The 72,089-nt window shown below is 34.3% G+C and overlaps 1 pseudogene; it reads right to left on the bottom strand.

The window, feature by feature from the left end:
- Nucleotides 1-35,189: 35,189 nt before the first annotated feature.
- On the bottom strand, nt 35,190-50,259 carry LOC131044995 (laccase-3-like; annotated as a pseudogene).
- Between the last annotated feature and the right edge of the window lie 21,830 nt (nt 50,260-72,089).

The following is a 72,089-nucleotide window of genomic DNA, read 5'->3' as shown; positions in this document are numbered from 1 at the left end:
TTATCAGCATCATATATGTTCATGCATGCTATTACCAAATCTGGTGAGGGAGCAATGGTTGGAAAAGCAGCGGTTGGAAACGCAACGGCTTCCATCAGGCCACTTCTTACTATCCTCTCCATCATTGAACCTGCTCCAAGGTTTTTATCCCTTTCTAAGAAACCTCCCAAGTAAGCTTGGGCCAAAGAGGTGTCATCCAACCCTGCAAGTATACTCACCAAGATGATGTTCAACCAAGTTTTAGAAGTATTGGCCTCATTGAGGCCACTTTTATTAAACAACAATTCCTAAATATGATAGAATTCTACTCTAAAACAAAAGATCTCTCCTACTCTGACCGACCTTCTGTCCTAAAAGCACAGTAGAGGGAGATTATTAAGACTCACCTATAACCACCATGAAATCTATGAAACCCTTGGCAGAATGGAGTTGAAATTACCTTCGGTGTCTCTGGCTCCTTCAATAATAGTAGCTACAACTTTTACAATTTCTAGAATTCACATGTGTCTTTTTAAACAAATGGGAAAACAACTGAGAAAGCTCTACACATGCCTCAGAATGATTCTTTCGAACATGCGATATAAAATTGATATGATAGGAACCTGACACTTTCTTAATTACCTATCAACTCCGCACAAATAGTTAATGCTTTCATGATTTCTTTCTAAATTTTGAATTCTAAACTATAAGATGCCGAGAATATTCCTTTTTGTTGTGCTACCTTTAGTGTTATTAAAGTCTTTAGAGCCAACTTGGAATGAAATTTTTGAGCCTTGAACCAACTCACAAAGATTTCAATGGTTCAAGTTCAATTCGAGGAGACAAAACAAATAATTCTCAACCTGTGGCTCAAAACAACACCGAGAATGAGCAAAGAACTTTAACAAATAGAAAGGGAAGTTTTGAACCTTGAACCTTGAATCGATTTGTAGGTATTTCAAAGTTCAAGTTCAAAACTAACTTAACACATTCACATTTGCTTGGTAAATAACATTACATAGCCGTGACTCATGCAAGAGAACTAGTTGAACCTTGAACTAAAAAAGGTTCAAGGGTTCGAAGTACAATACAAATTACAACAATGTGCTTGCCTTACCATAATACAAAGCCACGAAGAGCATTACTTAAAGCGCGATTTGAACCTTGAACCTTTGAACTCCGAAAAGGTTCAATGACTTAGGTTCAAAGAAAGGAAACATAAGAGAGAAAGAGGAAAGAACACCGAAGGCGATCTCGGAGTTTGAAATCTTAATGAAAAATTGAGGGGGTTCTAACATTGGCTCTAACTAGGGACTAGGATGGTAAGGGACCTAGACATGAACCCTAAGATCTTTGGTTTTGCAAACAAGCCTTATTCAAAAGGGCTAAAACAAACACAAAAACAGAACAAAAACAACAAACTAAACAAACAAAAACTTATGTACAAGACTCACGAGGGACACTCGCTTACAATTGATATTGTTAGGTCCCAGAGATAACTGAGAGGGGGGGATGAATCATTTGTCAAATAAATTTAAACCAAAAACAACTTAACCAAACTTAATGCTTAATACCGGTAGATAGTTTATCAGTTAATTGTAGTACCGGTAAAGATTAATGCATGAAACAAAAAGACAATATCATCAACAACACATAACACCAATATTTGTACATGGAAACCCTGTAAGGGCAAAAACTATGGTGGGAAACCTTACCCACAATCAGATGGCACTACTGCAGATAGTATGTGTATACAATAGGGGGTGTGCACATGCAGAAGGGCCAAGCGCCTAGAGCTCATTGCTCAAACACAAATAGGAGTCACACAAACTACAATTGGATGGTTAAATCCAATAATGATGTATTGCTCAAATTAGCATCTTCATATGTTGGATTCAGTACTGGTTTAGTTCTGATATGTCTTCACAAAAACCTTCCTTCAACCTTCAAATGATGTCTATGTGTATAGCTCTTGTTATTCTCGCATATACCATATTACAACCCTTTTTCCAATCGCATATCGATCTTACAAATAAGATCTTACATATATACCGAAGCCTAAGACCAAAATGTATAGGTCGGCTTTACAAAAGATATTACAATAAAAACAATTTACAAGTAAAACAATAACCAATGCAATATCTAATTCAACATGTCGACTTAATGAATTTAAAACAATAATAAATCATCTCCATAGCATGCCTTGCTGATCTAGAATAGATAAGCCTGTCGGTGCTTATCCTGGACCTATTTGTCGGTAACAGCAAATATGAAAACACGAATATACCAATGAACAAATATTCAATACAAAGTGTCCAAATGATGTCTTCGACATAACCAAGTGTTTTCCATTTCATTCCAAGTGCCAATGAACAATATATCCTGTCGGTGAACCAGATACCGGTGACTGTGCATAAGTCACTAGCTTGCTGGTGAACATTGCCAATTCTCTAAATGTCAGAGTTGATAAGTGTTAATAGGTGTTGACATCAATGAAAAAACAATATCAACATATCCAAAATACCAACAATCTCCCCCTTTGGCATTGATGGCAACACAAGATGGAAAAACCATCAAAGTGCCAAAATAGAAATGCTAAATACCAAAAACCAACAATCTCCCAAAAGAGATCAAAACCAGAAATCAAAATTTAGGTACAGAGAGTAATCAATCTCTCCCAAAATAACAATCTCTCCCTCCAGGATTAACATGTGTTTTTCCATATCAATCTCTCCCTCTTTGATATCAAATGCCAAAGAAATCAAAAACCAAGTTCAAATACAAAATACCAACTTATTCAGTATGCCAACTACTCCCCCTGAGAAGTAGCTCTCCTCATCAAAGCCGAAGTAAAAGATTTCTCTATTAGTTATGTCTGTTGATGAAAAAGATCAACTGTCTAAGTCTCTACCGGTGGGGGTATGACCCCAAGCTGATCTATGAGATATTCAAAGGTCTCCTTAGGCAGAGGTTTAGTGAAAATATTTGCAATCTACTCTTTATTATTCACATAAACCAGTTTTACTTCTTTTGCTTCAACATTCTCTTTCAGAAAATTCAGTTTGATAGAGACATGTTTATTTTTAGAATGTAGTACCGGATTCTTAGATATATCAATTGTTGTTGTATTATCACAATAGATAGTTATAGGTTCCATGCATTTTACTTTTATGTCCTTCAACATTTTCTTAAGCTATAATACATGTGTACTGTTGGTTGCTGCTGCAACAAATTCTGATTCAGCTGTTGCTAAAGATGTGCAACTTTGTTTCTTACTTAACCAAGAAATTAATCTGCTTCCAAGAAAAATGCTCTGCCGATGGTGCTTTTTCTATCATCTACATCTCCTGCCCAATTTGCATTTGTGTATGCACATAATTCAAAGTTTCCATCTCTAGGATACCATAGGCAAGGATTTGTAGTGCCTTGTAAATACTAGAAAATCATTTTTACTACTGATTCATGATTTCCTGTAGAATTACTCTGAAATCGTGAAACAATACATATTGCATTCATAATATCAGGTCTTGTTTGTGTCAAATACAGTAGACCTCCTATCATAGATTTGTACCTAGTTGGATTAATAGGTGTAGATCCATCCCTTAGTGATAATCATTTGTAGTCATAGGTGTGCTTACCGGTTTAGAGTTCTCCATCCCAAATTTCTTTAGTAACTCCTTCAAGTACTTGCATTGACTCAAGAATATACCTTTATCAGTCTGTGAAATCTACAATCCTAATAAGAATTTTACCTCTCCAATCATAGACATTTCAATAGAAAAATCTTTACATAATCCATCTTCTCCTCTAAAGATTATATCATCAACAAAAAATTCTATAACCAAGATGTCATCATTAGTCACTTTATAGTATAAGTTGCTGTCAGCATTACCTTTAGAAAAACCAATCTTCAAAAGGTATTTATCCGATCTATCATACCAAGCTCTTGGAGCTTGCTTCAACCCATACAAAGATTTCCTTAACCTGCCTCAATGTAAACTTCTTCTTCAAGATCTCCATTTAGAAATGCACATTTAATATCCATTTGATATACTTTGTAGTTCTTGTGTACTACAAAAGCCAAGAATAATTTGACTGCCTCAATTCTAGCTACCGGTTCAAAGGTTTCATTGTAATCAATTCCTTCTTTCTGTGAATATCCCTTACACACTAGTCTTTCTTTATTTCTGATTACCTTACCATCTTCATTAAGTTTGTTTCAGAATACCCATTTTTTTCCAATTATATTTTTGTCTTTAGGCCGGGGAACTACTGTCCATGTGTTATTCTTTTCAATTTGTTCTAATTCTTCTTCCATAGCTTTAATCTAGTGTTTATCTTCACATGCCTCATTAATTGATGGTAGTTCAATTTGAGAAATAAGACATACCTCTTCATTTTCTAGTCTTCCTCTTGTCATAACTCCTTGATACTTGTTCCCAATTATCTGATCTTCAGAGTGGTTCAATCTTACATACCGGGGTGTCTTTGTTTGCTGTTGTTCCTCAGTTACAGTGGAATTTTCAAATGATACAAGTGTAACTGGATCTTCATTCTGTACCAGTGTGTTCAATATAGGTTCATTTGTCATTATCTTTGTTTCCAGTTCAGAGTCTATATACCTTGAAGTTCCTCTAAACTGTTCATCAGTTTTCACATTTTTACTCTCAATAATTTTCGGCAATCTCTTGTTAAAACATCTATATGCTTTCCTCTTAGATGAATAACCAAGAAATATTCCTTCATCACTTCTATGATCAATTTTTCCAATATACTCATCTCTTCTAATATAGCATTTACTTCCAAATATTCTGAAATATTTAAGAGTAGGAGTAATATGAAACCATAGTTCATGAGGGGTCTTACCAGTTTCATCTTTGATGTGAACTTTGTTGAATGTGTAGACTGCTATGCTTACTGCCTCTCTCCAATATAAATGTGGTAGATTTGCTTTTGACAACATACTTCTAGCTGCATCCAAGATAGTTATATTTTTCCTTTCTAAAACTCCATTCTGTTGTGGTGTCCAAGGTGCTGATAATTGTCTTCTAATTCCATTTACTTCACAAAATGTATTAAATTCCTTAGATGTAAATTCACCTCCTTGATCTGAACTCAGACATTTGATTTTCTTACCAGTTTCATTCTCTACCATTGCCTTGAATAGCTTGAATTCCTCAAGTGCTTCTGATTTTTCTTTGAGAAAAGTAACCCAACACATTCTAGAATAGTCATCAATGATTAGCATGAAATATCTATCACCTTGTAAGCTTTTAGTTCTAGCTGGACCACATAAATCAGTATGAATTAAGTTAAGAGCATTATTGGATTTTCTGGAATACTTTTAAAAGATTCTCTAACTTGTTTTTCAAATTGACATTCCTTACATACCAGATTGTGAGGTTTAACAATCTTAGGTAAATCTCTAACTGATTTAGTTGTACTAATTTTCACAATGCAATCAAAATTTATATGACAGAGTCTCTTATGCCATAGGCAACTTTCATCAATATGTGCAATCAAGCATGTCTTTTGATTGTTATTCAAATGAAATATATTACCTCTAGTTTGATTACCGGTTGCAATTTCCGAACCAGTTCTATTCATAATTTTGCATTTTCCATTCTTGAATTGTAACTGAAATCCTTTTTCAACTAATTGACCATCACTCAAAGGATTATGCTTTAAACCTTCAACATAGTAAACATTGTCAGGATTATGCTTACCATCAAGAGATATAGTACCTTTTCCTTTGATTAAACAAGCTTCATCATCTCCAAATCTTACTAGACCTCCATTATATTCCTGAAAAGTCAAGAATTTACTTTTATCACCAGTCATATGATGTGTGAAAATCTTGAATCAATGATCCATTCATCCTTAACTTCACTTTTAGCTGCCAGGGCCTACTCTACCAATTGAATAGTAGGTGTCAGTTGATTTTTTGTTATAGCAACAAAGACCCATCCATTGTCTGTTGGATCCGCATCAGAATCATTAGTGACTCCTTCATCAATAAGATAACAATACTTGTCTTTATTCTTCTTAAATCTATATCTCTAATATTCAGGGTTAGGCTTGTATGTTCTTCTAGCTTCTTCTTTTAATCTTGCATGTCTATCAGGGCATCTTGAAGCCATATGACCAATCTTATTATAGTTAAAACATTTAAAGGGTGCTTTACCTTCATACTTACTTCCAATTGGACCTTTAGGTATTTTTCTTGTGAATAGTGCTTCAAGTTCTTCATTTTCTCTCCTGCTTTCTTCAAGTTCTCTTGAATAAAAGGCATTCCAATCAGACTTGTCAAATGATGGTGCAGATGATGTTGATTATTTAAAAGCTAAATCTATCTTTATAGTAGCAATAGGACCAAATTCTTCAATTTAAAAAGCTAAAAGTTTTCCAATTAATGTATCTCTAGTTACTGATGTATTAGGCATTGTTCTTAACTCATTTATAGCAGTAACTTTCATTTTGTATGCCAGTGGCAATCCTCTTAAAACTTTTGAATCAATTTCATCTTCACTTAAGGTTCCTCCACAACATTTAATACCCAAAATAATTTCATTTACTCTTTCCATAAAAGAAGAAATTCTTTCATCTTCTTCCATTTTCAGATTTTCATACCTAACCCGGAAGCTTTCAAGTTTTGCAATTTTGACTATGGAATCTCCTTCATTCAATGTTTCCAAATGGTCCCAAATAGCTTTAGCAGTAGATCTATCTGATAATCCCATGATTTGCTGATCTGATAATGCACTCAAAAGTGCTTCTCTTGCTTTGCAATCATTTTCTTCATCTTTTCCTAAAGTTGGTGGATTAGGCTGACTAGGAGTAGGATCAGTATAGCCATTCTTTGTAACTTCCCAAATATCCTTTCCAATGAAATTCAGATGTGTCTCCATCCTGATCTTCCATATTCCATAGTTGGTTCCATCAAGTTTAGGACTGTCCTTCCTAAAATAGTTAGAAGACATTGGATCTCCTCAAGTTGTTAAACTTCTGCAAAAAGAGGACTAGGCTCTGATACCAATTGCTAGGTCCCAGAGACAACTAAGAGGGGGGGGTGAATCAGTTGTCAAATAAATTTAAACCAAAAAGAACTTAACCAAACTTAATGCTTAATACCGATAAACCAAAGTTAATGTCGGTAAAGATTAATGCATGAAATAGAAAGACAATATCATCCACAACACATAACACCAATATTTGTGCGTGGAAACCTTGTAAGGGGAAAAACCACAGTGGGAAACGTTCCCACAATTAGATGGTACTAGTGCAGATAGTATGTGTATACAATGGGGGGTCTGCACATGCAGAAAGGCCAATCGCCTAGAGCTCACTGTTCAAACACAAATAGGAGTCACACTAACTACAATTGGATGGTTAAATCCAATAATTATGTACTACTCAAATTAGCATCTTCATATGCTAGATTCAGTACTGGTTCAGTTTTGATATGTCTTCACAAAAAACTTCCTTCAATCTTCAAATGATGTCTGTGTGTATATCTCTGCTTATTCTCGCATAGACTTTATTACAACCCTTTTTCAAATCACATGTCGATCTTACAAATAAGATCTTACATATATACTGAAGCCTAAGACCAAAATGTATAGGTCGGATTTACAAAAGATATTACAATAAAAACAATTTACAAGTAAAACAATAACCGATGCAATATCCGATTCAACATGTCGACTTAATTCATTTACAACAATAATAAATCATCTTCATAGCATGTTGTGCTGATCTGGAATAGATAAGCCTATCAGTGTTTATCCTGGACCTATTTGCCGGTAACAACAAATATGCAAACACGAATATACCAATGATCAAATCTTCAAGACAAAGTGTCCAAATGATGTCTTCGACATAACCAAGTGTTTTCCATGTCATTCCAATTGCCGGTGAACAATATATCATGTCGGTGAACAATATATCATGTCGGTGTACCAGATATCGGTGACTGTGCATAAGTCACTAGCTTGCCAGTGAACATTGCCAATTCTCCAAGTGGCAGAGTTGATAAGTGTTAATAGGTGTTGACATCAATGATAAAACCATATCAACATATCCAAAATACCAACAGATATACCTTCAAATCATTCCCATTATAGGTTAGGGGAAGAACAAAACCATCTTGATATGCTAATTTGAAAGAGTTAGGGCTTTTTACCTCCTAAATTACAAATGGTCCTTTCCATAAAGATTCAAACTTCGCATGCGGCCCTTTTGGTTCCCTTCTTTTTCCACAAAGAAAAACCTGATCACCTAGCATAAATTTTTATGGCCTAGGTACCCTATCAAATATTTTCTTGACCCTCATTTGATGATCTATGATTCGATCAACTAGCTTGTCCCTTTCTTCATCAATCCTCATCAAATACATAATCCTTTTCTCTAGAGAATCATGAAAATACACATCCTCAATGTCAGTCTGTAACTTGGAAGTTGCAAGCTCTAAGGGAAGTGCCACCTGAGCACCCATGCCATATACCAATTCAACAGGTGACATCCCTATAGCTCTTTTCAGAGATGTACGATTTTCCCAAAGAGCTTCATACAATATTTTGTGCTAATTTTTGAATTTTGTACTCATTAATTTCTTCATAATATTTATGAGATTTTTATTGCTCGACTCTACTTGGCCACTAACCCGAGGGTAATAATCTGAAGAGTGAGTGAGAGATATCCCATTATCATAACAAAACAATGAAATATTAGCAAAAGAGAAGTTAGTTGTATTATCAGCCACAATTTTTTGAGGAACTCCAAATCGAACTAGAATATTTTCTTTAAGAAAACTACAAACAATCTCAGAAGTTGTCTTCCGCACTAGAATAGCCTCAACCCATTTGGTGAAGTAATTTGTGGCTATCAGTATGTGTGTATACCCTGTACTTGACGTAGGCAACAAGGGACCTATAAAATCTAAACCCCATTGTTTGAATGGTTCATCCACAACTACTGGTCAAAGAGGTAATGCTACAAGTTGTGGTTTACCTGTGAATAATTTACACTTTTCACACTTGGCTACCCATGCATATGCATCTTTGAACATACTTGGCCAATAATAACAATTTCTCAAGATTTTGTAAGTAGTTACTATTGATGAAAAATGACCACCATAGGCTTCATCATGAAAGGTGTTCAACACTGACTCTTGAAGTGACTTATCCACACATCGTAGGAAAGTTCCATCTAATCCCTTTTTGTACAACACATCATAAAAAATGACATATTCAACAGCCTTTAGTCTCAGGTTCCATATTTCTCTTGAAGAAAGATGCACTGGACAATCCCCATAGGTTAAGTAATATGCAACGTCTACAAACCAGTAATCTTGAAGCCTAACAAATAAGACTAAGGGCAATTCCTCAGTCATTTCATTCTTACTTTCAGAAATCAACTTACACAGGCCTTGACCCCTCACTAATTTTGTTGGTTTAATGTCCAAATTAAACTCCTAAATCTTAGATACCCATGAGGCTCTATTGTTCATTCCTATATCCTGTTGTGTCAAAATTCTCTTAACTACAGAATGCGACAAATAAACAACTACGTGAGAATGAAGAATATAGTACCTAAATTGTTTTATAGGTTTCATGACTACATACGCTTTCTTTTCCATTAGAGAATATTTCAGTTCATGTTTCTTTAAGGGAAAATTCATGAAGGATATTGGAACTTCTTCATTATCTTCTTTCTTTTGTAGCAAAATCCCTGACATAGTATGCTCTAAGGCATAAAAATAGATAATAAAATCCTTCTTAAAATCTAGATTAACCAGAATAGGTGCCTGGGCAACAGCCTCCTTTATTGATTCAAATGCTTTCTTTCCCTCTTCATTCCATTTAATTTCTTTCTTTTCACTCATCAGGCTTACAATGTACCTAGTGGTTTCTGCAAAATCTGGAATGAATCTCCTCAGAAAATTTACCTGTCCAAAGAAAGATCTGACTGCATTTCTATTTGATGGTAGACTTAGCTGTTGAATTGTCTTTACCCTCTCAGGGTCCACTCTTACTCCTTCTTTAGAGATGATGTGACCAAGAAATTTACCTTCTGTCACCCCGAATACTGAATTCTTTGGATTCAATGACACTCCATATTCACTGCACCTTTGCAACACTTGCCTCAAATCTCTCAGGTGATGCTTTCTTCTCTTCAAGAAGACAGTTAAATCATCAAGATATACAATAATTATCTTATCTTTCAAATGACTAAAAGATAAGTCCATAGCCCTCCAAAAGGTCTCCCCTGCATTGACTAGACCAAATGGCATCCAGTTATAAGAAAAAGTACCCTAGGAAGTAATGAAGGTAGTTTTATGCTGGTCACTTTCTAAAACACTAATCTAATTATAACCAGAAAAGTTGTCAAGCATGGACATCATTTCTGAACCTGAAACTGTTTGCAAAATATGATTCATAGCTGGTAATGGGTAATTATCTTTGAGACTGGCCTGATTTAGGTTCCTAAAGTCCATGCATATTCTTATTTCCCCATTTTTCTTTCGGGTAGGGACAATGTTGGCTATCCACTTGGAATGGTGAATAGGGTATATAATCCTGGCCTTCAACATTTTTTCTACTTCCTGAAATATTTCTTCATCTACTTTAAGATTGAAATTTCTAAGCTTTTGCTGGAAAGGACTCACTCCAGGCATCAGATGAATGTGATGTTGAAATTTTCCTTCCCTGAAGTTCTTCAGGTCATCATAACACCAAGTGAAAACATCTTTGTATTCTAGTAGAAGAGCAATGAAACTTTCTTTCTCTGCAGGTGTGCAACATTTTCCTAGATTTATATACTTGGGATCTTCCTCAGTGCCAATGTTAATTCTTTCATAACCTCCAACATCTTGGACTGTAGAAATATGTTCATCTTTTCTTTTCTTATAAGCATCATGGCGATCAAAGAGACGTTCTAAAGAGACTAGCCCTTTAGAAATCTTATTCCTTTTTAACTGCATAAATCCATCACTCAGCTCTTTGGCTCGCTCTGGTGAAAAATCTTTACATTTCGCATCTGACCCTTCAAAGAATGTAGTAGCAAATTTTTCTATACACTGCATGAAATTATTAATTTGTTTATCATTTTCAAAGACCCACCAAAATTGAGAGTTATCAAGAACACTAGGCCGATATATCAACTCCACTTGATAAGTATCATTGGTAAACTTAGGATGGGGAATCAATAGAGAAGCTGATACTACTAAAGAATCCACTTTGGAGTTTCATTCTTTGGGAATGACCTCGATAGAAAATGCATCAAAATCTTCAATTTCAGCCTAGACTATTTCGGTAAAGCTTCAATCTCTCATTTTTTACATTGAATAATGCTCTGACCTGTTTCACAATCAACTCCGCATCTCCCTTGACTTGGAGAAGCTTTACTCCCAATTTCTTCGCTTCGGCTAATCCCAACAATAAAGCTTCATACTTAGTCATATTGTTTGTGTTCTTGAATTCTAGTTTAAAAGAAAAAGGAATGTGAATACCAGAGGGAGGAATAACAACTACCCCTACACCAGAACCTAACGCCGCACAACTCCCATCAAACTACATTAGCCATAAATTTTCTTCTGCCTCTAGTTGTGACATATTTTCTACAGCTTCATTATCAGATAAAATCATGTAATTTCCGAATTGACATTAATGATACAAAATTTGAGCCTTTGGATCATTAGAGGGAAAAATAGTGAACTTAGATTTAGGTTTAGGATACAAAATGACTTGTTGTTTTCTTATAGGAATAGTGTCTTGAGACCAATCCATCTTTATCTCACATCCTAGGTCTCTACAAAATGTACGACTTAGTAACATGCCATAGCTTGCAGGGATATCATCTATAAGAATAGTTAGCTTGATTATTTTATTCAGGTGAGCAACAAGGACTACTTGAGCATCTTTGATCTATCCTAATAGGGGTATTTGTTTGGAGTCCATTGAATAACATCTTCCAAAGGTTTTTGTCAAGGATAACCCCAACGCTTTGGCTACTCTAGATGGCATGATATTATCTGAAGCACCTAATTCTATAATACAGTTGTTTAATTTATGACCATTGTGAACAATGATATATAAAAAGGCTCAAGTTTTGACTCAAGGATGGAAAAAGTATCATCAATTTGGAGGGCAATTATTTTAGGGGTAACTTAATGAGCAACAAGATGAGTTGACATATCACTTTGGGAAGACACTATAGCATTTACAGACTGTTGTTCTCCATTAGCTTGTAAAACATTATTTCCTTTTACAAACTTAACAAGTCTATCCAATTCTTTGGGATTTAATTTAAGATACTCAGTGAGTGTAATTTGGATCTAGGAGGATTTACAAAACTCTACAATATCAAATGAACCTTCTATTTCTACAGATTTTACCAATTGAGGTTCTTGAGGCTTATGATCATTGTTATGAAATCTAGAAACAATTTCCTTACCTTTAGAATTCATAGTAGAGGATGAAGAGATGCCCTGAGGTTTTACATTATGTTGATTCCTTGTCAGCACAACACATGAAGGATCCTCTAAAGTAACCAAAATGTCACCTCCTCTTTCCGAATCTGACTTGTACTCTAGGAAGTAGATTTCAGAGTCACTAGGTTGCCTAAAAGATTCTTCTTCACTCAATTCACTCGAAATCTCTCTGGAACTAATCAACTACGCATAACACACCATTTCAAGACAAGAATTGCCATCATGCTCATCTGTAAGATGAAAAAAACACATACTCCCTTTTGGTGGTGGGGCTTCAATCGCCAATCTTTGGTGAGTCAGGGGTAATTGTAAAGATTTGTTTCCAATCCCTAGAGACGGATTTGTATTCCTCCTAGGTATGTCTTGATAAGGTGATGAATAAGATGTACTATCTTTAGGTAGCTATCTTATAAGAGTTATTACATCATTCATCATTCTTTGGATTACAGGATCTGAAAAAGTAGATGTTTGAGCATTGGGTATCTATACTTCTCTCTTCCATTTTCCTGCAGTGATCAAGTTTTCCTCCAACTCAATGACAAGTGTTTTAACATCACTCAGGGTTGCAACTCTTTGTCCATGGATCAGGAAACCTATCATCGAAGGCATGGAATTTATGAAAAAATATTTTAGATTTTCGTCTGAGGGGTTTCTGATTGTCAAGAATTTTATGTACAATCTTATCAAATTTTGCTACGAAATCTCTCATAGATTCTGGAATCTCTTTTCTTAATTGGGCCAATTGAGCCAAAAGAGAGTGTTCGTCCTATGCTACTTTGAACCTTGCTTCAAACCTTGTTTTCAATTCCTGCCAATTTGTTATTACATGGTTTGGCAGGTGATAGAACCAATCCGCAACAACTCCAGTTAGTGTTTGTACAAATAACCTCACTGCAACATCTTCATGTTGGACAGCTATTATATCACAAGCAACATTGAATGCATTCAAGTGTTCATCAACCGTGGTTTTCCCATCACCACTAAATTTTGGCAAATGATCTATTGCTCCTTTAGGTAGAGCGTTCAGATTTAAACCCAAGTTCAATTGACCTATTGCAGCCTCCCAAGGATTGTTTGCTACCATTGGAAGAATGATATTGAGAGGGGTCGGGTTGATTATACGGGTAAAGCAATACCATGCAAGGTTAGAGCCTAACAAACTAAGGATACATGGAATGAAGAAGACAGAGAAGGAGGTCTACTTCTTTCTCCTCTCTTAGGTGAAAAAGAGGGCTGAAAATTTAGGTTCTGCAATTCTTGAAAAATGGAGTCAACTATCCCTTCCCGCCTTTGAGAACTAGTATATCTTCTTGAATCGAGTCTGTGTATAGTGCAAAACTTTGATGGCACAGAAAAAGATTGTTAAAAATTGACAATCCAATTGTTGATATACTGTAACTAGGCAACTAGTCTTATGATTCGACTCCCTAGTAGAGTCACCAAAAATCTGTTGGTTAACAGATTTGTCCTTTCTTTAATTTATATATGTATATTAAAATATTGACTCGTGCACACCCCTTATGAGAGGAAATAAAATGAACTAATAGTTGGGTAAACCAAATTAAGGTTCATCCTTTGCATTAGAGGGAAGCTCCTCATGATATTTACAATGAATTTTTATACAGTTAATTTAGAAATGAATACACTTTTCACCAGAAATCGCAAAAGGCTTTCACATTCATTCATCAACACAAAATAATGCTACCAAGATCTATTTTTAAGTGTAAAGCTCACAGAATTCTACTTTTGCATATATTCATTCCATAAACTCAAAATAAAGTAAACTCAAAGTAGTGTAAATTTTGATCGATTCTCACTCATGCCTCACAAGACAAGGGGAGTCAGTGCCATTTAAACAATAATGAAACTTCTTGTAAACAACGAAAATCAATGAATTCACAAACACGGAAAGAACTGGTAATGAAATGACATATTACACACATCAACATACATCTCAACAGAGATCACTAATCCTTCAAACATAGATTTTAAAGATTGCATCAAAATATTATTTCATTCAAGTACCAAAAATATCAGTTTTGAGAAATTCAAGGAAAATCAAATCTGTTCCTCCAAATCAAATATTTTCAGACCCTAACAAAGCTTTCTTTTTTTACATATATAGCCTCTACGCCAATAGTTTGTTACAAAATAACCCTAAACTATTTAAATCCAACCTAGAGTCAAAGAAACTGTCTACTTTGAACTTTATGAAACTAAATAAACAAACATTGTAGATAGGATGATAGATCATCCGTTAGCCGATCAGGACTCCATCGTGGAAGAAGCGACAACTGATTTGTACTGCTTTTCTGTGGAACCACACACATTACGCCACTCCAGATCTATTGCTGAAAAGTTCAAGATAACCTGAAAGTATGGGAGTTTGATGTGTTGGATATGTTGCTTCCACACTTCCTTGTCCATGTTTGCCTATGTAAATTTTTCTTTATGTGCCTCCAAGTGATCAAAGCAGACTATCAAAATTGACTCTATCCTCGCTACTTTTGAAAAGTCACTCTTTCTTTGAAGACCTTGGCCATATCTGCAGTGACTTGAATTGTCTACCCATCCTCCTTCATGAGTCTTATATCAACGCACTTTAAATCCTTCTACATTGTATCAATCAAATCCTTCAACTATTTAAGTAATTTAGTAGATTCCTCATGGCCTTGCCTAATAATTGAATTTCTCCATTCAACATTCTTTCTTGACACATAAAGAACATTATCATCTAGATTTTCAACTAGTTTCTCAGTTAGAAAGTTCATCAGACCAAACTTCTGCACATCATTCATTTGGGCCAAGACTGCCACCCTTTTGGTTCTTTCCTTCTCCCATGCAATAGTTTCTAGCTCTAGTTCTTTGCTCATAGATATGGCATCTTCATATACTTTAACTAGGCTGACAATGTAGTCTAAACCTTGTTGTGCAATAGAATCAAACCATTTATCGAATATTTTAGCTATCATGTGGCTCCTCTGGACTTAATCTAATAGATTCTGGTTCACCGGTAATTTGGGATCAAAGGACAATGTTATCTGGGATAGTGGCTGATGGCTTGGATGATGTATGACATTGATGTACTATGCCATTTGAGTGATGACCTGTTTTAGATCCTTTTTATCTTTCTCATCCTTCCAAGACCTAGATATCATCCTCTTTGTGGAGGATTCTAGGTTTTTAGCATCTACCTCCCTTGAAGAAACTCTCAAATCAATTTTCTCCACAATAAAATCATTTTTAGTGGCCTTCTTTGAATCTTTGTCTAAGATCGATTTAGCTACTTCAGCCCCCTAATGACCTGTTGTCTCATCCACTTCCACCATTGCCTACATTTTGAGCTTCTTTGGTTTAGGTACTTTCTCGAGGCACTTTCTCACTCAATATATCCTCCATGGGAATTGTAATAGGGACAACATTACATTACTTCCCAATTGATGCTCCTAGCCATCGAGGAGTTTTGGATGTTTCTTTAGACAGTGGAGATGTCTAAACATCCGGGGAGTCAATAATAGTCAAAGTGCTCATTGGGTTTCGCCCTTCTTCAAGTTCCTTACCTCCATCTGTATCCTGCAATGGAGGGTTATTCAATACTTGCTGATTCATTGTCAGTTTAGTTTCTTCACCCGGATCCAAATCTACAACAATTTGGTTCACCACTAGTTCTCTGCTCATCTTTTTGCTCCTTGAGCGGGTAATTTAAACTTCTAAAGAATTCAGTGGAGACCTCTTTGACCTTATGGGTTGAACCTCTTCAATAATTGTCCTTGTGTCACCTGCAATATCAACAATTTTATTCGAGGAAGAAGTAGGAATCTGTGTTGTAGCACATGGACCAATTGTTAATTCATGGGGACGCATGTTTGAATATTTTCCAAACTTTTGATCCCTAAGCCATTTTTGTGTTCTTCTTATGACATTGAAGAACATGGCTTGAATGCTTTCTTCCTCTCTTTTATCCTAGTCAATTTCAGGAATTGGTTGCCTTTGAACCTTTTCGTTGAATTCAGGATCTAAGACATCTTCCCCTTCGTCTTCTTGTACACTCGATACATTAACGGGAAATTTCATGGTAATAACCTATTGTACAGTGAACCTTGACCATAACCTCCTCCTCACTTTAAATTCATCACCACAGTTTTCCCAGTAATCTTCTAAGTGAGGTTCATGGAAGAAATGGTCATCCACATTCAAATTTTCTACAATATATCCCCTGCTATCAAATTTTTGCTTGGCAATGTAAGGCTGCAAATTCATTTTCTTGAACTCCAATTCTAAGTTCAAGGCATCAAATACAAATTTAGAACTGTAATAACCAAGTTCAATAGGAAAACAACTCCAGATTTACCCTTTGTCCCTAATCTTTTGTCAATCTAAGCCAATTTCCGTCTCACTTCAATTAGTACATAACTGTCAAAAGCATATCTAGGTAATTTGAATGGCTCACCTTCAAAACCGCCCACCCAGATATAAGTAAATCTAGAAAAGTGGATGAAATAACTTCCATAGATTTAAACCAGTTCCATGGCCTTTGTTGACACTCTTTCATTAATATCCCCTTGCAATTCAAAAGCAAGCCTTCCTGCGAAAACATCATTCCATCTAATGAAATACTCTACATACTTTTGTTGTTGCAGGTAAGGGTAATTGTCATAAACCTTCATTTTGTCTACCCATGGCTCATTATGCAATCCTTTCCAGTCCCTGGTACAGGCTAACATGTAGAATAAGTATGAAGACATGTAAAAGATAGACATACCAACAAAGTTGCTCAAACCATCATGAAGCCTTTCAGCAATAACCTGAGCCCAGTCAAGGTATTTCTCACCAGCTAATAACACCTTGATATAGAAGTACATCCAATCCTCCCAGTAGAAAGAGTGCGAGTTTCCTTTAAGCCTATTTAGTAGTATGATAATATCTTGCACCTTTGTGATGAAATGTTCCCTGGTAAGAGGCTTAGGTAACTGAGACCCCCCTTTTTGAACCTTGAGAAGCCAATTCCTTGCAATAACGCTTCTATATGTGCTTTTCTTCTTAGAGAAAAATGCATATGGGTCCCAATTGACCAGTCCTCATATGGCTCCTTATGTGGGATCCCCATTGCAGCCATTATCGTCTCTCTATTAGTATCCACTAGCAACTCGCTACTACTGGTTCTAATTCACCTATTATCAGTGTCATATCTGTTCATGCACACTATTTCCAAATTTGGACAGGGAGCGGCAGTTGGAAAAGCGGTGGCTTCCATTAGGCCATTTCTTACTATCCTCTCCATCATTGAACCTGCTCCAGGGGTTTTATCCTTTTTAAGAAATCTCCCAAGTCATCTTGGGCCAAAGAGGTGTCATCTAACTCTGGAAGTATATTCACCAAGCATGATGTTCGACCAAGTTTAGGAAGTATTGGCCTCATTGAGGCCACTTTTACATTAAACAACAATTCTTAAACATGAGAGAATTCTATTCCAAAACAAAAGATCTCTCCTACTCTGACTCATCTTCTGAGCTAAAAACACAGTAGAGGGAGATTATCAAAACTCACATGTAACCACCATGGAATCTTTGTAACCCCCGAGATAATGGAGTTGAAATTACCTTCAACATCTCTAGCTCCTTTAATAATAGCAACTAGAACTTTTACAATTTTGAGAATTCACATGTCTTTTTAAAACAAATGGCAAGAGAGCTGAGAAAGATCTATGCACACCTCATAATGATTCATTCGAACGTGTGAGATAACAGTTGTATGATAGGAAGCTGACACTTTCTTAATTACCTATCAACTCCGCACAAATGATTCATTCTTTCATGATTTCTTTCTAAATTTAAAATTTAAACTATAAGATGCCAAGAATATTCCTTTTTGCTGCACCACCTTCAGTGTTATTAAAGTCTTTAGAGCCAACTTGGAATGAAATTTTTGAACCTTGAACCAACTCGTGAAGAGTTCAATGGTCCAAGTTCAATTCAAGGAGACAAAACAAAGAATTATCAACCTGGGGCTCAAAACAACACCACGAATGAGCAAAGACCTTTAACAAATAGAAAGGGATGTTTTGAACCTAAACCGATTTGTAAATAGTTCAAATTTTAAGTTCAAAACTGACTTAACACATTCACATTTTCTCACTAAATAACATTACATAGCCGCGACTCACGCAAGAGATCCGGTTGAACCTTGAACCAAAAAAGGTTCAAGGGTTCAAAGTTCAATACAAATTACAACAATGCGCTTGCCTTACCATAATAAAAATTCACAAAGAGAATTACTTAAAGCACGCTTTGAACCTTGAACCTTTGAACTATGAAAAGGTTCAATGACTTAGGTTGAAAGAAAGGAAACATAAGATCGAAAGAGGAAAGAAACACCAAAGGCGATCTTCGAGTTTAAAATTTTAATGAAAAATTGAGGGGGTGCTAACACTTATATATAAATAATTTAATTTTTATAGGAAATAATGATTACCTTATTATCAATTACAAAGAAGATATAAAAAGAGAGCTTAAAATGATAGAGTTAGGTTTGCTAATATTTTTCCATGGCAATGGTTAAAACAAATAGATCATGGTACTTTTATTTCTAAAATAAAATATGCCACATTTTTCAAAGAGGTATAAAATATTGAATAACAAGCCTACACCCAAACTAATAGCCACATGTGTAAAAATAAGGAATATTTCCACATTAGTGTCAATACAACTCTATGCACGAGAATTAATACAACTGTTATGGATTTAATACTAGCAATACCCAATATAATGCATGAAATAAGATTAATTTCTAATTTATGGAGAAATTAAGGAATATATATTGGGAAACAAGTAGGAGAATCCTAAGATATGGTAATGCTAAGGGGTATGATCTTATGTATACTACATCAAGTGAGGTTGAGTTAGTTGTATATATTGATAGTAATTGGGAAAGTAGTATAGTTGATAGGAAGATCACATTAGGATGTATTTGACTTGGTCTAAGAAGGTATTTCATGGGAATCTAAGAAGCAATTCAAAATTCATATTTTTAAAATAGAAGCTAAGTATATTGCAATGAGTAGCCTTGATGAGAAACCTAGTTTTGAAGGATGATGAAAGCATATTGAGATCCATTATCATTTCATAAGAGATCTTATAGAACACGTAGAAAAATTAAAGTTGAGTTTATAGATTTGAGTAGAAACTTGTAGATATTTTGACCAAGGCAATATTAAAATCTAAAATGTAGGTTAAGCATCATAGATATAGTGGTAAAAACTCTAGAGCCTTCGTAGTTAGCTCTAAAAGTCATATTTAGTCAGCTTTAGAGAGCATTGAAAATGCATAGTTCAGATCCAAAAGTATATAATGAGCATGAAATAGACTCCATATTAAGGGTGAGGACATTAGAGATCAATAATATTGAGTGAAATAATTAAAATTTTGACATATCATTTTATTCCTACCCAAAATATCATGGATTTGGAGACATCCTATCCTACAACTTTCAGAAAACTTTATATATGTTTAGAGGCTTTAATCATGACACCATTGGATGAATTTTTAATAACAAAGAATTTTGGGAGAAAATTAATTGCTAGGAGGTTGAAACCAAAAAGAGTACAGAAAAAAAGGAAGAATAGAGTAGTAGATAGTAGAAAGACAATTTAGAGAATAGAAGATAGTTAGATACAATAACAACTATATAGAAGAACATAGTGACAACTCCCAAAGTATATGTAAAGCAATGTAGCATCCTAAAATTTTACCCCTTGCAATTTTAATAGTATTTGGGTCTTCACCTTAGTGTTTATGCCCCTTGGCTTGATTGAAGACCTGATTATGCTCATGCGCATCACAAATGCAAAAAATATTGACTTTGCACTTGTTTGCACCTTGATCCTTGCCTAAAATAAGGTGAGACCGGGGTATTGTGCCCTGTTCCACACCAGGACCAGGACATGGTACCATGGTCCTCCATAAAATGGGGCCCCTCAAAACCCTTTTTCCCATTTCAAATGTGAGTAGGATTTCCCTCTCCATGTCAGTCCATGTTGGAAAATTAGTCAAATAACTCAACATGCAAGTATGTAAAGAGGGTTTCCCCTTCGATTTGAACATCCACATTCTTGAGAAGAATTCAAGAACACAAAAGATCAAGCATTCAAGCATTCAAGAGAGATTCAACATTTTTCAGTCTTCCTTCAAGCCTTGGAGCAGCAATAAAGTCAAGGATCAAGCATTGAAATGGAGATCTACATCCTTTTTCATGAAAACCTAATTCCATGTGGAGGCAAGAAAAACTTTACAAGGAGGTATATTCATTTCAGTTTCAATCATAATTCCTCATCTCCCTCAAAAGGAGAACATTTCCTTTCAATCATTTCAATTACACTTATCTCAATTTCATGGTTAATTCCAAAACTAGGGTTTGATAGAAGGAAAGCCCCTATTCCTAACATATTTCACTTTCTTTCTTTGTGAAGGAAATAGCTGTGCAGTTGTACTTATGGAAATAAGCTTCAGACACAGATGAAACAACCCTTTTTGTTGTGCTGAAAATTTGGAGGACCAAGAGGCAGTGCCACGGTCTTTTCTTTTTCAGGGGATTTTCATAAGTCATATGTGAATCAAGTTATATTATTCAGATCTAGGTCCACGACAAAATCCCGAATTTGTAGCACAGTATTTTCTCAGTTTTGTCTTCAATTTTAGTACTTCCCTAAATCAACATTTCAACTTACAAAAGAGGGAAAAACACATCATAATCAATCAATCAAGTTAATATTCACTCCTTATCTGATTTGTGACTGAATATAGTGGATTCTCCTCCCTCTTTTGAATGTAAAATAATTTCTCCCCCAAAAGAAAAAAATTGATTTGGTGATTTCTCCTTCTATGTTGCAAATTGCCAAATCAAATTCTTCCCTTTACATTTTGGTGAACCCAACATGTCCTATGCTTACTTCTGATTTTTGTTTTCAGATCTGAGTGTGTATGCAAATTAGAATTGAAATTTTCATTTACAAGTTTGATTTCCTGGCTAATTTTCAAAATTTAGAGGTTAATTTCATTAAAAGCCTAATTTTTCATTTTCAAAATTGGGTTTGTGAATTGCATAATTTGGGTGAATTGTTTCAGATCTGAGTGTTATTAAATTTCAAAATTGAAATTTTTACTTGCAAGTCAAATTTCACATTTAAATTATAAAATTAAGTGGTTAATTGTAAAAATCCTAATTTTAAAAATTTTAAAAATTGAGCTTGTGGGTTATTTAAATTTTGAATTTCCCTCTTCAAATTTGTTGTTAATTTCAATTCAAATTAAAATTTGCAATCTTGGATCTAATCTCAAATTTAAATTTTAAAATTAAGTGATTAACTAAAAAAGCCCTAATTTTTAAATTTAAATTAATCTTGTGCATTTCATAATTTTCTATTAATTACTCCAATTTTCAAATTTTCAACATTAGCTCTAATTGCAAATTCAATTTTAAAATTCAGAGGCTCTTTCTACAAGAGCCTAATTTTAAATTTAATTTATTGTGGATCATTTCAAATTTAAATTCTAAAATTAAGTGGTTAATTACAAGAGGCCTACTTTTTAAATTTAACATTTCCTCTAATTTTAAAATTAAGTGGTTATTTTTACAAGACCCTAATTTTAAATTTTCCTTCAGATCATCTTCAGTTATTTTTTTTTGAAAATTAGGAGGTTATTTTTAGCCCTAATTTGAATTTGAATTTCTATCTCATAGTGGGGAATTTTAATTTTAAATTAAGAGGTTATTTTTACATAATCCTAATTTTAAAAATTATATTTCCTAGGGGATTTCATCACAATTATTCTCTATATTTTCAATAAATTTATTCATTTAATTGAGTAATCATTTTGCAAAATTCAATTATTTTGCAACTTAAATTAAAAATTCAAATTTCAAATTTTCCAATTTCCCTCCCTTAGTGCATGAGTTTTACCAATGTTAGTCCAGCCTATAGTATCCCCGTGAGAAGAAGTTGTAGAATTAAGGCTTCCTAAGGTTTAATTACCAAGGAGATGGAGCCTAATTTTGATAACTTTTTCCATAAGAATATTAGCAGTTCTTCTAATCCTACAAATATCCCTGTTTATCCTCATTCTTTAGATAATTCCCATGATGTGGAGGAATCACTAGCTAGGGTTTTCGTTGACCAATTGGAGAATATTGAGAACAAATTTTAAAATCTTCAACAATGGATGAGTCAACAATACCTAGAATGTGAAGATCTCCCATTGATTGAAGGATTAAAAAGAATGGTTCAAAGTGATAAACTTGGTGTTCATATCTTACAAATTATTTCTCATATTATTGATTCTAATATTATGCCCATGAAGAGTTGTGTTGAAGCCCTAGGTTATACATGACCTCCTAGTCAAGTTAATCACTCCATTCCTTTTTTACTACTCCTATTGCTAGTGTTCTCACATCTACATCAAACATCATAGCTACCTCTACACAAAATGGGATACCTACAAATGTTAGTCAAGGAGGAAACTCCTCTTCTTTCATTCCTCCTATCAAGAGTCTTCCATTTGTTACCTGATCTTCTCCTATACCTACAAATGTTAGTCAAGAGAGAAACTCCTCTTCTTTCATTCCTCCTACCATGAGTCTTCCATGTCTTACCCAATCCTCTTCCATACCTACCTAACATAATGTTCCACCTCCTTATCCTAAACCCACACCTTCCTATAACGATATCCCTTCTTACTCTCAACCCCTTCCTCCATTGAATAATGTTACCCCTCCTCAATCCAACATGTCTAATTTCAATCCTTCTGCTAAAGCTAACATCAATAATCTAGCTCAAACAGTGTCTTCCTTACAACAACAAATAGCTTCTATGAATCAATCTATGTATAATGTGCCCAAATTTGATGTATCGAGCCCATTATTCAATGATATTGTCTGAGATGTCCCTCCTAAATATGTGAGTCCCTCAATTGGAGCTTTATAATGGAAAAGGTGATCCCTTAACTCATGTTAAAAATTTCAAACTCTATGTAGTGACTTTTCTCATGACTAAAGGTTGTCTAAAATGTTTACTAGAACATTAAGGGATAAATCTTTGCAATGGTATTGTTCTTTGCCTCCTTATTCTATTATTTCTTTTCAACAATTTGCTATTACTTTTATTCAAAAATTTCACAATAATATTATTCCTAAGATCTCTTTGACTGATTCGATGCATTGTAAGAAAGGTGTGAAAGAAAAAGTGATTGATTTTATTGGTAGATATAAGTATTTGTTTCCTCAATTTTTTTCCAGTGCTAGACCAAGATATCCAAAATATTTTTATTACTAATTTACAAAAAAATATTAGGGATAAACTTCTCTTTTCCGAGTTTACTTCCTTTACATAGTTTTGTGCAGTACTTCACAACTATCATCTTACTATGAGTCAATTGGAACAATCATCCTCTTCAATGGCTCCAAGTGATAAATTTGAAAGTGATCAACAACCTTTTGCAAAGTTCAAATCAAATAAGGGATTCATCAAATTCAATGATAAAAATGAAACTCAAGTGGTAGCCACAACAGGTGTGCCTCCTTTGTCCAAATACTTTAGAAAAGAATTCACTCATCTCAATGAATCTTTGCATTGTATTATGTCTCAATTGTTATAAAGGGATGTGTAGAAACTTCCTCCTATCAAACCGATTGATCCATCTAAGACATCCTCACCTTACTTTGATACTAAATCTTTTTTCCAATAGCATCGTCAACCTGGTCATGACATTGAAAAGTGTTTTTCTTTGAGAAGTAAGATTCAAGACTTGATTGATAATAATAGCATATCTATGGCTGGTGTGAATGATATAGGAAATAAATCAGCATCTCCTCCTAATCAAAACCTTCAAATTTTCCCTGACCCTTTACCTTCTCATTCCATTAATGTGATTGAGACCGATCATCTTGTCTTCTCTCCCAATGATATTGGCCTTGAGTCTAATAATTTGATGAACCTTATAGATTAAAAAGAACCTCCTAAGGACTTGTGCATTACATTTTATCTTAGTGAGACTATTGAAGAACCTGATGGCCCATTATATATAACTATGAAAAATTAAATTCATACCTTCTCAAGGAGTTCTTATTGATCCAACTTTCATGGTTAATATGATAACTAAAGAATTTATTTATACTTTACAATTGCATCAAGTGATATAAGATGATACTGATGTGGTATTTAAAGTTTTTTATTCCTTCTCTTGTCCTTCTATTGGTTATGTCACACTTCCTATTAATTTTGGCACTAAATACTTACATGTTAAATTTGTTATGATTCCTACATCTGATTAATTTTGTGTGAAGTTGGGACATCCTTGGGTCTCTTCCATGAAAGCAATTGATTCTACTATTCATAAGTGTTTGAAATTTCCTCATATGGATGAAATCACAACAATAATTTCATTTATCAACCTACAGTCAAGCATGGAGATGTTTGTCTTGATTATTTTTGGTCCAAACAATTCCAACCTCTTCAACCTAGAAGTGATGCTCTTTTTAAATCATATCAAAAATAGAAAAATGAGATTATTTTTTCATTGAGTAAACCTATAAATTCAACACTTAGCCTTCCTCTTGATGATCATATACCTCTTCTTCAGGATACGATTATCCTTCCTCCCAATGAAAGAAATAATCTTCTTCCGAAAGAGGAACCTACTTATTCTCCTACAGATAAGTGTATCCTTCCTCCTAAGGAAAGAGATATTATTTTCCTAAAGAACAATCCATTTCTTCTCCTATGGATGAGTCCATTCTTCCTCCTAAGTATAGAAAGGCTCCTCCTCTCAAGTGCCAGGCTATTCTTCCTAAGGATAGACATGTTCCTCCTCCTCATGATGGACCCAGTCTACTTCATACACCTCTCATTCCTCATTTGCATGGTGTGGTTTGGCCTCCTACATCTTACAAAGAGAAGTGACCGACCTCTCCTATTGTTCCACCTAAAATATCTCAACTTATTCATCCTTCCTTAAAAGAAGAAAAAGATCCTACACCTGATGAACCTAAACCTTTGCAACCTTTAGCTAAAACTAAATGAAACCATTGTGCGAGAAAACACCGATGAAGACATCGTGCTAGAGCTCATGAACTTGCTTCCCAAACCATTTCTTCTCCTAAGACACCAACTATTGACATAATTCCATTTTCTCTTAATAAGAATGTTCAACCTAATTGTCCAAGGTGCAAAATGCTTAAGACAAATGATGGTTAAAGTTCTATTTTTATTAGAGCTCCTATTTTTATTAATCTTGATGAAAAAATAGGTGAGAATGTTGTTAATGATGAAAATGTTGATGCTAATATTTCTGATGATGAATATAAATATGTTGATGTTGACAATGATTTATCTAAACAATTTTTAAAAGCATTAATTCTATCTCCTAGTAATGAACAAAGTGATCCATCATTAGAGCATGGCCCTTGTTTGGAACTTGCGATGGCTCCATCTACTGTGCTCTATGTCAATCCTCTTGTGTTTTTTCCACTTTCTTAAAACAATGATGAGCAAGATCAGGGGGTAGATGACATGCTTGATTAGCTTCTTTAGCACTGCATATTCTCTCACTCTCCTCACTTTCTTATTTGTGACCTTCTATTTGTCTCTCCATTCTTCTATTTTTTGTCCCTAGTGATGTCTACTTGAGGATGATGCCAAGCAATGAGATCTCTTTTGGTCTCTTCCATGTTGACTTAAAATAAACATGTGTTCCCTTCTTCCATGGTGGCTTCCTTTCTTTTGGGGATGAGGATAATTCTATGTATATATATATGTGTATGTGTGTGCATGTGTGTGTATGTTTTTGGAATCCAAGAACACTGAGAGGATGGGGGGGGGTGAATCAGTGTTCTATCGGTAATATAAGATTTTACCTTAATATTACACATATAAATCAGTAAATGAAGAAACATATAACATGAAGTAAATAAACCAGCCACATGAATGAACACCATAACACACAAAATTTATACATGGAAAACCTAAAAGAGGAAAAACTAAAGTGGGATTTGTCACCCACGACATCAATTCATTGGCCATATGAAACATATTACATAGCATGGGGGCCTACACATGCAGGAAGGCACACTACCTAGAGCAAACTACTCAACACAAAAGAGTCTCACTGACTACAAGCTTCTACTGAGATAAAATAGTTATGGTGAACTCACAAAATGCATCTGTAATCCCAAAAAATGTTCTGGTTAAAGCTTTGTTCTGTACCGGTTCATAAACCTTGAACCCTTCTAATAGTATCTCCTTTCCTCCAAGAATGCTCTACAAACCATCTACTGATCATTGCATGATATAACTTTCACATACAAATGATCTAAATACATATCCTTTGCATCACTTTATTCTACTACCTTTTCATATATCAAAATGACCTAATAGACTGACTTATATACACTTTACAAACAATATGCCTTATGTCGTCTTACAATACAAAAGATATTCAATGTCGGCCCTATAAAATAATTACAAAATGATTTTACAAATAAAACTTTTCGAATCCTAGAGTGATGTCGGCTTCACTGAAGTGCTAGATGTCGGTGCCCATGTTGGTGATGACCCTAAATACTCCAATGCCGGTATCTACTGGTGTATGCCTCCAATGCTTCCATATGCCTTCTATAAAATATTTTTTCCATCAATGACGACATATGAATCCAATGAGTTTCAATTGCCAACAATCTCCCCCTTTGGCATTGATGGCAACACTCATGTGAAAAATAGATTACCTACCGGTTCAACAGAAACATGCTCCCCCTGAGCTGATTGACTATGTTTGCAATATACTCTATGTGTGATATCCTCCCCCTAGGATTATATGCATATTCATATTTTTTACATTACATACACTCCCCCTTTGGCATCAATGTCGAAGACTGGTGAAAGAATTGAAAGAATTATTACAGATTACTTTACCGAAGCTTGACCAATTTCAAGATTTCTGGGTAAGCTTTCTCTAGCAACTATATATAGGTATCCTTGTCGGTTTTGAGTGTTCTAAATATGGATACAGGTCCACTCAATAGATGTGATAGTGTTTCTTTCTCAATGACTTCTACCGGTGTGGGCTTTGCAAGCATATCCATGCATTCCTTCTTATGTACACCAAGTGAATCCTACCTTGGACTCACCAAACCTCTGAGACTTCTTGCTCTCCAAATAATCTTGTCTCTTTCCTTTTCAAACAAAAAAAAGTTGTTCTCCAAAGTCAAAAATTTGTCCATCAATGGATGTTGTAAGTGAAGTTAGTCCATCAAAATAATTTACAATATTAGCAATCTGTTCTGGTAACTCCTTTATCCTCTTATCTACATTTGTTGTAAGAATCTCTATATTACAACAGACCCTGTAGATGTTAGTACATTATTTCAAATAATTTTTTATAAGTATAAGTTTCTCTTCAACCTTCCTCTTTTCTATCTCAATAATCTAGTCAAAAGCGACTTTCTTATCCAAAGTAAATCTTTCAAGTGCTTGCCAGTTGGAAATCTACTGTAACAATTGAAAGTTTTTAGATATGTGCTCTATGAATGCCTTAAACTTGTTGGAAGGGCTTGCTTCATTTTCAATCATACAATCATTAATCAATCTGTGCAAAACTATTATTGAGTTATCTATTATTCCTTTGTCTGCAAATCCTTCCTTCATTAGCTTTTGAGTAGCCATCATCATTAGGTCTGCGGGACTCATCTCTGTGATTGATTTCTTCTCAACTTGAGAAGTGTCAATTGCCAAAAGTTTTGCTGGGGAATCAACTATCAGTTCAATCTCCTTTTCCTTTTCTATCTTCTCCTTATCCTCTCCTGGTGTATTTGTTTTCGCATCCTCTTTTGCAGTGGTGGCTTTGCCACTTGGTGCAGTATCTGTTACTGCAAATGGAGTATTATCCATAATATTATCAGTATCATGTACATTACCTATATCACCTTGCTCAGACTATACAAATGTTGTCTCTACCAGTTTAGTCTGTACACTCTCATCATTTTTAGGATTAACTACCAGTTCATTCAAAATTTGATCTGAACTTCCCAAAATTCCTTTCCCTTTAGATTTGTCTGGAATGGTGGGAGTTGTTGCCTTAGAAAATTCTTATTGAGAAGTAAGGAAATCAGGATTATTTTAGAAGAATTTAGCCCAACCATCTCTAGTCTCATTTATTATTTCATTAGCTCTACCCATCTAATCTCCTTGCATTTAACTTATTATACAATGATAAAGGAATTTCCTTCAAAATCTCTACCAAAGCCCTCTTTTATATGTCTAAATGTAACAAAATTTATTCTTCTATTTCGTTTTTCTCATTGCCATCTAAATCTTTGTATAAATTTGACACATTCTTCAAAATTCCATCTTTTGTTACCTCATTAATTAACTCTACACAAGTCATATTACCGGATTCAATTGATTCATCACTCTTACGCTTCTTCTTGTTGGGGGTTGCAGGAGTGGATGGAGTAGGCTTCCTCTTCTGAGTAGGTTTCCTTGTTGGAGGTGTGGATGTTGTTGTTACCTTTCTTACTAGCTTCCTCCTTGGTTCCACCTTCTTCTCTTCTATAGGAGACTTGTCATATTTCTTCCTTTGTACCCTTCTGAATGCAAGAGGTTTATTATCCTCTGGGTCACAATCATACGTGATAGGAGATATGAAAGTTATTGGCCTCTTTACCTCGGGAGCACTTTTCACTACAGTTGTTGCAGTTGCCATTTCCGATTGATCTACCGGTTTAGATCTAGAACCTAGTTCTATTTCTATCCTATGAATTACATTTTAAATGAAGGCAGAAATTTTGTCTATCTTTTTTTCCCTCCTTTTCTTGTTGAAACCAATTTTACCCTCTAGATCCTTCCCCTCTACAGTACCAAAGTGTTCAGCTGTATCATCGAAAGGAGCATCAATCAACATTTTAGCATATAGTTCCAAGATGCTATCATCAACTCCATAACCTAATTCAGTGACCCATATTGTTCTAGGTTCCACTGCTTCCATGACTATCTCATCTATTTTTACCATGAAGCAGATTTCAGTGGAGTATTTCTCCCTAATGTGTTTGGAGATTCTCTCCCTCAGTTTCATGTTCTCTTGAAATTTTTTAAGGTATCCCCAAAGCTTCTCATCCCTACTGCTACCAAGACCGATGATTGAATCTTTGATCTACATGCCTACCGGTATGTCATGAGCCCAACGTTTCTTTCCCAAACCTAGTAGCTCATTCTTGAAATATAACATCAAGCTGACAATAAGATTGCCAAACCAGAAAGTTCCTTTCATAACCCCTTTGATCTTTCCAAGATTTAACAATAATTCACTTCTTAATCACTCACACAAATCACAATTTCTATTATTCTTTATCATTTGATATGCAACATGGATACAGGAATTGGCAACAGAGTTCAATTGACTTGATTGTGTTACCTTGTAACTGATGATCATGCTAAAAAATTTCACATCTGTATCTTTGATGGTAATGACCCTCATTGACCTTCCATCATGGGTTGCGCTGGTGAGCTTTTCAATTGCAATGTTCGAGATCTTCTTCCCTGGTTCCTATCCAACTTTGGGTAAGCTGGTGACTACCTTAATTGCTTCTTTGGTTATCATGTGAGGTCGATCCAGCCAGATGAATTCATTATGGACCATGCTCAGAACATATCTAATCACTTCATCCTTGAATTCTGGTATATACAAGGTTTCGGTTAACCCTAGGTCTTCAATGATTTGATATTCCGACTTAATTGTTCCAAAGATGCCTAGTATCACAAATTGATACATTCCCTTGATTTCCTCAGTGTCTAAATCCTCCAAGGTACAGTGAATATAAGCCCTGACATCTTCCACATTAAATACGCCATCGGGAACCCTTGAATTTGCACCAGTAGAGCCTTCCTTCATTGCAATTTGAGGAACTTCCTTGAAAACAGGTCTAAGCCTATCCTTAACCTCAACAATAGTGGGATTCACAATGAAAGTAGGAGCAGATGATGATCCAGATGCCATTTCAAATAAATACCTGGATAATGAATGTCGGTTGAAAGATTTTGATTACTTCCCAGATAACTGTTCGAAATCTTTTAGAATGCCTTTTCTCACTCTTGATCACCTATGATTCGCCTTTCCTTCGCTCTAGTTTTCTCGAGTGTTGGGTGAGTGAAAATGAGTCCATTTTCCCTTTTTATCAGCGAGTAAACCCTAATTCATCACTGTCATAAATGCTTAGCGGTGCGCACTACCAGATGTAAGTTTCATAGTTTTATGTCAGATAAACCTCCATCAATGATCAATACCACTCTCCAGATCTCTTTCTAGATCTCTTCTTGAGAATATGCAATATTTGCAATGAATTTGCAAACCCCTAAGGCATATGCCTCAGTTACCAGTTGAATTTCCTGTTGGTACAGGAATGCTCTGTTCTACCGGTGGATTTAATGGTGTAGTTATCGACGTAGTTGCATCTCCACTTGGTTCTTCAGACTTTCTAGCCCGTCTCTTGGTGTGATCTTGTTGTATTTCATCTACCTTCTATTTTCCTTTCTCATTTGCTTTATCATTGCTAACTAGTTTAGTCTTGCTTCTACAGTACTTAGCAATATGAACTTTTCTTTTTGCATGCATAACATGTAACATTGTTCTTTTGAATTGCTTTGACATATCTGGTGTCATTCCTTGACCTACATTGATTATCCAAATGTCCAAACTTTCCACATGCATGACATTTAACAATCATTCTGCAATGTTCTGACTTATGACCATATTTCTTGCAATTTGTGCATTGACTAAGAACTCAATTGTAGTTTTGATTTGCTCTATTTCTACATTGTTTATCCATATGCTCAAATTTATTACAAACAAAGCATTAGATTGCCTTACCAATTTCCTCTGGTCTAATGAGTTTTTCATACCAGTTGTCTGATCTTCATTTGCAGTACCGGAGCTTTTGCCTTGTACAAATCCAAGTCCTCTAGAATCTCCACTCTACCTTTGTCTTTTCAATAAATCATCAAACTGTGCATCACTAATCCTAAATTTTTCTTTATACTCACAGTAGTCAAATCAGCTCTCAGAGTCATTATTTGTCTTTCAATCTCTTGTTCATTATTCTGGGATTGTACCAAATCAGTTCTCAACAAATTATTCTCATGAGCCAATCTGCCACATTCTTTAAATTTGTTCTTCAGAGAAACAACAAGATTATCTTCCTTCTTCTTTCTATCCTCAATATCTTTTGAAATCCTCATAGTCAGGTCTTGTATTTAATTCTTCATGAGCATGTTAGCTTGACTTAGTTTCTAACATTGTTCCTTAAGTGTATTTTTCTCTTCATCATCCTGGTTTCGCAAAAGTTCATTCCTCTTAGCTTGAGCTGATGATAACCTTTCTTGCAGAACACGAATTAATTCCTTAGCATAATTCAATTCATCTTGCAGCTTTAAGTTCTTCATCCTTTCAGCATCATAATCCTCAAGTGCCATCTCAAGTTCCTTCTCCATAGCCATATTCAATGATTCTGGTTTCAAGATCATCCTCAAGCTATCAAACTTCCTCCGAGGTACCAAGCTCTGATACCAATTGTTGGAATCCAAGAACACTTAGAGGGGGGTGAATCAATATTCTACCGGTAATATAAGATTTTACCTTAATATAACATACACATATAAACTGGTAAATGAAGAAACATATAACATGAAGTAAATAAACTAGCCACATGAATGAACAAAATAACACATAAAATTTTATACGTAGAAAACCTCAAGGAGGAAAAACCACGGTGGGATTTGTGATCCACAATATCAATTCACTAGCCATATGAAAGATATATCATAGCATGGGGGCCTGCACATGCAGGAAGCGATAGTGCCTAGAGAACACTGCGTCTTGTTGACTACAAGCTTCTGCTGAGATTAAATAGTAATGGTGAACACATGAAATGCATCTGCAATACCAAAAAGAGTTTTGGTTAAATCTCTATTCTGTACCAGTTCATAAACCACGAACCCTTCTACCAGTATCTCCTTTCCTCCAAGAATTCTTTACACCATCTAGTAATCATTGCATGATATAACTTGCATACAAATGATCTACATACATATCCTTCACATCACTTTATTCTACTACCTTATCATATATCAAAATGACCTAACAGACTGACTTATATACCCTTTACAAACAATATGCCTTATGTTGGCTTACAATACAAAAGATATTCAATGTTAGCCCTATACAATAATTACAAAATGATTTTATAAATAAAAATTTTCGGATCCCAGATTGATGTCGGCTTCATTGAAGTGCTGGATGCCAATACCCATGCCGATGATGACCCTAAATACTCCAATGCCAGTATATGCCTTCTATAGAATCTTGTTGCCATCAATGATAACATATGAATCCATTGAGTGTCAATTGCCAACATGTGTGTGTGTGTACACACGTCGCACGCGCACACACACACACACACACAAACATATATACACACACATAGATATATATACACAAGATATATATATATACACAATAGTTATCATAAAAAGCATACTGACTCGAAAGATAGGTGAAACCACATTATGCTTTGTGTTTTGTGATCATTATCTTTTGATTTGTCCTCTCTTGGGGGCTAAATCATTGTGATATCATGCTTGTATTTTTGGGTGTATCCTACCTTAAAGCAATTGCTCCCAATAAGGCATACGCAATTGCTTTAACATAGGGACATACACTCTGCTCAATGATTCTCTCTCTTGCATATCTAGGTACTTAAAGTTCAATAGTGGACTTTTTATTTTGCTTTGTAGTTTTTGGTATGTTTCTTTTCATGACTCATAGTAAGAGAACCTTACTTGTTGTAGCCATGGTTCTCTCTTTCTCTCTCTCATGATCTTCCCTTTTACCTTGTCATTAAAGTTGTGAGATCCTAAAGTCCCCTGGGGGCTTGGTGTATCTTGCCTCCTTGACGACCTGGAAAAAGTCTTTCAATGTGAACCCTTTGTACTTTACCAAGAGTATGATTGACTTCATACTCCCACAAAAGTGGGGGCTAAATCTAGCATCCTAAAATTTCACCCCTTGCAATTTTGACGACATTTGCATCTTCACCTTAGTGTTTGCACCCCTTGGACTGATTGAAGACCTGATGATGCTCATATGCATCACAAATGCGAAAAAAATTTACTTTCCACTTGTTCTGCACCTTGATCTTGGCCTAAAATAGCGCAGGACTAGAGCGTGGTGCCCTGGTCCTCCCTAAAATGGGGCCCCTCAAAACCCTTTTTCCCATTTCAAATTTGAGTGACATTTCCCTCTCCATGTTGGCCCATGATGGAAAATTGGTAACCTGACAGATAGGTATATAAAGAGGATTTCTCTTCTCATTTGAACATCCACATGAATCCACAAGAATTGAGAAGCATTCAAGCACACAATAGATCAAGAATTCAAGCATTCAAGAGAAATTGAACATTTTTAGTCTTCCTTCAAGCCTTGGAGTAGTAATAAAGTCAAGGATCAAGCATTGAAGTGGAGATCTACATCCTATTTCATGAAACCCTAAGTCCATGTGAAGGCAAGCAAAACTTCACAAGGAGGTATAATCATTTCCATTTTAGTCATAATTTGACATCTTCATCAAATAAAGAACATTTTATTTCATTCATTTCAATTAAATTTATCTCAATTTCATAGTTAATTCCAAAACTGGGCTTTGCGCAAAGGCAAGCCCCTATTCCCAATCTATTTCCCTTTCTTTTTGTGTGTAGGAAACATGTGCACAGTTGTACTTCTAGAAATAAGCTTCAGACATAGAGATGGAACAATCCTTTTTGGTGTGCGAAAAAATCGAAGGACTAAGAGAAAGCACCACAATCCATGCTTTTTCGGGGCATTTTCGTAGGGCAGATCCAAGTTAGCTTATATTATTCAGATCCTGGTGCATGATAAAATTCTAAACCTGTAGCTCAGTATTATCTCAATTTTGTCTTCAATTTAAGCACGATAAAAAACTTATAAAAGAGGTAAAAACACATCATAATCAGTCAATCCACTTAGTATTCAGTCTTTATCTGATTTGTGATTAATCTAGTAGATTCCCCTCCCTCTTTTGAATGCAAAGAAATTTCTCTCCCAAGAACAAAATTTGATTTGATGATTTCTCCTTCTATGTCGCAAATTGTGAAATCAAATTTTCCTCTTCACAAATAGTAACAAAAACTCTAGAAAGGTGACCAGATCTAGCAACTATAGAGAACGCATATATAGTAGCAAAATCTATTTTATAGATTTTTTTTATAATATGTTCGTTAATTTTTATAATTTTTTAATATTAAAAATATATATTTTAAATTTCAAATAATTTTTTATTCTAAAACATTTGTAATCTTATTTATTTCACTTTTCTAACAAGTAATATCAGAAAATATTCTCTTTAATTTTTTTTGGAACATAATTTCACTGAAGGTACTTCCAATAAATACTCATGAAACCATAATTTCATTTTATTAACTTTAGAAAACACAATGAGATAATATATATGAACTAAAAAGATAAGGATAAGCTTTATCCTTGCTTTCTAATGCTATACATCACTCGCTAAATCTTATGGACGAATTAGTTTACATATAGTCTCTAAGTAAAATTCACAGCACGCTATGGTGATTAACACCAAAATTATTTTTCTGATGCTATAATTTGCTCTAGCATTCCGGAAGGTCATTAGGAGGACCTTTCAAACTTTCGAGCTTGCTGGGACCGTTCTTCACTTGAAAAAACATGCTCAACCCCCATGTTACATGATCATCAAAGTGACAATGTACGAACCAAACACCTGCACAAATCCAACAATCCTTCAGTATCCCATACACATTTTCCAAATTTAAATTTCAAGCCATGTATCATATCTACAATAATGAGAAAACTGTCACTCTGTTTATTACCTGGATTGCTAGCTTTGAATCTGACAGCAGTCCATCCATTGACAGGAACCCCTACAGTATTTCGTTGAGGCGGATGGACCAGATTGAAAGAGCTCGGATCTGTTTCATTGTTATAATTACCAAAACCCTCTCATACAACATAAAAGTCATAACCATGAATATGCATTGGATGGTTGTCTTCTTGGAAGATGTTGGTTCCCTGGAACACAATCTGAACTGTGGCATTATATTCAATCACTTTCACTTTTGTGCCAGAAATTGGCGCCCACAGAGTTTTGTCTACATCCCCAGTATAATCAAACACAACTGGTGGATGTGAAGGAAAGTCAGTGGTATAAACATCATCAATGTGGAAGTGAAAAGCTTGCAGAATGGTAAACTTTTGGCAGCACAAAAGATATGGTGTTCATACTGGCACTCAGTGTGTTATTTTCAGGGCCACCACAGGTAGCCCCGGTGGCACAAGGAAGTAAACCTAGTCATACAGTTATGATGCTACTGTCGCTTATGCTTCGGGGAACGTCCACCGGATGCTCCTGTGAAGCCAAGCTTCTTAAGGCTCGGCTAAAGGTGGTCACAGTTGCAGTGTCGTTGTATATTGGAAGCTCTGGACAGATTGGAGTAGCAGATGCATTAGAACCCACGTAGCTCATAATGGCGGTTGTTGTGGTGTTATCGAAATTTCCTTCATCCTGTATAGTGTATACTTTGGCCGCAATATAGTATTTGGCTTTCACTTGATTGGCAGTTAGAAGAACGTCAGTAGTCTGACCGGATGTTAACATGAGAATGTCAGTTGTGTATGGCTTTGTGTAGGAGGCATCCACGCATACCACTGTAAGATTGTGTGAAGCAACCTTTAAAAAAAGGTGATTATTTACTGCAGCATTAACAATACGAAGAAGATAGGTTTTTCCCTGTTGTACAGCGAACCTTCTTGTTCCTGCGCACATAAAATTTCATTGCTCAATATGTTTTCAGTGTTGATTTTGTTTAGTTAGAAATGAAACTGGGTGTACCTTAGTTGTATTCACAGTGCTCATTTCTCGATTAAAATGTGTAGACATATTTGTTGGAGAAAAAATCCCAACCTATGCAATCATATCAAACTTTCTCCGTATGCATTTTCCAGAAGCATTTTACAGGCATATCCTTTGGCATTGCAGAAGAGAAATGAAGGACGATTTGAGTGATATTGGGTTTGATTTCACTCAACTGTCAACTGTCCTAGTTGCAGATTTCACATAATTTGAGGGTTGCTTAAATGTAATTTAATATTTGTTTTTCCCTTTATTTGTTGAAAGTATATAGAAGAGTACAGAAGTCTCTCGTATTGGAAAAAAAGAAATAGCAGGTACAGCAAGGATAGGGGCAGAAGTGGCCGAAGTTTCTCAGTCTGGAGTTTTATGAGTAAATTAGCTTTTAGTACTAAGAAAATGGAATGTCTAGTCTACAATGTTTTAGATTATGTTTATGCACGAAGAGCTGAAGCTCAGATGTAATATTTTGTTTTAAACAAATAGAAATGTCTATGTTTTTGGCTCTACTCTGTTTTTGCTCTGTCTATCACTCCCCTGTTTCCTTCATTATTTGTTTTCAATCTATAGAATATTACTACCGGGCTGCTCATCTACTCAAAATCGAATAGTTATACCGAAACGAATCCAAAACATTTTCCAAAAAACATAAAACTAGTACCTGAAGTTGAGCAGGAATAGAGGTCTCGGGGTTGTCCATTTATAGTGAAAGCGTCTGAAACTTTCGGCGCACCTCCACTCAGTTTTGCTTCCTCTTCGACTTCGATGGGATCCCTGTTCCACCACTCCCCTGTTCAATTTTTCGTTTTTCTCCAAGCAGTTAGAGCCACTCCGAAATGCAATGACCATCCAATGTGAACTCACAGAGGATACGTCTAATATATGGAAAACTATGAATCATTAGATATAGAAATATTCTCTAAGATTTCAATATAGAATTGTTATTTTAATATAAAATCTGAAGTTAACGTTATATATGAACAGATTCCACTAGATAAAATATTAAATGTGTTATCTATTAAATGTAAATTTATGAGAATAAAAAATAAGAAAATACTTTCTTAAAGTAGGGTTGTAGCTTTGAACCTTGGTGGCGGCTTCATCAATGAAGTGTTTTAACGGCAACACAACATATCTGAAAACTATTATTATTAAATATTGTAAGAGAATGTTGAAGCTAATTAGTTTTGAGAATGTTGGAGATGAATAATTTTTATAATGCATAGATTTAAATTGTTTTGGTATAGAAAAATAAGAATTACAATTTTATATTGAATTTTTGTTATCTTTAGATTGAATTTGAGAATTTGGATTAGTTTGACAATTGTAGATCTATATTTTAGCTCATGGATCTAATCTAGCTGATTGTAAACTCTTGTTCTCACATTCATTAAAATCTCTACTTCCTACAAGTTATTAAGGATTGACAACATTTAAAATATCTTATAGAAGTCAAATCACATTGAAAAAAATTTCTTAGGTCAATCGCATGAGATATCGACTTTTCAATTGTGCTCAAATTGAAAGATAGTAAACAAATATGCAAATGTTCTAGATGATGATATTGAAGTGATGATGTTACTTTTAACACACCAAACAATGTGATCCTTTAATAAGTTTTTCACATATCCAAAACACTGTTTAATATTTTTTTTATATTACTGTGGTTTGAACTAGCATATAATGAATGTTTTTAAATACCACTATATAGTAATAATTTTACAAAATATGTCCTAAGTTAGCTCATACTAGGAATAAAATGGATAGGAGTTAGCTGAATTTGAGGATAAATTTTTAAAGATCAATGGATAATTTTATAGGTTTGGGATCAATCCAATGGATCTAAGATTAGGGAAGAGAAATTTTGGTATAGAAAATAAAGTCTTAGGATATATTAAATGTAGTATGTAAGTAAATATGAATGAAAATATATTAGATGAGGATGAATTCATGATAATGTGTATAAGGTGAAGAGCGAAGGATTAGGAAATAAGGGTAACTCTACACAATCTCATATATTGATAGTTATAAGAACAAATTCTGTCAAAATGAATATAAAACTAAATTAAAATTAATATTGATATATACATTTCACAATTATAATTAGCAGAAGAGAGATATAGTATAACATAAAAATAATCCTTGTATTTTAGAAATATTTTAATAGAAAGTACTAAGCTGAAATCAATAAGGTGTACATGCCCTACCCTTTTACGAGATTTGAACTTATGACCTCTCATTCAAGTGCACAAATTTTCCACCACTAGGCCAATTCAAGTTGTACAAGTCTAACTTAAAATTTAACTTTTATAAGATATATATTTTAAATAAATTCAATTGCTATTTGATCTATAGGTGAAGTTGAATAGTTCTAAATCAGCCCACAAAAGATAAGTGCAAGACTCTGCAATCATTAAGGATGAGATTGGAATCATTTCTCAAATGAATTTGGTGGAATGGATACCTCTCAATCCTTAGCTCTTAGCTTAAAAAATATCAGTCTAAATATTGGTGCTCCTCAATTAAAAACTAAATGCATGATATAAAATCTTTCATAGAAAACATTGAGAAAAAATAAAAAAACTTTACTCCAATACTCAAATTTAAATATAATTTAACAATTTTTAAAAGATGAGACTAGCTAATAAAACATATAATAAATGGGTTTAGCCAATGAGTTAAATTATACTTACCACTACCACGTTAGCTATTCAAATCTGCACCTGTTCTTTTTCTCCTCAAATTATACATTTAGGGAAACAAAGAGAAATTATAAAGACCTCTTTCACATGTTCAATTTTACCGATTTTCTTGTGAAAGTTGAAAAGTAAATTAAACAATATGTAGATTCTTCTCTGAAACTTAAAGTAAAGTATTGTCAGATTCTACTATAAAACTATTTTCATCAAAAAGATAGCTAAAAAGAAAGATTCAACTGCTAGTTAAAACTTGGCCTCGTTGTGCTTCACTTTTCTGCAGCATAATCCAAAGTGTACTTCTAATCTTTCTCTGTAACTAGTCTGACAAATTCATGAATCCTAATAGCTGAAGAATGATTAAGAGACTCATTTAAGCGAAGTTGATCAATAAATATGATATCTTAATTGTTTTAATATTTTGTGAAAATAATTTGTCATGGTGGTTCACTTTCCTGCAAAGGCTGTTTGCTTCAGAGCATAATCCAAATTGTACTTCTACTTTATTGCCCAATCCACAGAATACGTAATGTACGAGAGAACAAAAAATCTAATGATTTTATATAACTAGTTTGACAGCTTCTGAATCAATATTAAGAATGATTAAGAGAGATATCTAAGCAAATTTTATCAATATATATATGTTTTTATAAGGTTCTAATTTCCATTACCTAGCACTAGAGGAAACTCAGCATGTGGGTGGGTAAACGGATAAGAGCAGCCCTTCTTTGGAAGGATGACCATTGTTCCATGAACTGTTGCACGGAGCCATGACACATGGGCATGCCACCACAACGTTCCTTCTGTTGGTCTTTGATATTTGTCCTCGATGACCAAAAAAAAGGGAATCTGCATCTTAGTCAAGAATACTGACATGATTTGGTTTGACACCTGGTGAGTTGTTGTCACACACTTGGATATATTCACTTTCAAGTACATGTGTATCTCAATAGTCTTGTTGCCTGAGTATCATATCTTGAGATGTTTTATAATCTAATTTTTATAAAGGCAAGTTCGTTGATATAAGCATGTGGTCATATTTTATTGTGAAAGTCATTATCACAGGTCAGATTGGTGACACGGATACATTGAATAAAGTTGACTTGGCATTTAAAATGAATCATAACTTTGGTTAATATGGTGATTAATGCTCTTACGGACTAGCAGCATATTCTTGGAATATATTGTTCTCTTATGCGATCGACATAAATCAAAAGCTTTTGGAGCATCGCTTTGTTTCGTTTGAACAAAGTTTATGTTTCGGATGAAGTCTGTTACTAACCCTAGCCGCCATGAGAGATGTAGCCGCTGCAGCAAAGGAGCTCGAGTTAGTTTCTTTTGTTGGGAAGGATGATGCAAGGGTGGACTAAACAATGAGCTCAATGTTTTTCTGGTCAGTTTTTCCCTTTCAGTTATCAATAAGGTTGCGTATTACAGGTAACATTTTTGTTCAACTGCACATAAAGAATCTGGTATTTCGAATGTGGGGTTTCAGCCATGAGAAATAGAAATAATGAAAAAGGGTTTAGTTGTTTCTATTTTGTTTTTCAGATTTGGGAAATTCAAGAATTTTACGTTATTTACTTCTTTGAAAAGATCAAAACAGAGACAATAATATTGTCTTTCAGTTTTGTTCTTTTTTGTTGCACAGTTAAGTGGTTATTTTTCAGTTTGCAAATCAAATCTAAGTGAGGGTTTGGTAACCCTATACGTGGGTTATTCTTGAAGACAATCTGGAGAACAGTTTAAAAGGAATATATTGAAATACATTTTTTGGTGTGAGTGTGAAAGAGGGAGAAAACAGAGAGGTTTGAAAAAGAAAACAGAGTGCTATGTGTAGAACAAAATATTATCAGACATTTTTTTGATTGTCGAAGGTTCTAGATTATTACTCTGTTTTGTTGCAGAGTACATGTGGCTACAGTGGTTGGAATTATCTTTGTTGTTCAGAGATTGAGTTTTTCTCTCTGATAGTGCTTAATCTTTAAAGAATGTTATCATTCTCTATCTGCTATATAGAGACATGAAGAATATTGTTGCAAAATTATTTAGTGAGAACCATTTGCACAGATTGATATGTTATACTCGCTCCAGTCATTGATAGTTTTGTGACTGCAGAACTAAGTGCAATCATAAAGCTACCAGTGACTGTAGCTTGAGTTGGATTTTTTTTATTTGGATAAGACAGAGGGGTTGGTGCTCCTTGAGGCTTTATGGCTTCTAAATTTTGTGTACTAAGTTGGTGCTCTTTGAAATAATATAAGGAATCTTTTACCGAGTGCTTTTTCTACCCCAGGAGGGTTTTCCACTCATGAAAATTATGGTGTTATGTGCCCAATCTTGTCTCAGTTTGTCTTACTAGTTAACGCTCTGATACTTCATGTCTTTTGCTCTTTTTACTTCATACTCAGCTTTGTTTGAATTTATGTGATGCAATCTTTGCAATTCATTTCTAGCTATTTTATGTTTTGTAAAAGAATCAAAAACATCCTGTTTTCTGAAAAGCATAAATCAAGATTTTTTATCTGTTCTTATTTTTGAATGATCTGTTTTACTTGCTTCGATAACAGTGTTGTTTTAAGATGTTAAGTCTCATTTGTTCAGATTTACAACTCACATTTTCACTGTCATTCATCTGTGCTTATTGTTAAACAAGATTGTCAAGTTTTAAGGAGTTCTTATCAAAATTGTTACACTCTGATTCACCCCCCCCCCCCTCTCAGAGTGTCTCCACGTCCAACAAGTGGTATCAGAGCGTTGGGTCCCTCATATAGTTCTGTCCTAGGGATTGTTCCTGGTCTTTTGGAAGTTTTTTTTATGGCTCATTCTCAAGAAGGTGCTTCTCTATCAAGAGCACCCCTCTTTGATGGCACAGATTATGTGTTTTGGAAGATCAGGATGGAAACATACTTGATCTCTGTTGATGTAAATGTGTGGAACATTTTTACCACAAAATATGTTGTTCCTACTTCTATTCCTTCAGAACCTGATGCTAAAACTCAATATGAGTTAAATGCTAGAGCTAAGCATGCTCTCTTATGTGGTCTCACCAAGGATGTGTTTGTTAAAGTTATGCATTGTGCATCTGCTAATGAAATATGGAGTAAGCTTGAAACTATTTATCAAGGTGATGCAAAGGTCAAAGAATCTAAAATTCTCACACTCAAGAATCAGTTTGAGTCATTGAGAATGAAAGAAGATGAGACTATTGCGAATTATTTTCTTAAAATTGATGAAGTTGTGAATTCAAGAAGGGGTCTTGGTGAAAATGTTGATGAAAAAGATGTTGTCAGAAAGGTTATTAGAACTTTACTACCTAAATTTGAAACTAAGGTGTCAACTTTAGAAGAAAAGAAAAGTTTTTCTACTATGTCTCTTGACAGCCTTCAAAGCATACTTACAGCTTATGAAATGAGGATAGGTAGTAATCCTTCTAATTCTAAAGAAACTGCTTTTAAAGTAGAAAAGAAGGAGGAACTAGATAGCGAGTCTGAACTTTCAGATGCTATAGAAGCCCTATTAGTTAGAAAGTTAAAAAAAAATATAAGGGAAAATTACCCTTCAAATGCTTTAATTGTGGCAAAGCTGGACACTTTGCTGCTCAATGTCCCCTGAGTGATCAAAACAGTGAAGAAGAAAAATCAGAAAAAGTTTTCAGAAAGAAAAAATGGAACTCTAAAAAGAAATTCAATCCTTTTCAGAAAAAGAAGAGTCTTTTTATAAAAGAAGATTCTGAAAATGATTCAGATGACTCACCTTGTGAAGGTGATGAAACTTTGTTTATGGCTGAAATAGAAACTTCCTCAAAGAAAGATATAATTAACATATCAGAAGATAAATCTGATGACTTAGATCAAGGTGAAATTGATCTTGAAGGAGAGTTGCTTTGTGCTCTTAAGGAAATCAAAAGACTAAAGAAGCTTGTAGTCTCTCATGAAAGTGAAAATCAAATTTAACAAATTGAATTAAAAGATTCAAAGCAAACAGTAGAAGATCTAAAAGTCTTACTTGTTGATGGTGAGTTGAAAGTTAACACTTTGGAACAACAAACTAATTCTTTGCATAAGCAGATTGAGTAGTATTAAAGTACCTTGCATTTAAATGAAATCTTAAGCAAACAAAAACAATGCAAGAATATGACAGGTGTAGGTTTTGAGAGTGCTAAATCATCAAAACAAATTACTAAACCTACAAATAGAAACCAATTTCAGGCTTACAACAGAATGACACCTTTTAGGTTTGGATTCTTTCATGGTTACTGTTTTTACTGCAACAAGTTTGGCCTTAAGGTTAACACTTGCAGATTTTTACAACATAGAACTCCTATGTTTGGACTCAATCAAGCCTATGGCTTTTCAAACACTGTGAAGTGCATTAAGTGTAACACCTTTGGACATACTTCTTCTCAATGCAAATCAAAGGCAAACATTCATAAGGTGTGGAAACCAAAGTTTGTCCCTAGTACTGAACAGTCTATGATAGTGCAAACTGCATTCCTTTCAAGTAAGAAGTCACTATGGGTGTTGGACAGTGGCTATTCACACCATATGACAGGAGACAAAAATAAATTTATTCACTTTGAAGACTTTGATGGAGGTTTTGTAAGATTTGGTGATAATTCAGGAGCCTTCGTCAAAGGTAAGGGTACATTATTATTGAATGATGATACTTCAATACATGATGTGTATTTTGTTGAAGGATTGAAACACAACCTACTAAGTGTTAGTCAGATTTGTGATAGTGGTTATAATGTGTCCTTTACTTCTCATGGTTGTACTATAAAAACTAAGTCTGGTAAAATTGTAGCTGCTGGTTTGAGAACAATTGGCAATGTTTACAACCTGCTTGACTCCACAAACTATGAAATCAACGAAGGCATGTGTCTTATGGGTCAAGTTGAGGAAAATTGGTTATGGCACAAACGCTTGGGACATGTGAACTTTGATAATCTAGTTTGAATCAGCAAGAATCAGAATGTCAGAGGCTTACCCATCTTGAGTAAACTAACAAACTCTGTGTGCAAAGAGTGTCTTAAAGGTAAACAAACAAAAACATCTTTTAAATCTAAAGAACACTCTTCTATTAGACCGTTACAACTTGTTCACATAGATTTATGTGGTCCAACTAGGACACAATCCATCAACGGTGAAAAATACTTCATGCTTTTTGTGGATGATTATACAAGAATGGTATGGGTTACTTTTCTCAAACATAAATCTGAAGCATTTGACAAGTTTAAAATTTTCAGGAAAATGGTAGAACGTGAAACTGATTTAAAGCTCAAATGTTTAAGATCAGACAAAGGTGGTGAGTTTACATCACAAGAGTTTATAGATTATTGTGAGAAACATGGTATTAAAAGACAATATGCTGCTACCCGAACACCTCAACAGAATGGGGTGGTTGAAAGAAAAAATAGAACAGTCAAAGAGATGGCTCACACAATGCTGAATGAAGCAAATTTGCCAAACAGATATTGGAAAGAAGCTGTTCACATAGCAGTTTACATTCTGAATCGTGTGCAAATCAGGGTAAAATCCACCTTTACTCCTTATGAACTCTGGTATGGTAAAGCTGCTTCAATTAAATACTTCAAAATTTTTGTTGCAAATGTTATATAAAAAGAGATGAAGAAAATCTAGGCAGTTTTGATGCTAAGACTGATGAGGGTATCTTTCTTGGATACTCTACTCATAGCAAAGCTTATAGATGTTTCAATAATAGATTGAACAAGATTGTTGAAACTGTTAATGTAATATTTGATGAGCAATTTCTTCTAAGTGATGGTATGCAGGATGTTCTAGAGGATATTTCAATAAGACTAGAACAAGTTCCTAAATCTGCTGAAGCAGAAATTACAAATGAAAAGAGTCCTCCACCAAGTCCTAAAACAGAAATTCCTTTACATACACCCTCTAGAATCATTACTAAAAGACATCCTCAAAGTCAGATTATTGGTGAAATGGATGCAGGAATCTTGACGAGGAGAAGAGCAAAAACTAGTGAACAAGCTCAAATGGTTGAGCATTACTGTCTGGTAACTAATTTTGAACCTAAGTCTATTTCTGAAGCTCTTGTTGATGATTGTTGGCTGTATGCAATGCAAGATGAAATCAGTCAAATAGAGAAGAGTAAAACCTGGGAACTTGTGCCTAGACCAGATGATAAAAATGTTATAGGGGGTAAATGGATTTTCAGAAATAAACTTGATGAATCTGGTAAAGTTGTTAGGAATAAAGCTCGCTTTGTGTGTAAAGGCTATGCACAGCAAGAAGGTGTAGATTTTGGTGAAACATTTGCACTTGTTGCTAGGCTAGAGTCAATACGAATATTTCTGGCATACTCATGTTATAAAAACTTTAAAGTTTATCAAATGGATGTTAAAACAACATTCCTTAATGGTTATCTTGATGAAGAGGTATATATGGAACAGCCAGAAGGGTTTGTCTCTACAGATAAACCTGATTATGTATACAAGTTGAAAAAGGCTCTTTATGGACTTAAACAAGCTCCAAGAGCTTGGTACTCCAGGTTAGATGCACATCTTACAACAAACGGATATACTAGAGGTGGAGTTGACAGTAACCTGTATGTCAAAGTTGAAGGTAATGATATTTTAGTTGTTGAAGTATATGTGGATGATATTATTTTTGGCTGCAATAATGATGCCGTATCCAAAAAGTTTTCAAAACTCATGGAATCTGAATTTGAAATGTCCATGTTGGGTGAATTAACTTTCTTTCTTGGTCTTCAAGTAATGCAGCTTGAACAAGGCATTTTTCTTTCACAAACCAAATATGCAAAAGAGATGCCTTAAAAGTTCAATATGACAGATTGCAAACCTGTTAGTACTCCAATGGAGACTGGCTATAAATTGACCAAGTCAGATGACTCTCTTGAGGTAAATCAAACTGAGTATAGATCAATGGTTGGCAGCCTACTTTATTTGACTACATCTAGGCCTCATTTGATGCATGCAGTTTGTTTGGTTTCACGTTTTCAGTCTGCCCCCAAACAATCTCATTTGATTGCTATGAAAAGGATTTTCAAGTATATTCAAGGTACTTTAGACTATGGCTTGTGGTATTCACGAAATAATGATTTCACTCTTGTTGGTTTTACAGATGCTGACTGGGCTGGTTGTATAGATGATAGAAAAAGCACCAGTGGTGTAGCTTTCTTCTTAGGGGATCGCCTTGTTGCCTGGCATAGCAAAAAGAAAGAATGTGTCACTTTATCAACTGCAGAATCTGAATATATTGCAGCAACAAATTGTTGTACGCAGTTAATCTGGATGTCTCATCAACTTGCTGATATGGGTATTATAGTTGACAAGCCTATCTCTATCTTCTATGATAATACTAGTGCCATTAGTCTTTCCAAGAATCCTGTGATGCACTCTTGCACTAAACATGTTGCTATTAAATTACTGTTTCTGCGAGAACAAGTGTTGGCTAATGAATTTCAAGTTTTATATGTACCTTCCCAGGCACAAGTGGCTAATATTTTTACAAAAGCTTTGTCTAAGGAAGTTTTTGAGTGATTAAGGGATAGATTGGGAGTGCTTTCTCAATCTGCTCTTGTCTTCACCTAATGCATGATTTGAGGGGGAGCTTTGCTCTTCACAAGAAGCAATCTATTGCTTTCCCCTTTGTCCTTGTGACAAAAAAAAGGGGGAGATAATTTCATTTTTGGTATTACAGTGGCAGTGGCATTTAGTGGCATTTTGGTATTACAGTGGCAATGGCATTTCATTTAGTGGCATTTCATTTAGTATTACAGTGGCAGTGGCATTCAGTGGCATTTTGGTATTATAGTGGCAGTGGCATTTAGTGGTTTCTTTTTATTGATGACTACTTTTCCTTGACAGTTTGGTTTTATTGTTCGATTCAGATCAGATTGGTTTTATTGGTACATGAACAGTTTGGTATTACAGTTTGGTATTCTTGTTTGATACAAATTAGATTGGTATTATTGATACACATGAACAGTCTGGTATTCATTTTTGGGAGTTCATTTCTTCTTCAACAACATTCTGATGGTATTCACTCTTTTTATTACAGAATTGCATATTACAGGTTTCAAAGTGTTTTGTATTTATTACAGGATTGCATATGGCAAGTTTCAGTGATATTTATACATGGGCAGGCAGTTTGTTTCTTGACAGTTATTATCTATTTCATTAGTGATGTTATTATGATTCTTGGAATTTGGTTTTGATCACTCAGCCTGACTCTTGACAGCATACTTCATGATCAATGATGGCTTGGTTGTTTTTTTTTCTTTTTAATTTTTTTTGCCATCAAGGACAAAGGGGGAGTTTGTTGCTCTTTCATATTTGTCCTCGATGACAAAAAAAAGGGAATCTGCATCTTAATCAAGAATACTGACATGATTTGGTTTGACACCTAGTGAGTTGTTGTCACACACTTGGATATATTCACTTTCAAGTACATCGTGTATCTCAATAGTCTTGTTGCCTGAGTATCATATCTTGAGATGTTTTATAATCTAATTTTTATAAAGGCAAGTTCATTGATATAAGCATGTGGTCATATTTTATTGTGAAAGTCTTTATCACAGGCCAGATTGGTGACACGGATACATTGAATAAAGTTGACTTGGCATTTAAAATGAATCATAACTTTGGTTAATATGGTGATTAATGCTCTTACGGACTAGCAGCATATTCTTGGAATATATTGTTCTCTTATGCGACTGACATAAATCAAAAGCTTTTGGAGCATCGCTTTGTTTCGTTTGAACAAAGCTTATGTTTCGGATGAAGTCCATTACTAACCCTAGCCGCCATGAGAGATGTAGCCGCTGTAGCAAAGGAGCTTGAGTTAGTTTCTTTTGTTGGGAAGGATGATGCAAGGGTGGACTAAACAATGAGCTCAATGTTTTTCTGGTCAATTTTTCCCTTTCAGTTATCAATAAGGTTGCGTATTACAGGTAACATTTTTGTTCAACTGCACATAAAGAATCTGGTATTTCGAATCTGGGGTTTTAGCCATGAGAAATGGAAATAATGAAAAAGGGTTTAGTTGTTTTCTATTTTGTTTTTCAGATTTGGTAAATTCAAGAATTTTACGTTATTTACTTCTTTGAAAAGATCAAAACAGAGAAAATAATATTGTCTTTCAGTTTTTTTTTTTTGGTTGCACAGTTAAGTGGTTATTTTTCAGTTTGCAAATCAAATCCAAGTGAGGGTTTGGTAACCCTATACGTGGGTTATAATTGGAGACAATCTAGAGAACAGTTGAAAAGGAATATATTGAAATACATTTTTTGGTGTGAGTGTGAAAGAGAGAGAAAACAGAGAGGTTTGAAAAAGAAAACAGAGTGCTATGTGTAGAACAAAATATTATCAGACATTTTTTTGATTGTCGAAGGTTCTAGATTATTACTCTATTTTGTTGCAGAGTACATGTGGCTACAATGGTTGGAATTATCTTTGTTGTTCAGAGATTGAGTTTTTCTCTCTGATAGTGTTTAATCTTTAAAGAATGTTATCATTCTCTATCTGCTATACAGAGAGATGAAGAATATTGTTGCAAAATTATTTAGTGAGAACCATTTGCACAGATTGATATATTATACTCGCTCCAATCATTGATAGTTTTGTGACTGCAGAACTAAGTGCAATCATAAAGCTACCAGTGATTGTAGCTTGAGTTGGATTTTTTTTATTTGGATAAGACAGAGGGGTTGGTGCTCCTTGAGGCTTTATGGCTTCTAAATTTTGTGTACTGAGTTGGTGCTCTTTGAAATAATATAAGGAATCTTTTACCGAGTGGTTTTTCGATGCCAAGAGGGTTTTCCACTCATGAAAATTATGGTGTTATGTGCCCAATCTTGTCTCAGTTTGTCTTACTAGTTAACGCTCTGATACTTCATGTCTTTTGCTCTTTTTACTTCGTACTCAGCTTTGTTTGAATTTATGTGATGCAATCTTTGCAATTCATTTCTAGCTGTTTTATGTTTTGTAAAAGAATCAAAAACATCCTGTTTTCTGAAAAGCATAAATCAAGATTTTTCATCTGTTCTTATTTTTTAATGATCTGTTTTACTTGCTTTGATAATAGTGTTGTTTTAAGATGTTAAGTCTCATTTGTTCAGATTTACAACTCACATTTTCACTGTCATTCATCTGTGCTTATTGTTAAACAAGATTGTCAAGTTTTAAGGAGTTCTTATCAAAATTGTTACACTCTGATTCACCCCCCCCCTATCAGAGTGTCTCCACTTCCAACACCTTCCTGATCAATAATTGTGAAGGTGTACGTAAATTTCCCCCCTGGTTGGATAGGGCACTGTGTAATGTACTCGGGCCATCAGCCCACGCTGTGCGAATCTGTCTGATTCCATGCCTGAAATCAAATTATTGTTAATGGGTTTTCAATCATCAATGAAATTGACAGTCTACAAGAGATGGATTTACCAGTGGATGGTAGCATTGTGCTGGGCTCTGTTAATAACTGTAAGATTAACTGTGTCACAATTTCGGGCATACAGGGTAGGACCCGGAAGCTGTCCATTCACTGTGACTATGGTATAATTCTCACATAGCCGAGTAATATTTATCGGTTGAATCTGTGCAAATCAACAAAAATATAAAAAAAATACAGTGTTAGAACTCTTAAAAATATTGCGTGAACTGTATTTGTGCATAGAGCTCTGCTCTAGATTCTTTAAATAATCAAACGAATGGAAAACAGTTGATCTATACCCTAGCTATCATATCATATTAATAAGGTACTATACGTCAATTCTATTAAATGCTATTTAAACTCACAATAAAGATAAGCTGAAACATGAATCAAAAACCTAATATTAGCAATAAATCTGTCTCCCGAGCTTCACTTTTATGTTGTGGTACTTTCATGAAAGATCAAATCGAGCAAATATCTAGATGGATTCATCAAGCTTTTTGATAGTTTATTATAATATTTCTATTCATAAAATAACATAAATATATTAAAATCTACATACAACGAAAGTGTGACTATGCAAGTCTGCCCATGCGAGAGAACCAAATGAGACAAAGAATGTAAACAGCAGCACCATAAAGGATGCTGAGTAGCATCTTGACATTCTCAACATTACAGTCACCTACAATAATCATCCGAACATGCAAAGAAAGTAGTTTTTCAATGTTGAAAGCTGCAAGTAAATCTTAGTTTCTAAGACTACTTGAATAGTAATAAGCTGATTGCCTAGTGGTATATATAGAGCCAAGATAAAAAAAGTTGTAGAGCTAAAATAGCAAGTGGTTGAATAAGAAATATATAAAATACCGAATCATGCAACATCCATCAAGATATGACCAATGTTGATCCTAAAAACATCAACTAATTAGGCTCCGATCCTGTCCTTTCATTTACCACATACACTATACAAAACTTCATTACTTATCCCACATACTTCATCGCATGAAAACCCCTTATAGTCAATGTATTTACACAATCCACCCATCCTAATAGGGTTGTACCAACATCTGATGACCACTCTAAATGGTCTCTTATCACCTCAATATGAAGCTAAATAATTTTGTCCTTCCTCCATCTTCTTATAACCTATCGTCCAAATCCAATTATCCACATTATTTTTCTTATCTGTCTCCATCCATAAACTTTCCCAAAAATAAAAATGAAAAAGAAAATAAACAATATACCCAATAGTGAAAATATGGTAAATAAGTGTCTTTAGCAAGTTTCATGATGAAAACATAGTAAATATGTGTCACGTGCAAATTCCCCCATCCATTTTCTCTCTACACTTGTCAAAAAGTTCAATCTCATTACTTACCCATCATCTTCCTCATTCCTCCTACTTACTTACCTATCATATCATATCCATTTCAATTCCTCCAAACTTCTTTAGAAATTAATGAAAGATTAGAAGCTATCTATACATGTTTTGGACACCTCTTGGAATGCATTCCACATTAACCTGCCAAATCTTTGTCTACATAACTTTTCATTCTTCCTCTTCTCAAATCCATCCATATTATAAACACAATTTCATATCCATTATACTCTACTATCTTATCATCAGCATACAAGTGCCTTATCACATTTGACATGTATAGAGTGGTACATCTTATTGCTTTTTGACATAATTCTTGGTGATCACATTAAATCCTCCGATCCATGATCTAATACTTTCTCTCATCCTTTAATCTAAAACGTGTTCATCCCATTGTCCTTCCATTCCTGAATCCTTTTCTCACTATACTACCTTCATCAATCCCTAATACCACCTCGTCCTCTTCTCATGATCTTATTTCATTGGTATTTAGTTATATGATACCACCCATGCAATCCAATATCATCAATCTCATAATTCCATTACCCCTATGTAATCCATATGTTTCTCACAATTGAAAATCATAAGAAAATCCTAATCTGCTCCGACTATACAATCTATGTAGCTAACGTAGTCATATTATTGTCATTTTTCCTAGCCTTGGTACAAACCTTTATCCAAAACCAATCATCATCATCAAGATGTGTCCTTCCCAATCCCTATGAAATTTTAGGATACATCATTACACATCAGTAATACCCCATCCATCAATCTTACTTTGAATTTTAGCCTCACCAATGCATCATTCACCATGACAAATCTTAGTACAATAGGATATAACATAAACATCATCCATTATAAATATTGTGCATCCTATAAATAGTGGTAGTCTTATATCATCACCTAGGTCCATCCTTGTTGAAATGTTTAGTTAGCTCTCATCCTTTTATACATTTTGTTAATGTTTTGAAGACCCCATATTAATTTGATTCATCAACAAATTAATAATGTTTTTGGTTTCATCCTTCTTGATCACCTATTTTCATGAGAATCCTAAGTCTCACCCATTCATAATTGGTCCTCATAGAATATATCATTCCTCACATGAAGCCATATCTACCCCATCCAACCCCTTTTTAAAAAAATTACTTGAGATACAAGTTATTTCATTGGTTCTTTTTTATTTTATTTTTCTTTCTTTTTGGATTCCTACTTTACCTACCTAGGGTCACCACAATCCATCATATCATAATGTGTTTTTTATGGTGAAACTAGAGGCCACATGTATTAAATTTTATGCATCATTTTTAATAGTTTTCCTTCATTGTTCCTATTGAGGTCCATTGAAAATTTTTTGCTACACTTGGAAATTCCTTCATTTTTTGGTATTCCAACATAGTATTGACCAATGCCTCCTATGACCTTATGAGACATTGGATTAACCTTTAAGCTTGTTGAGTCAACTCGATGGATTTCATACAATGCAACCCTAGTTCCTCATACCCCGGAGCATAGTATCCCATGCTATAATATAATTAATATATTGCATATATTTGCTTCATCCATTGATCATAAGTTCCTATCTCCCCTCCCTCCATCCCATTTATCTTATCCTAAAGACCATTTAATCAGTGATTTCATGTGTACATGAATACTCATCCCTCTTTCTTCTTTAATATTGTCATCTTCCACTTGCCTCACTCCTCCATCTATTGTATTATAACTACCTACCCACATGTACAAATCATCATATGCACCTCACCAATTTCAATCATTTCATTATCATTTATGTATATTTTAATTAACACATATTAATGTCTTTGTGTCCAATTCAATAACTATAGTACCCATTAGCTCATTTTAGGTTAACATAGATTTTTTATTCTATGCATTCCTTCATATAGTCACTTCCTCCATTAGGTTGGTTTTAGATCTATTTTGGATTTGTTAACCTAAGAATGTAATAACCCTTCATATTAAAATAATCATAATCATAATCATTATATAGATACATCATGCATCCATACATAAACAAAACCATGCATGATTGCCATTAGTTATATGCATTGGCATCATAATCCTATGCTAATGCATCAATAACACATCTACCATAATCATCCATACATAATTTATCGTCTCAACCATTTTGAGAGCACACTTATGTTCTCTTGAACTCACCTATCCTCTTGAGGGGGCATCCTCATCCTCATCTTCACTATCATTATGACCAGATCATCTACCAATAGATATTTTAATAGACATTTTAATCATCTTTAATGTGATGCTACTTTGTAACATCATTTTAAAGAGGGAAAAAATATAGGCTCCTAAATTTGATTATTACACTTAGTCAATATCTCTAATTCATCTTATTTCTAATCTTCATAATTATTATGAAGACTTAGTATCCACTGAACTGTTCAAGTCTAGTTGGAAAATTCCTCTTCATTTCGTTCTGTGGCAAATAATATTTACATCATCCCAATTATATTTGTTTTCCATTTATATAACCTATTTCATGCAATGCTTAGTGTGTGCTTTTTAAACCCAGCCGTCAAATTCCTTTTCATTTCATTCTGCGATGAATGTTTACACCCTACCAGTTACATTTGTTTTGCATTTCTATAACCTCCTAGTCCATGTCTTTTAAAATAACTCCGAGAGAGGTAGAGTACAATGCATCTCGCTCTGAAAGGATTGCAGTCCTTTCTTCCTACTCTCAGTTAGAGCAGATATTCAAAAACTTCTTAAACTTCCGCCCGGGCCAACCATCCTGTCAGTCAGTTCATGTGCCCTTTATGTGCCTTCACACTATTTGTATAGTTCACAATCACATTTCTACATGTCGATTGTATTTGCCTAAAGGTTTCCTAGTCTTTATAACGTATTGCTTGGGACTTGACTAACTACAATACGCTCTTTAGAGGCATTTTATCACAATCTACGTGCCATGCTTGAGCTTGCAATACCACGTAGTTAGTGTCTACCCTGCCAATTGTAGTTGCCTGGAATCTTTCAAGTTCTTTGCTGCATCAGTTCAGACCATTTTCTCAAGCAGTTCATGTGCCATGTCTATACATCCACATTTCTTTGTCTGCTACTTCGATTATAGTTTGATGGAGGCTGATACCCTAATCAATAGCTCCCATTTATTACAGGCCATGAGGGCGTTGGCAAAAACCATGGAATTTCTTATTTACAGCCCCCAGTTGCAATTTTTTAATCTTACCTTATAAGTTGATGTCCACAAGGTCATTGCAACTTCAACGTTGATCTGACAACTTTCATCTGTCTTTCATGGTGTGATGGATGTCTTTTGGATGATTTGGATGATTTGGATGATGCGTGCCCGGACTGTTTGGAAGCTTCTATGCTGGTAGAGCTCATTGTCCACTCCACAATCTACTGTTCGTCTAAAAAGATTTAAAATAGCATTGAAAATGTTCATCAAATTACAAACCTATGAGGTCGATTTTGTAAAGCAAGCATTTTTGACAAAGCAATTTAAAAAAAAATTAAAATGGAAAGTGTTGTATTAAGAGATGGATTGAATGGAGATGTATATTTAACGATAGTAGAGAAGCTATTAATTGTAAATAGGTGTTATAAGTCAAATTCGAATATAATGGAACAATTGATAAGTATGAAGTTAGATTGGTAGTTATAGGTTATAATTAAATTGAAATGTGTTAGTTAAAAGAAAATCTTCCCTCTAGTTGCAAAGATGATCATAGTCAAAGTGTTGATAGCATTTACTTCTCAACATGTTTAAAAAATCAACTAAATGGATGTCAAAAGTGTATTCCCAATTGAAAATTCAATAGAAAAGGTATATGTGATACATCCTCTTATTTTTGTTTAAAAGGGAAAGGAAAATATGGCATGCCATTTAAAAAGGTATTATATAGCTTGAAATGGGTTCCATGAGGTTGGTGCTAAAAATTTGATAAGTGCTTTCTTTTCAGGGAATATTAGAATCTATTCTTCATCCAAATCTATATATATGATGTATGATTGTGAGGATGTGTGTTAGAAAAAAATGTAAGTATGATTGCTTGATTATGGATGACAAAATGGAAGGAGAAAACTTTTTTTATAGAAATATCCAAGAGAATCAAGGGTTTAGATTAAGAAATTAAAAGATGAATGACCAAGATCACATAGGTGAAAGGGAATCAATAAGATTTGATGGTAGGTAAAGATCAAGGAAGGAGATTAAGACGTGGAAGGGTGAAGGATAAGAATGAATAGTATTAAAAGATTAAATTGAAATGAAGGGGCAAGATTAAAGAGTAGGTAATTTAGCGAGACATGTTGTCATTTGGATAAGAAGAAAAATGTAAATTTGTATTAATTAAATAAATAAAAGTATTTATTTAATTAATAGAGGAAAGACTAAACAAATTAAATAATTAAAATATTTATTTAATTAATAGTGGAAGAGGCTAATGAATTAATTAATTAAATAAATAACATATTTATCTAATTAAAAGCTCATTTTAGGTGTCTACACTTATATTCAGATCAGCTACATTTCATATACTTTACAAAATAAACTTTTTGTTACTATTTTAGTATTGCATCCATTATTGTTTTGTGCAGTTGTAAGAATGAATCAAATGTTGCAAACATATTTGTGATAATATGACTTTGACAACTTTTTGAGAATCTTCAATAGTCATAACTTAATCCCACACATATGTATTGTGATGATCAAAGTGTTTTGAAGACATCTAAGAATTTAATGGTCCATGTTCACACAAGGCAAATTGAATTACATATTAATTTAATTCATGAAGTACTCAATAAGGGAATTGAGCTACTTTATACACAAATTAATGAGGAGCTTACAAATGTCTTCACCAAACTTTGAGCATAGAAAGCAAGGGTTATTTCTTCATTTGTTACTGTCCTATTCGCACTCAACTCTTCGTGCACCATATATACATACGTTTTTCAATCTTTCAGTAATTTTTTTAATTTGTCAATAACTTGTTAAAATTTCTTCAATGATGTCTCAAATTACAATATTCAACCACATAAATCACTTTTTCTAGTCTCATATTCTAATAATATTAGTATAATAAAGCTTGATATGTCCAAGTGATTTTAAGTAGTTGAGATAGTTTAACAAGAATATGATAATTAATGCATCTTATTCCTTCCCTATGATAAAATTATGTAAATGCACATTGATTGTAGACTAGGCATTTAAAGTATTGAGGAAAGCTAAATGAATAGCTATCTATTCTTAGAAGTTGTGTATATATAATTTTTATTAGATAAGTATAGGAAGCATTCAAACCCATTACAAGTTACCCATCAAGGCAAAAGAGACAAATCTCACAAGACATGAGATTAGCAAAAACTAAATTAGAAAACTAGAACAAATGCAATAAAAAACTTAAAAGCTAGCTAAAAGCTAGCAAATAGCTAAATTTCATTAAGAGACATCACACCCTTAATGGCCTACAATTCTTTTTGTAAGAATTCTAGACGGTCTTTAAAACATCCCTCCCTTAACAAGGTAGAGCAACCAACACAAATATTAGCCCAATTGGGAAAGCAAGGATTCTCTTACATATGATTTAGTCTTTTGTGCACTTGCTGCAAGAGGCAACCTTGGTTTGAGAGCATCACATCCCTTCTCATCCACTTATCTTTTCTTCTCAAGAGTTTCTTCTACAACACTTGAATGGTAGTAGTTCATTTTTTATTAAGTCCTTGCAATAATCAATGATTTCTTGAATGTTGCTCATAAGGGTCCTCTAAATCTCCTTCAATTTGGAAACCTTTTCTTCAACTTTTTCCTTTCTATTTACACCCATGTTCTTCTTTATGTTCCTATTGGGGGCTATAAACATATTTAAGCATAATACAATTTTGTTATTAATTCTAAGTTTTTCATATTATCTAATAGTTTATCTATATTTCACACCCTTTTTTATTTATTATTGAATATCAATCATTAATAAAACCTTCCACCTTTATAACCTAATTGAATCTCTTTGACTAGGATATGCATTGAACTTAGAAACCATGTCACAATTATTAGTACTAGAGCAAATATACTCTATCATTTCTAGATGATATTGAATGAATTTTCTAAATAACCACCTCTATTTATAATCCCACTCAAACAAAGTTTCAATATAGGAAGTTATGGATTGTTATTTGTGAAAATTACTGGAATCTCATAATTCTAATTAGAAATTCAGACCCTTAATGTTGCACATTTGATTGTATTTACTAATGATTAAACTTCAAAACTAATTATGTATAAATATAATATAATTTCCATCTTTTTATATGCATTAGGTCTCAAAGCTATTGCTTCATAACTTTTAAAGAAAATACCAATAATTGAACCTATGGAAGATAACTAAAGATAAAATAGCATTTATGATTAAATAGTGGAAAGCAATAGGAAATTTCATAAGAGAGGGCAATAATTGTTCATTTTTGGGCTCTATTAGACTTAAGATGGTATCCATTGAGGTTTAAATAGGCCAAGTCTGTATTAAATTAGTCCAAGGATTTATTAGTAGTCTTTGTTGTGCTGATTTACTAATTTTTAAGAGCTAAAACCTCATTCAAGTAGATAAAAAAATCAATTACAAGATAAAATGTCTTCCTAGGTAGTATACACAATAACATGAACACAATTCAAAAGTTGATGATATACATGATTATAGGTAGAATAGAAATGCAAAGTTTTCTAAAGATGTTTCTAAATCTAATTCTTTTAGGGGTGTGATAATTTAATGATCTTGTAGAGATCTAGTAAGCAATTCACACTAAAATAATGTAAATAAATTTATGCTTGGATTATTTGAATGTAGATAATGATGGAATGATAAAGTGTTAAATATTAGTGGCTTGATGCTATCCTAGTGACTAAGATGAGATTTAAATTGTAATATAAGTTCTTTTAGTTCATCCCATTGATCTTTAGAAGAATGGAGCCATAAATGAAAGGAATAAAGTAATGTTTGTCATAAAAGGATACATAGAGAAACTTGGAAGAGATAATGATAGGGCATATGATCTCATAATAAGAATGGAAAGCATGTGAATACTCCTAGTCATAGTAGTTAAGCATAAGTGGAAGGACTACAAAATGTATATAAAATATACATTCCTAAATGGAGAGAAAAATAAAGAAATTTATGTTGAATATCCACTTCACTATGATGTCCCAAGATAAGAAAATTAAATGTATAGGCTAAATAAATTCATCTATAGGTTGAAGCAAGTATCTTAATTATAGTATAATATAATTGGCTCATATTTGTTGAGAAATAATTTTAGTTAAAGTAGTGATGAACCCATACTCTACATGAAGGAAGGTCATTGTGATAATTTAATTATTTTTTATTACTTAAGCAGGGAATAGGGCCCTAATCTCTCACAATGATAAAACATCAAGTAGAAAAATAGAGTAGCAATAGAAAAAAAACTAACATCACACAACTAGAAGCCCAAAAAGTTTAAGAAGCTAACCACGTAGCAAATTATCATAATTACTTAAACCAGAAACACAACCCTCTTGAAAGAGGCTATCCGCCTAAAGCAACAACATATAATCATAGACAATCACAATATCATAAAGTTCAGATCCTAAATAAGAATTACTAATAGTATCATTGCCAAGATTTATTAGATTTTTAGTTGGCACACATACCTCATTAAACATATTTAGGAGATAAATGATTTAATTTTTATAGGAAATAATAACTCCCTCACTTTTTATTTTAAAGATATGAATAGAAAGTCTAAAACGATAAACTTATGTCTAGTAACACATTTCCATGGCATTGAGATAAACATGTGTATCGTGGTATTTTTATTTCTAAAATTTAATATGCAGTTTTTTTAAGAGGTAATGAATGCTAAAAAATAAGTCTACACCAATACCAATAGCCATACTTGTAAAAAAAAAGGAATATCTCAAAAATAGTGTAAACCCAAGTCTATACATGAGCATAGTTGTACTTGTGTAATAGATTTAATAGCAATACTTGGCATAATGCATCTAGTAATATTATTATCTAGATTTAGAGAGAAATTAAGGGATATAGATTGGCATGTAGGTATGAGAATCCTAAGATATGAAAAATGGTACCAACAACTATGATATTATCTATGGTACCAATTGTTTAGGCTAGTTGTATATATCAATAGTAATTGGATAAGAAAATTAGTTGATAGGAAGAGAACATTAGGATGCATCCACATGGGATTATAAGATGTTTCATGGACATCTAAGAATAAATCCATAGTTTTTATTTTCATAATAGAAGCTAAGTATATTGCAGTGAATGTAGCAACATGTTAAGCTATTTGACATTAAAGGATCTAAGTAGACTTCAAAGAGGAACAATAAAATGATACAACTATATATTATGATAATATATTATTAATATTTTTGGTGCGAAATATTGATTTACATGGATGAAGAAAGCTTGTTGAGATCCACTATCATTTCATAAGGGAGCATGTATATATTTTCAACAAGCCAATCTTGAAAGAAGGTTTTGAATGTTAAATAATTAAGTTAGGAATCATGGATATAGTGGTAAAATATCTAGAGCCTTCATAGTTATCTCTAGAATTCATATATAGTCAACTTTAGAGAGCTTTGAAAATGCATTGTTCATCTCCAAAAGTGTATAATGAGCATGAAATAGACTATAGAGCAAGGGGTTTGCTGGAATTCAATAAAATTGAGTCAAATAATTAAGTTTTTGATATGTCATTTTGTTCCGACCCAAAATAACTTAGATTTGGAAACATCCCATCTTACAAATTTCACAATTTTTATTTTATTTTTTAGAGACTAAAATCATGACACTTAAATTTGGATGTTATTTCAATAGAAAATAATTTTACAAGAAAATTAATTACTAATAGGGGGGAACCAAAAAGATTATAAAAAAGAAGGAAGAATAGAGAAATAGTCAGTAGAAGAAAAATATGGAGGATATAAGAGAGTTGACATACAATAGAGACAACTACATAGAAGAACACATTGACAACTCCCAAAGTATATGTCTTAGGATTCCCACAGATACTGAGAGGGGGGGGTGAATCAGTATCTAAACGGTGAGTAGTATTTCTTAAATTAAAACATGCAGAACATAAAATAGCAGTATACCGGTATGCAAGAATTAATGCAATAAATAGAATCAGAAACATCCACATGAAAAGAACACCATAACACAAGATGTTTAATGAGGAAACCCGGTGTGGGAAAAACCTCGGTGGGATTTGTGACCCACAATATTCACTTACTAGCCAATAAGAGAATATTACTTACAATAGGGGCCTACACATGCAAGAAGGCCAACTACCTAGAGCTCACTGCTCAATGAGAAGTCACACTGACTTACAATGAGGATTATACTAATCCAAAGACTTGTACTGCTTTACAATAGCATCTCCAATGCCAGATTCAGTACCAGTTCTAACTCTGTTCTTTACATATATCCTTGACCTATAATTCGTACATTAGGTCTACCTAATAATTTTCTTTATGCTCGCTTCCTTACTCTTCTAAATGTCTACAATGATCTCTTTTATATACAAGAGTCATTTTACAATTTTCTAAGTCGGCTTACAATAATAATCAAAATATTACATATCAAGAATCCTGTCGGCCTCTATGCCAGTATACATCTTTTCTTCTATGTCAGTGCCAGTGTAGAGTGATCTTGTTTTGATGCTGGTGAACTATCTTACTTGTGTAATGCTTTGTCGATATGATGTCTTGCCGGTGCCATAGGATTGCAAGGTTGCCATCAATGAGAAAACCTTCAATCACACACAATGTCTCATTGGAGTGTCCATATGCCAGCAATATGTAGAGTAGTAAAACAACTATAGGAAGGTGAATAGATCTAGCAACCCAAAAAAGAGCATAAACAATAGCAAGTAGAACTATTTTATAGATTTTTTAATAATGTTTGTAAATGTTATAAATCAAATATATATGCTCTAAATTTCCAAAAATTGTTTCCCCTTAACCTCTATTATCTTATTTTAATTTTCTAAGAAGTGATATCAAAAATTAATCTATGTAACTATTTTTCAAACATTGATGGTATGATGAAAGAATAAGGATCTGGTCAACTATTGAGAGGGGGAGGGTGAATCGGTAGATAGAAAATTGATATAAATATTCACCAATCTCATAATCAAGCTCTCAAAAAAAACTTTAAAATGACAAGATACAATATCACTGTCAAGTTAAACCGGTTGATTGTTATAACATACCAATAGTAAAACAACTTGAAACATACAAACATCTAAATACTTTACCAACATAAGTAAAAATTCATTTCAGATTGCTGCCGATTAACATAACATATCAAAGTGGATTTAGCAGTTAAGCAATTCAACCATAGTAAACATAACCACAAAAAAATTCACCACTTGACACAACATTTTTGACATGGAAACCCAAAAGGGAAAACCCATGGTGGGGATGAATACCCACAAGTATTCTGAACTCTTTTGAAGTTCACCCTATTAGGAGCCAAGCCTATTAAAGGTTTACAAAAGTCTTGTTAAGAACAGATCCTGTTAGGGACCACCCAGTTAAGGGATTGACTATAATGCCCTATTAGAAGCAATACCCTATGAGGAGTAACCTTGGTAGAGGATTTTCAATCCAAGCTAATGGACCACCTGGTTAGAAGATTTGAATAACACTAAGCTTGTTAGAGATTACCCAGTTAGGGGATTTAACTGTTGTAATTGTTAGAAACCAATAGGGGTTTGCTGACTTGTTTCAATAGAACTACACTTGCTGGTTCAGATCCTTTTCATCCTCCTATCTTGCTTTACACAAACTATAGATACATCATCCGATTCGGTAACTACACTCTCGCTCTCAACTTACAAATTGCCAACTCTTCAACAAAAACAACTCGTCGACCTTATAAACAAAACAATAGGTCAATAACACAACAAAAACCTAATTATCTCATAGAGATTACAAACAAATCAGTTCAAGTATGACCATTGGATTACATAATAATCTTCGTACATCATTCAAGATAGCCTCGACCACTCCTTGATCACTAGTTCATTAAACTCAGTAACTCATCACATAGTTTGCATTACATGAAATGAAATTTCTAAGTCCCAAGATAAAAACCATTATCTCTATGTGCCAAAAATCATTTGAAACGCTTCTCATACAACATGTATACGTTTCATAATCATTACTACTCATCATCAAATCATAAACCAATACAACAGATTCACCAAACTTAATTGGTTAGGGTTTATCATATCAATAGGTAGGGTTTACCGGTTCAACTCTCCATTACTTAGCAATACCGGTTTCCATGACAAACTCACCTATTGGTTGCAGTTCCCTTCACTAGCTCTTTCTTCTGATTACGAAACAACATTATAACAACATCATTACGAGTTAGTTGACATCAATGACAACATAATATTTCATTAATGTAATCTTCATGCAAATGCCAACAATCTCCCCTTTTGGCATTGATGGCAATACAAATATCAATACCCTTGATTGCTATGATTGTGAATAGGAATCTCGGTTTATATTTTACCATGTACTCTCCTTTTCTTCATCTTGTAACTGGTTGTAGATCTTCTCTCTGTCAGTCATACAATTCTTCTTCCCATAATAACATAGTCCTTATTCCCCTTTGACAACAATGCCAAAGTGAATATAAAACATGCAATGTCAAACTTCACTGTTCAGCATCAACAACCTACAACTTGATGCTCCCCTTGTGGAATAACTCCACTCTACACGAATCCTGTTGTAAAATTCTGCAAGTAGCTACGTGAATTATGTACTCTACATCATGCTCAATTGACCTCATGAAGGGGTACAACCCCTAGTTGACTTCTGAGATACTCAAAAGTAGTCTTAGGTAGAGGTTTAGTAAAGATATCTACAAGCTGCTCCTTGGTAGAAACATGCTCCAATATCACATCTTTACTCTGCACTTTTTCCCTCAAGAAATGATACTTCAATTCAATATGTTTGGTTTGTGCATGCAAAATAGGATTATTGGAAATATTTATGGCATTGGTATTGTCACATAAGAGCTATATAGGTTCTATAAACTTCATCTTGAAACCTTCCAAAATGTGTCTCATCTAGATAATATGGGTACAATTCATATAAGCTACAACATACTCAACTTCTGCAGTAGACTATGATATACAACTTTGCTTCTTGCTACTCCATGAAACAATTCTTCCTCCAAGAAAGAATCCTCCACCCATTGTGTTTTTTCTATCATCGACATTACCTGCCCAGTCTACATTTGTATACACCTTCAAGTCAAAGTTACCTACATATGGATACCATAATCCATAGTCAATAGTACCTTTCAAATATTTGAATATCCTCTTGGTTGCTATCAAATGTGTTTCCTTTGGATTCTTCTGAAATATAGCAACTAGACCAACTGCACGAGCTATATTCGGTTTGCTGTGAACAACATAGTGCAATTTCCCAATTATTGACTTGTACAACAGATGTGGCTTCATCTTCCTTAGACAATTTACAACCTATAACCATTGGTGTCCCAACTAGTTTATAGTCACTCATTCCAAATGTCTTTAATACCTCTTTCACATATTTAGATTGTGTGATGAAAATACTACTCTTCATTTTCTTTATTTGCAAGCCTATGAAATTTTTTATCTCTCCCACTAGAGACATTTCAAACTCATTTTTTCATTTCATTTGCAAAATCATTGCTCATGTCATCATTGCCTCCAAATATGATATTATTCACAAACACTTCACTGACCAGTATCTTATCTCCTTCAGATTTGAGATATATGTTGCTCTCATCATTGGTTCTTTGAAAACCTATCTTCATCAGGTGTGAATGAAGCCTCTCATACCATGCTCTCAGTTCTTTCTTTAATCCATATAGTGCCTTGTGTAATTTTCATACCATGTCTTTTTCATCAGTCAAAGCATAACCATCTAGGTGCTCAATGTATACTTCTTCTTCCAGTATCCCATTAAAAAATGATGACTTCACATCCATCTGATATACTTTGAATCCCCTATGTACTACAAATACAAGTAAAGTCCCGACACCTTCCAGTCTAGCAACTGGTGCAAAATTCTCACCATAATATTCTCCTTCTTCTTGTGTGCATAACCTTTGCAAACCATTCTAGCTTTGTTTCGGAGTACTACACCATCTTCATTCAGTTTGTTCCTAAATACCCACTTAGTACCTATCACATTTTTATTCATTGTTATGGGTATTAGGGTCCATGTGTTGTTCTTCTCAATTTGACCAAGCTCCTCCTTCATAGCTTTAATCCAATGATCACCTCCAAATTCTTCCTTACCAGTTCTAGGCTCAATAGTGGAGATCATACAAGAATTTTCTCTAATTCTTCTTCTAGTTAACACTCCAGCATCCTTATCTCCAATAATCTGGTCAGGATTGTGATTGAGTCTCACATACCTCGGAATAACATGATCATTATTTTCATGTTCTTATTCTTCATTATCATCAACTTCTTCTGAATCTAACTATTTCAGTTAAACTGGTACAACAACATTCCCTTTATCAGTTTTAGGTTTCACCGGTTCTAGTTCCAAAATTAGAATGCAATGATCTTCATCCTTTTTCTCCACACTAGTTTCCTTTGAGACTTCAGGATACTCATCCACTTTAACATCAACACTCTCAATGATTCTATGTGTCCGGTTATTATAACATTTGTAGGCCTTACTCTTAGTGGAGTAACCAAGAAATATACCTTCATCACTTTTAGCCTCAAACTTACTAACATAGTCACCTCTCTTAATAAAACATTTACTGCCAAATATCTTAAAATAACTAACATTAGGTTATCTATGATACCAGTATTTATAAGGAGTCTTCTCCTTACCTCTCTTTACCAATATTTGATTCATAGTGTAGATAGCTGAGCTGGCAGTTTCTCTCCAGAAAGTTTTTTCTACACCTCCTTGTATCAACACTGTTCTAGCAGCTTCAACAACTAAACGGTTGTTCCTTTCTGCAATATTATTCTATTGTGGTGTCCTTGGTGCAGAAAGTTGATGTTTGATATCATTTTCTTCACAATATCTAGTGAATTCTTTAGAAGTAAATTCACCACCTTGATCAGTCCTCAGACAATTTATCTTCTTACCACTCTCCTTTTTAGCTAAGGCCCTCAATGCATTGAACTTACTAAATTCTTATGGTTTATCCTTCAAGAATGTGACCCACATCATTCTTGAGCAATCATCAATGAAGATCATAAAATATCTATCACCTTGAATACTTTTAGTCCTTATTGGTCCACAAAGATCAATATGAACCAAATCTAAAAGATGTTCCACTAAAAGAGATTTGCTCTTAAAAGTTGAGGATGTCATCTTTCCCAACTAACATTCCTTACATAGAGCATTAACCAGTTTGTCCAACTGAGGCAAACCTCTCACTCTCTTGGACTTACTCACTTTAACAATGTTATCAAAATTTATATGACAAAATGTCCTATGACAAAGCCAACTATCATCTACTTTAGCAATTAAATAGTTGTTGACTTTAGGATTCAGGTGAAACAGGTTACCTTTAGTCTGCTTGCCGGTTGCAATCAGTTCACCTTTACTCCCATATATTTTGCACATACCATTCTTAAACTCTAATGGATATCCTTTGTCATTGAGTTGAGAAACAATCAAAAGATTGTGCTTTAGTCCTTCAACCCATTAGACATCATCTGCATTTCTCTTTCCATTAAGAAAAATAGTTCCCTTACCTTTTACCATGTAGGGTGAGTCATTACCAAATCTCACAACTCTTCCTTCAAATTCCTTCAAAGAAAGAAATTTTCTCCGGTCACTGGTCATGTGATGTGAACCACTATCAATTATCCAATCATTATAATTATCCATGTGAGAAACTAATGCTTTCTGGTCAGATGTCTCCTCTCTAGTGGCTAGAAAAACAATGTCTTCATTAGCATCACCCTCAGATTCCACATCAATGATAGCACCATCAATTGGAATAAGACAATCTCTTTTTCCTTTTCCCTTGTACTTCTTGAACTTCTCTCGCTTGTCCTCATTGTCACCATTAAGACAGATAGTTGCAATGTGTCCAATCTTGTTGCATGCAAAACATTTCAAAGGTAATTTACCTCTGTACTTACTGATACCTCTGGGCAACCGCTTGGACAACAATGCTTCAAGCTCAACTAAACTGTCTTCATTATCAACTTCTCCGCTGGATCTAGATTCATAAGTGTGATTGAAATCTCTACTTTTCCTCATATATGGGTTAGAAACTGAAGCTCTAAATGCAGATTCAGATTTTTGAACACTACCATCATAATCATTTAATTCAAATGTAGTAAGCTTACCAATGATAGAGTCAAGGGTTACCTTAGTTTTGTCAATTGATTTTAGCTCCTAAATAGCTGCAACTCGGATAGCATAGACCAGTAGCAGGGTTCTCAACACCTTACTAATCATTGTGGCATCTTCCACTTTACCACCAGCACTTTTGATCTCACCAGCAATCTCTTTGATCCTTTGACCATATTGTTGTATATTCTCTCCTTCAGCAACCCTCATGTCATCAAATTTTCCTCTTAGACTATCTTCTTTGGCAATCTTCACATGTTCATCACCACTATAAATCTCTTTAAGTTTCTTCCATACCTCATATGTAGTCTCGAGACCATGAACATCTACATACTCTGCATCAGACAAAGAACTAATAATAGCCTCCAGTGCTTGATTGTTTTCTTTTTGCTCTTTCTTCTAATCATTAGTCATAATCCCACCAGGTGCCACATATTGAGTACTGACTTATTCCTTATATCGATTTCCTAGACTCTTGATATAAATTTTCATTCTATCACTCCATATTCTATAGTTCTCTCTATTAAACTTCAGACCTTTCTTCTTCATCATGTTCTACAAGATCTTTACCTCAAGCTGTTAGGTTTAGACCTTAGAGGACTTGAGAAGCTCTGATACCAATTGATGGTATGATGAAATAGTAAGGATCCGGTCAACTACTAAGAGGAGGGGGTGAAATAGTAGATAGAAAACTGATATTAATTTTCTCCAATCTCAGAATCAACCTGTCAAAGCAAACTCTAAAGTGACAAGATACAATATCACTGTCAAGTTAAACTGGTTGACTGTTATAATAGACTAATAGTAAAACAACTTGAAACTTACAAACATCTAAATACTTTACCGACATAAGTAAAACTTCATTTCAGATTGTTGTCAGTTAATATAACATATCAAAGTGGATTTAGCAGTTAAGCAATTCAACCATAGTAAACATAACCACAAAAACATTCACCACTTGACGCAATATTTTTGACATGGAAACCCAAATGGGAAAAACCACGGTGGGGATGAATACCCACAAGTATACTAAACTCTTCTGAAGTTCACCTTGTTAGGTGCCAAGCCTGTTAAAGCTTTACAAAAAGTCTTCTTAAGAACAGATCCTATTAGGGATCACCCAGTTAAGGGATTGACTATAATGCCCTATTAAAAGAAATACCCTATGAGGAGTAACCTCGGTAGAGGATTTGAAATCCAAGCTAATGGATCACCTGATTAGAGGATTTGAATAACACTAATCTTGTTAGAGTTTACCCAATTAGGGGATTTAACTGCTATAATTGTTAGGAAACAACAGGGGTTTACTGATCTATTTGAATAGCACTACACTTGCTTGTTCAGATCCTTTTCATGCTCGTATCTGCTTTTAAACAAACTGTAGATACATCATCTAGTTTGGCAACCACACTCTCACTCTCAACTTACAAATTACCAACTCTTCAACAAAAATTACTCATCGACCTTATAAACCAAACAATAGGTTGGTAACACAACACAAACCTAATTATCTCATAGAGATTACAAAAAAATTGGTTCAAGTATGACCATTGGATTACATAATAATCTCTGCATATTATTGAATATAGCCTTGACTACTCCTTGATCACCGCTTCATTGAACTCTATAACTCATCACACAGTTTGCATTACATGCAATGAACTTGCTCATTCCCAAGATAAAAACCATTATCTCTATGCACCAAAAATAATTTGAAACTCTTCTCATACAACATGCATATGTGTCATAATCATTACTGATCATCACCATATCATAAATAAATAGAACCAATTCACCAAACCTCATTAGTTAGGGTTTATCATATCAACAGGTAGGATTTACCGATTCAACTATCCATTACTTAGCAATACCGGTTTGCATCACAAACTCACCTACCAGTTGCAATTCCCTTCACTATCTCTTCCTACTGGTTACAAAACAGCATTATAACAACATCATTACCAGTTAATTGACATCAATGACAACATAACATTTCATTAATGCAATCTTCATCCAAATGCCAACAAACATAACTTCTATTATGATGCTCCCAATGAATACTCATCCCTCTAAGACAACTTTTCACTAAGGTCATTCAAGATCCCCTTGACATTGTCCCACTTCTCTAATTTTCCAACCATATAACTAGGAGCCTTCTAGACCTGTTCACCCCTTTCCTCTATCGCTCAACTATCAACCCCAGCACTCACCTCTGCCATAGCCTCAAGCCTGTTAATATTTATTATAGCCAAGTCAAATTGTGAGAAGAGTCATTTAATAACCAAGTCCTATTACCCAATAATCTCTTCCAGCATTGACACCTTAGCATCCAAAGTGGGGGTTGGGATTGGGGTTGGAGACATCCTGATTAGGAGGAAAGGGGGCAACCTCTTCAGAGGCCACTAGAGAGCAATCAGATTTCTAGGTTGAGTAGGAATCAAATTCCTCAAAAGCTTCCTCCTCATCCCATTCCAGTAGCTCCACTTCCTTAGAAGGAGAGTTAGGGGAAATTTTCTATTTTTCTCCTCTAATAGGCTTGGAGTGAGTAGGAAATATATTGGGATTAGACGAAGAAGCAAGATTGGGGTCAAGTTTCACAATAGGGGCACCCAAGTGCTCCACAACTAAATTAGAATCTAACAAGGGGTCGGGGAGAAATAACAAGGGGCCATCGGATGGAGATAAAGCCAGATGGAAGTTGTACAACCTGAGAATTAACCATTCGTGAAGGGGAAGGTAATTTTTGGAATTGGCTCTAGTAACCAATTGAGTCAGAGAAGAACAAACCCAAAAGGTGAAATTAATTTTTATGCCATACCTTAGGTGGATTGGCATAGGGAATAGTTGGGTAAGGAACCTTTTAGCCACCCATCCAGAGTGAAGTATTTCATAGGTAATAGTGATACAACCTTCCAAATTTTGGGGAGGTCTCCTCTATTATATACCTGCTCTACAACCTCAAAAACCATTCATTGGGCTTGAAGAATCTCTTAAATTCATCCTTATAAGACCCTTTTGACTTATTTTTAAAATTTATTCCTTCCTATGGTAAAACAATGATAGTAGTGACTATGTCCGATGACACTTTGAAAGAAACTCTCCCAATGTTCACATTATCCTTATCTCATGACTGAAATATTTTTATGGATAGCTCAGGATCAAAGCCCTGCATGCCTTCAACATAGCTTGCAAGATAACCCTTAACCACTTTCTGTCACACCTTGACATTATTTTTAAATCCTCACAACTATCTAGCTGAATTTGTATGAGGTCCACCCCCATCATTATCACAAATATATTAGAAGTAAAAACCAGGTGGATATAACAAAAGGCAATAGTAGGAAAAATACAATACTTACAAGGTTTGGGGAAAGTGCCATTATTGTTTAAAAGAGATGTTTGCCGCCAATACAATAAAGGACTATTCAAAAGGGAAACAATATTAATTGAAAAGGTAAGCCTTGGATTATGCTCCATAATGAGATTTTATGTCCTTAAAAATACAAACATGAACCATATTTGGGATATCATATATACTTGTCCATATTTTCAAATGATTTGAAAATAGGCCTAAAGAAGTCACCCTGGCTGCATCTTTATTTCATTCCCTCCTTGTATGACAATGTCGTGCATGTCTCATCCCTTGCATAAGATTCCAACACTTGGCAACAAGGTGATCAAACTTCATATTGGATTTGGCTTCATTTTTTAGCATTAAGATACTATTTTTTGAATTACCTTCTGTGATGATTCAATTGTACCTTCTATCATTCACAATAACTAAGACATAATAGATCGTTTACACCTCCACAAAACTTGATTTTTGTGTATCCAAATGGGTCACATACGCAAGGATCAAATTACCATTGTGATAAAAAATTATAGATATATATATAAATAAATATAATGTTAGCTTCTTATATGTTTTTCATTTTATGGGTATTTTGATTTTCTTCACCTTTTAGGAATTTTCGTAGTGATGCAAGCCTGATTATATAAACTTTATCAATTTGAGAGAAGTATTAACAATACACATAGACACAATATGTAAAAGCAATTCTCAAGATGCAAAATCTTCAAACTTTATTCGACATGGCTAATTTACATCCAGCTTCCTTTTCTCATTGACAAGCTCTGTCTAAGTGCTCTTCACTATGTTGTATGCTCTAGATATTCACTCTTCTATTCTCCTTGAGTGGTGGCCTTTTCACTCTATTCAAATATCTATTTTAATGCAACATTTCTTTCTAGTAAGTTTTGTTTGACTAATACTCTGTGCTTTCTCTTTCCTCTACATTAGCATCTCATGCATCTCCAATCTATTGTAACTCTCTATTGGTGGAGACCTTCCTGACTCCTTTTTGTACACCTCCAGGGTCTTCCTTCAAACCCTACACAACCCCCTATAAACTTTTCACCTTTCTTATCCCCATATACCAGCATAACTCTTCTTGTCCTTGCCCTTCTACACCTCATAGATAAACTGAGCTTCTTATGAGCCAATCTCTTTTCACATTCCTAATGCAAATTTTTTCATATGCCTCCCCTATGGCAACTTCAATGTCCTCTATCTAACCTTTACTTATTTCAATACTTATGCAGCTATAATCTCTCTCCTTTGTTTTCCTCTTGCAATTTATTCTGTAATTCACACACTTATATTTCCTGCACAACCAATACTTTCCTCAAATAGTCTTTTCCTCTTTTTGTTCTCCTTTGCTCAGGATAACCTCTCCTTTCTTCAACATAGATTTTGATTTCTTATTTTCTATGCTTTCCTTTATGCACAAACTCACTCTTCCAGACCCCCTATTCTTAATCTGTCTTTGCATGTCTCATGTGCACCTTTATGTACTGTCTATCTTTATTTCTCCATCCCACTACTCATCTCTGCTGAGTAGTCTCACTCATCTAAGACACCACTCATTTTTCTATAATGTGGCCTCTTTTCTCTTTATTTCCTATTCTTCACTTATATCTCCTCCTTTTGGCCTCCCAAGAGGCATTTAATCAACCCACTCTTCACATTCTTGTCTGTCCCTTCCCATATCAATATTTGTTCTATTTACCTCTTTTGATGCACTACTTTCCAATTCCTTTACTTTTATTAACTCTAAACATAAAACTTATTTCTCCTAATGTAGCCTCCTTGTCTCCCATACACGATCTTTGTCATGAGGTAGTTACAAAATTCCCATTTGTGTGGTGAACTGATGCTACTTGAGCATGCAACTCCACACATTATTATTTTCTTTGCATCCACTGATCATGTAGCTGCAAGCTTGACTATTTACCCTCCACCGTAATGCACCACCACATGATTCAAGATCCACTGCCAAACACCACCATGAAACAAACTAAATTTAGGAGCGTTGAATATAATCGTAGAATAGTTAATATTTTTTAGTTTAGCAAATAAAGCATTCTATGCATGCAAGTTTTTCCAATTAGCTTGTTTAGTGATAAAGATTAGTTTAAATTTTGATTTTAAACAATGCAAATAAAATGGGACATGCAACTCTAGTTGCACCATAATTTTAATATTTTTTGTAATGCTAATAATTATCCATGAATCTGGTGAACAATAGTCTAAACTTAGACACATGATATGCAAGAGTTTTGATGGTGTAACCATTGTTTTGTTTAAGGTTGTGAACTTATTAAATATGTAGCCTCTCTTTTTTTTTCTGCAAGCAATAATATAAATTGTGTG

This window comes from Cryptomeria japonica, chromosome 9 (assembly GCF_030272615.1).
Source record: "Cryptomeria japonica chromosome 9, Sugi_1.0, whole genome shotgun sequence".
NCBI classification, from domain to species: Eukaryota; Viridiplantae; Streptophyta; class Pinopsida; order Cupressales; family Cupressaceae; genus Cryptomeria; species Cryptomeria japonica.
The sequence above is the reverse complement of the archived record's forward strand: the minus strand, read 5'-3'. Positions and strand labels throughout refer to the sequence as shown.